At 44.3% G+C, this 72,089-nt stretch overlaps 1 protein-coding gene across 1 annotated transcript; it reads right to left on the bottom strand.

Annotated features, from left to right (window-relative positions):
• Positions 1-28,766: 28,766 nt before the first annotated feature.
• LOC123104808 (ARF guanine-nucleotide exchange factor GNOM) lies at positions 28,767-33,989 on the bottom strand. Its single transcript, XM_044526709.1, has 2 exons — positions 33,154-33,989; positions 28,767-32,771 (listed from the first exon to the last, which is right to left on the bottom strand). The coding sequence occupies exons 1-2, from the start codon at positions 33,841-33,843 to the stop codon at positions 29,226-29,228; spliced, it is 4,236 nt and encodes a 1,411-aa protein (XP_044382644.1). The 5' UTR covers positions 33,844-33,989; the 3' UTR covers positions 28,767-29,225.
• Positions 33,990-72,089: the final 38,100 nt, after the last annotated feature.

Below are 72,089 nucleotides of genomic sequence, written 5' to 3'. Positions count from 1 at the left end.
TGGAGAAGAAAGATGCTAAACCTAGACTTATTAGATGGGTTCTCTTGTTACAAGAAATTGATTTGCATATTGTTGATAGAAAAGGAGCTGAGAACCCCGTTGCAGACAACTTATCTAGGTTAGAGAATGTTCTTGATGACCCACTACCTATTGATGATAGCTTTCCTAATGAACAATTAAATGTCATAAGTACCTCTCGTAGTACCCCTTGGTATGCTGATTATGCTAATTCCATAGTTGCTAAATTTATACCACCTAGCTTCACATACCAACAAAAGAAAAAGTTCTTCTATGATTTGAGACATTACTTTTTGGATGACCCACATCTTTATAAAGAAGGAGTAGATGGTGTTATTAGACGTTGTGTACCTGAGCATGAACAGGAACAGATCATACGCAAGTGCCGCTCTGAAACTTATGGAGGACACCACGCGAGAGATAGAACTGCGCATAAGGTATTGCAATCCGGTTTTTATTGGCCTACTCTCTTCAAGGATGCCCGTAAGTTTGTCTTATCATGTGATGAATGTCAAAGAATTGGTAATATTAGTAGACGTCAAGAAATGCCTATGAATTATTCACTTGTTATTGAACCATTTGATGTTTGGGGCTTTGATTATATGGGACCTTTTCCAGCCTCTAATGGATATACACATATTTTTGCTGCTGTTGATTATGTTACTAAGTGGGTAGAAGCTATTCCTACTAGTAGTGCTGATCATAACACTTCTATTAAAATGCTTAAAGAAGTTATTTTTCCGAGGTTTGGAGTCCCTAGATATTTAATGACTGATGGTGGTTCACATTTTATTCATGGTGCTTTCCGTAAAATGCTTGCTAAATATGACGTCAATCATAGAATTGCATCTCCGTATCACCCATAGTCTAGTGGTCAAGTACAATTGAGTAATAGAGAATTCAAACTAACTTTGCAAATGATTGTCAATAGGTCTAGAAAGAATTGGTCCAAGAAACTTGATGATGCATTATGGGCCTATAGAACTGCATATAAAAATCCTATGGGTATGTCTCCGTATAAAATGGTATATGGAAAAGCATGTCACTTACCTCTCGAACTAGAACATAAGGCATATTTGGCTATTAAAGAGCTCAACTATGATTTCAAACTTGCCAGTGAAAAGATGTTATTTAATATTAGCTCACTTGATGAATGGAGAACCCAAGCTTATGAAAATGCCAAGTTGTTTAAAGAAAAGGTTAAAGGATGGCATGACAAAAGGATACAAAAGCGTGAGTTTAATGTAGGTGATTATGTATTGCTATACAACTCTCGTTTAAGATTTTTTGCGGGAAAACTTCTCTGTAAATGGGAAGGCCCCTATGTTATCAAGGAGGTCTATCATTCCGGTGCCATAAAAATCAACAACTTCGAAGGCACAACTCCGAAGGTGGTAAACGGTCAGAGAATTAAACATTATATCTCAGGTAATCCCATAAATGTTGAAACCAATATTATTGAAACCGTAACCCCGAAGGAGTACATAAGGGACACTTTCCAGAACGTTTCAGACTCCGAAAAGGAATAGGTATGTGGTACGGTAAGTAAACCGACTCCAAAACAAATTTTAAAGCAATATTTCTCCATTTTGGAATATTTAGAAAAATAGAAAATTAAGTAGTAGTCCGGGAAGGACACGAGGGCCCCACAAGGGTGGAGGGCGCGCCCTACCCCCTTGCCCCCCTACCTCGTGAGCTCCTCGTGTGCCTTCTGGACTCCATTTTCTTGCACGATATGTATTTTGGTCGGTAAAAATTGATTATATAATCTCCCTGGGGTTTTGACTCCCGTATCACGCAAATATCCTCTGTTTTTGTTTCGAGCTGTTGCTGCTGCACATTAGAGCAAGATGTCTTCTCAAGAGTCGGTCGGGGAGAGCTGGGTATCTAATCCGGCACCGGAACCAAGGGCAAACAGCGACCCTGGCCACTTTGGGCTAGCAACTGAGGAAGAGATGGAGGCTGACTTAATGAGGGTAGATGCCATGGAGGATCAAGAAGTCACCTCCCGCTTTCGAGCTGGGTTCATGATGGGGAAACTGCATAGCTCAGCTATTCCAAACTCGGTTATCCCCTCCAATGTTAGATTTCTTTCTTATGAGAATATGAAAAAGAGTGTCATTGGTTCTCCCGCAGCTATGTAGCACCCTTGGGTGCAGGGAGCTTTGGCTGTTACAGGAAAACTCCGAAAGGAAATAATGGATCTCAAGCAGCAAGTCAACAAGCTTCAGGAGGAGAATCATATCTTGAGGGGCATCATCGCCAAGAACATCATATCACCATCCCCGAAAAGAGAGACATAATCACTTGGGTATGGGCACTCCCCTTGGCAACGCCAAGCTTGTGGGAGGTGCCCCGGTATCGTATCACAATCACAACTCCTATCTTTACCGTTTTTCTTAGTTCGATCCTATTAGTAGTATTTTGATCTAGTAGAATAAAGTTTATGGCATGATCTAGTTGTGAGTTTTGCTTTATTATCCTTCTATGTAATCGAGTTCATGAGGTATATAATAAAGATTAGTGTTGAGTCAAGGGCTTGATTTTCTCGCTATGATCTTGGGTGAATAAAAGAAAAGAGAAAAGGAATAAAAAGAAACAAAAGTTCATATTGATCTTATTGATAGTAATGACTTCACATAGAAAGAGTGTGATGATTAAAAGTTGTTGGGAGTTGGCATACATAGCTTCGGTCATCGTTGCAATTAATAGGAAGTAATAAGGAAAGAGAAGTTTCACATATAAATATACTATTATTGACATCTTTTATGATTGGGAACACTCATCAAAATATGACATGCTAAAGAGTTGATGTTGGACAAGGAAGACAACGTAATGGGTTATGTTTTCTTATATCTGAGATAAAGTATGTTGTCATGGATCATCCAACATGTTGATCTTGCGTTTCCCCCTCATGCTAGCCAAATTCTCAGCACCAAGTAGAGATACTACTTGTGCTTCCAAATACCCTTAAACCAGTTTTGCCATGAGAGTCCACCTTATCTACCTATGGATTGAATAAGATCCTTCAAGTAAGTTGTCATCGGTGCAAAGCAATAAAAATTGCTCTCTAAATATGTATGATTGATTGGTGTGGGAGAAATAAGCTTTATACGATCTTGTGATGTGGAAGTAATAAAAGCGACGGACTGCATAATAAAGGTTCATATCACAAGGAGCAATATAAAGTGACGTTCTTTCGCATTAAGATTTTGTGCATCCAACCATAAAAGCGCATGGCAACCTCTGCTTCCCTCTGCGAAGGGCCTATCTTTTATTATTATCTTCTACCTTATGCAAGGGTCATGGTGATCTTCACCTTTCCTTTTTCATTTTATCCTTTGGCAAGCCCAGCATGTTGGAAAAAACCTGATATATATATATATATATATATATATATATATATATATATATATATATATAATTGGATGTAGGGGGGCATGAGTTATTATTGTTGACATTACCCTCGAGGTAAAAGGTTGTGGGGCGGAACTATAAGCCCCTATCTTTCTCTGTGTCCAATTAAAACTCCGTAACCACAAGTATTGCACGAGTGTTAGCAATTATGAAGGGCTAGATGATAGTTGAGTATGTGGACTTGCTTTTTAGCTCTGACATAGACTCTTTCTGATGTTATGATAAATTGCAATTGCTTCAATGATTGAGGTTATAGTTTGTTGGTTCTCAATAAGGTTTCTGATTCATACTTTTGCATTGTGAATAGATCATCACTTGAACATAAGTAATCATATGACAATATCTATATATGTTGCTGTTATGAGAATAACCATGATGCCCTCATGTCCGTATTTTATTTTTTATCGACGCCGCTACCTCTAAACATGGGGACATATTTATTGTTATCGGCTTTCGCTTGAGGACAAGCGAGGTCTAAGCTTGGGGGAGTTGATACGTCCATTTTGCATCATGCTTTTATATCGATATTTATTGCATTATGGGCTGCTATTTCACATTATGTCACAATACTTATGGCTATTCTCTCTTATTTTACAAGGTTTACATAAGGAGGGAGAATGCCGGCAGCAGGAATTCTCGGCTAGAAAAGGAGCAAATATTGGAGACCTATTCTGCACAACTCCAAAAGTCATGAAACTCCACGGAATACCTTATAATAAATAATGAAAAATCCTTGCCAAAGATGAAGACCAAGGGGCCCACACCCTGCTCACGAGGGTGGGGGGCGCCCCCCCCCCTAGGGCGCACCCCCCTACCTCGTGGGCCCCCTGGTGGCTCTCTGATGACCATCTTCTCCTATATGAAGTCTTTCGTCGAGGAAAAAATAGGAAGCAACCTTTCGGGACGAAACTCCGCCGCTACGAGGCGGAACCTTGGTGTATCCAATCTAGAGCTCCGGCAGAGCTGTTCTGCCGGGGAAACTTCCCTCCCGGAGGGGGAAATCATCGCCATCGTTATCACCAACGCTCCTCTCATCGGGAGAGGGCAATCTCCATCAACATCTTCATCAGCACCATCTCATCTCAAAACCCTAGTTCATCTCTTATATCCGATTCTTGTCTTCAAGTCTGGGATTGGTGTTAGTAGGTTCCTAGTAGTGTTAATTACTCCTTGTAGTTGATGCTAGTTGGTTTAATTGGTGGAAGATCATATGTTCAGATCCTTTATGCATATTAATACTCCTCTGATTATGAACATGTTTATGCTTTGTGAGTAGTTACGTTTGTTCCTGAGGACAAGGGAGAAGTCTTGCTATTAGTAGTCATGTGAATTTGGTATTCGTCGATATTTTGATGAGATGCATGTTGTCTAGTGCTGTTATGTGAACGTTGACTACATAACACTTCACCATTATTTGGGCCTAGAGGAAGGAATTGGGAAGTAATAAGTAGATGATCGGTTGCTAGAGTGACAGAAGCTTAAACCCTAGTTTATGGGTTGCTTCGTAAAGGGCTGATTTGGATCCATATGTTTCATGCTATGGTTAGGTTTACCTTAATACTTTTGTTGTAGTTGCGGATGCTTTCAATAGAGGTTAATCATAAGTGGGATGCTTGTTCAAGTAAGAACAGCACCCAAGCACTGGTCCACCCACATGTCAAATTATCAAAGTACCGAACGCGAATCATATGAACGTGATGAAAACTAGCTTGACGATATTCCCATGTGTCCTCGGGAGCGCTTTTCCTTATATAAGAGTTTGTCCGGGCTTGTCCTTTGCTACAAAAAGGATTGGGCCACCTTGCTGCACTTTATTTACTTTTGTTACTTGTTGCTCATTACAAATTATCTTATCACAAAACTATCTCTTACCACTTATTTCAGTACTTGCAGAGAATACCTTACTGAAAACCGTTTATCATTTCCTTCTGCTCCTCGTTGGGTTCGACACTCTTACTTATCGAAAGGACTACGATAGATCCCCTATACTTGTGGGTCATCATGGCCTCGTCCGTCACCTTGGGGATCTTGGGGCAGACGTTGTTGAAGCACTGGATGTACTTCTGGAGGGTCTCTCCCGATTATTGCTTGACGCGGTGCAGGTCACCCGCGGCCGCGGGGCGGTCGCGAGTGCCCTGGAAGTTGGCGACGAAGCGGTTGCGCATCTCGTTCCAGGAAGAGATGAAGCCTGGGGGCAGGTTCAGGAGCCACGAGCGCGCGGCATCCTTGAGAGCCATAGGGAACCAGTTCGCCATGACTTTCTCGTCGCCGTTGGCCGCCTCGATGCTCAGCTTGTAAAGTTGCAACAACTCTGCGGGTCGCGGGTGCCGTCATAGCGAGGAGGCAGATCCGGCTTGAACTTGCCCGGCCAGGCGATGCTACGCAGCTCGGGGGTGAATGCGCGGCAGCCCGCCGTAGTCACCGGGGCCCTCCGTGGAGGTGGAGCCTGGTCTTGGCGCCCGCGCGCCACCACGACAAGCGGCGCATGGCCCTGCCGCGGCAAGCGATCCTGACGCAGCGGTGCGGGGAGCGGTGGAGCGTTCTCTTGTGGTCGAGCAACTTCTTGACAGCTTCTTTCTTCACGCGCGGGCGCTTGGAGCGGCGGGTCGCGTCGCGGAGCCACACGCCTTGGCGCCAGGTTGCCATCTTGGTGCAGGCGTGGCGGAGGTGCTGCGTGATCTACGTCGCCCGTATCTGGCGGTGGACGAGGCAACGAGAGGGACGGTGCAGGGGAGCCCCCTGCGGTGCTGAGGAGCTCGGCGATGCGGTCGAGCCAGTCCTCGTAGAGGTCGTCGACTGGGCAGTAACGCAGGAGCTCGCGCGGCATGAGTAGCATGGCCCGCACGTCCGTGGGAGCGTGAGACGACGAGCCAGCCGGGGTCAGCGATGGAGTGGCGGTGCGGACGTCCCGCCGCACCAAGGGGTGGAGCGAGGAGGCTTGCTGCTCGTTCCACGCCGGACCGGTGACTGCGTTGGCGGCAGGCGACGGAGAACGACGGGTGGCCCGCCAACGGGAGTCGTCTGAACAACGCGGGCGGCGAGGGCAGCCCGACGCTTAGCGTGAGCTCGGCAAGCGTCTGACATGGAGGTGATGAAGCGATGGGACGCGGAGCAACGGAAGGAAAGCTTCGGCGCACCCCTACCTGGTGCGCCAAATGTCGGATTTCGGGTTCCGGCAAGACCCTTTGTCAGGACCCCGATTCCGAGCCACATTGATCTAGCCGGTAACACCTCATATCACTTTACGGCCTCACGCACGATACCCCACGGGTGTCGCCTTACCATGGCACGGGACCGTTTGCGCCTTTTGGCTCACGTATATGATAGTGTCGCTAGCATCCATATGACAGAGAACCCGGGCCGACATGGCTAGTCCTGAACCCAAAGCGGCACAGACTTATGGAGACAGGCATACATGAATCACATCGAGCATGTCGGTCATCAGTGAGTGATTCCGGGCTGTAGCACTGGGCTAACAGGACTCCGGGGAACCCGGGCTGTAGCAGGCTAGGCAGGACTCCGGAAATCACCGCGTGACATTTCCCCGAAGGGACAGACATAGGAACAAAGTGAAACACATGCCGGCCAGTAAAGTGGCCTGAACAGTAGTGCTGGGCTAGCAGGACTCCGGTGAACCGGGCTGTAGCGAACTACTATGGCTTGAGGAGCACTAGACTACATTTCCCCATAAGAAAGGCTGCCAAGGATAAACAACTAGATTGTCGGATCCCACTCATACCAAGCATTTCAATCATACACACAATATGCCCGATATGAGTACATACAACATGGCATCACAACAAAACTCTACAACTCAAGTACTTTATTTAAAGGCTCCGGGGAGCCATACATAGCATGTTCATACAGGTAGGGGTCACATGACCCGACACTCAAGTCATACAAACATACAAGCACATGCGGAAGCAACTAGTCTGAGTACAGACTCTAGAAAGAAAGAAGGCTTCTCGAAGCCTGTCTATCTACATAGGGCCCTCCATGGCCAGGATCACCACCTGGGTGGCTAGTCACTCGTCAACGTCAAGGTCTACATAGAACCCATCGGAGGGGGCGGTGTTGTCGTCTGAAAACAGTAATTAAGCAAACATGAGTTCAAAGGTACTCAGCAAGTCTTACATCAGAACCTACTAAACATGCTTATTCTCAAGAAGGTGGTGGGGTTAATGCAGCAAGCCAGCTTTGACTCTTGGCTAAGCTATCCTACGGAACTTCACCAGTAAAATAGTTTTCGCACACGAGTCCACTACTCACCAACACAATACTCCACCGTGGATCCTCCCTCGTCATCCTACGAGAGGGCCATCCTCGATACTCACACTTATCTTGAATCTTTTAGTAGTATCCATTAACTTGTCTATGAACTGTATAGGCAACCAAGTAGTCCTTTACCGCGGACGCGGCTATTCGAATAGTTTTATACCCTGCGGGGGTGTACTTCGTCATACATGCTTTCACCACTTAACGCCGTTTACACGACATGTACTCGGCAACCTTCAAGCGGAAGCCCAGCGAGGGTGTCGGCCACGGCCTACCTAAACACTTAAGTCTCTAGTCCACGTTTATTGCCTATCCAGGTTCCATCCGCAGGGAGTCCGGTCGGGGTTTCCACATACGGCCCCAAACGATGTGAACAGGGTTCCCGGGACACCAAACGGGTGACTCGGTACACCGTGCCACGGTGTATCTACCGCAACATAGCCCACCCCTAGGGTCAGCGCTACGCATGGCCGCCAACACATAACCTACAAACACCAGAAACTATTTGCAACTCCTGGACAGAGTACTAGGGTGGTTAAGAAGCCGAGAGGGTCAATTAAGGATCCCAATGTATGGTAGTAGCTGAATCTTAAATCACGCATACAGATCTCAGTTCTTAGGGACGGCCTCAATGAAACAACCCACCATGTACTCCTACATGGCCTCTCATCGATACCTTTACCAAAACATGTTCAACACATCCCTCACATTACCGGCATAAGCATTTCAATCTGGCCCATCACCCAGATGAACCAGACCTGACACAACTCTAAGCATAGCAGGCATAGCAAGGTAGGAATCACATACATGGCTCAATCAACTCCTACACATGCTAGTGGGTTTCATCTAGTTACTGTGGCAATGACAGGTCATGCAGAGGATAAGGGTTCAACTACCGTAGCACACAGCAGTTTGAATCGCGTTGTCTTAATGCAGTAAACAAGAGCAGGAGCGAGAACATGGGTTTGTATCGGAATGATCAATGGTTGCTTGCCTGATGGAGTGGTAGCGGGATACTGCCCTTCAGTTGGATACTCGTGAATATCCTCGGAGGCAGAACCTACCACGGAGAACACATCGGAACACAATCAACACATGACGACATGCAACAATATGATGCATGCTATGACATGGCAATATGATTGTGTCTTGGCCTAATGCAAGCTAAAATAGAAAGGGATGAACTCATTTGAATCAAGGATTCAAATATTAGCTCATTAAACATGGCATTTATAGTGCATTACCTTATTCTGCCTAAACAGCAAGGTAAACTTGTTTTGTCATGCATGAAACCATTACAGATGGATATATTGAATTTTTCTGATAATTTTTCATATATAAATTATTTCATTTGGAGTTACGGTTGAATTTCTATGAATTTTTGAAGTTTGAACTATTTTCTGGAATTTCCTGTATAAAAATAAATCCAGAAAATGCATTACTGCGTCAGCATTGCGTCATGCTGACCTCAGCAGGTTAAAGGCGCCAGCCCAGGTCAAACCTGACTGGTGGGCCCCTTCTGTCAGCCTCTCAGTGCACTAACTACGTTTAGTTAGCCTAATTACTGGGCAGGGCCCACTAGTCAGTGGCTGTACTAATTAAACTAACTAATTTTAGTTAGAAACTAATCTGGATAATTAGCAGGGGGCACTTGTCATTGACTCAAAGGAGTCAACCTGGGCCCACCCAAGGGTCAAACTGGGTCAACTCGCCGGCGGCTCGACGCCGGCGAGGCCCGAGACGGCGGAGGGCTTCGGATTTGGTCTCCGGTGACCAAATCGACGGCCGAGACGTGATACGCGTAGCTGGGGCTCGTGCGCATCTAGTGGGGCAAGTGGGAGGAGCTGGGGTGGAGCGAGCTCGCCGGAATCGAGCTCGTGGCGGCGGCCGGAGTTCGGGCGAGGTCGGTTTCGACGCTACGATGCACGGGAGGAAGAGCTGGTGGTGCCTACGGGTTCCTGGTGCTGCACTGAGCATGGTGAGGCACTCGGACGCGTGCTTGCACGGCCGTAGCCACGACGGCGACATGGCCGGCGGCGAGGAGCTCTCGGGTGCGGTGGAAATGGCGGCTACAGGGGCCAAAGGAGCACGGGGGCTAGGGGAAAGGAAGAGGAGCTCACAGCGGAGTCGGAGAGGGGGTCAGCGAGCTCGGGGAGGTCCTGGCGACGGCGAATCAGTCGGAGACGGCTCAGGTGCCCGAGGTTGAAGACGAGGGCGAAGGCGGCATTGCAGGGCTTCCGGCGAAGCGTGGCTCGGTGGGGAGGTCAAGGGAGTCGAGGCGGAGCTGATGGGCTCGTCGGAGGGGCGAGGGGAGGTCTCTGGCGGCGACTACGGTGATCGGCAGCGAGGGGCGCGCTCGGCCATCGCGGGAGAGGATGAGGGAGACGAGAGGGAGAGTGAGAGAGTGTGAGAGGGAGACGTGGGGGTCGCGTGGCGTCCTCTAGGAGTCTCCCGGCGTCGGCAGAAGCAGGAGGTGGTCGGCGCGTGGCCGGCGCGCGGCGAGCATGCGCCCCTGCCTCCTGGCGCGAGGTAGGGGGTGACTGGCCGAGCCAGTAGGCTGGGCCGAGCCAGGTAAGGCCCAGGTGGGCTTCTTTCTCTTTTTTAGTTTCTGTTTTCTATTAAACTGCAATTGTTTAGCTTTATTTAAAATACTAGAACATTTCCAAAAATCCTGAAAATAAATGTGGCCTCTGTTTGGATTATTTCCAACAGGAAACATTTACTCCCAGAATTATTTGGGCATTTAAATTATTTTATAGCATTTAAATGCCCAAATTCAAATGCTTATGATTTAATTCAATGACCTTCTGTTGACCTAGAAAACTGTGCACCAATTTTGCCAGAGGTTCTAAACTAAGACAAAGAGGGTGAACATTTTAGAAGGGCATTTCAGGTTCATTGAAATTATTTTTAGTAAACCCTAGTTGATTTCAAAAGGGGGCCGGGGGTTCTGCCTTCCCCATTTCAAGTTTCTGATGAAAAGTAAACATGATGCACACTCTAATGCATGGACTAGCTAGGGTGTGACAACTCACCCCCACTCAAAAGAATCTCGTCCCGAGATTTAGAATCCTCCGGGAAGAAGGTGGGGTACTCGAGTCGAAGACGATCCTCCCTTTCCCAAGTGGCTTCTTCCTCGGAATGGTGTGACCATTGAACCTTGAGAAACTTGATATTCTGACGTCGAGTGGTACGCTCGGCCTAATTAAGGATACAAACGGGATATTCCCGATAGGAAAGGTTATCTTGTATATCAAGCGTTTCGTGGTCCACTCCACGGATAGGATCCGCGAAGCAACGCCTGAGTTGTGAAACGTGGAAGACATCGTGAACTCTGGAAAGATGCGGAGGTAGTTCCAGTTGGTAGGCAACTTCTCCTCGTTTGGCAAGAATGCGAAAGGGTCCAATGTAACGAGGGGCCAATTTGCCTTTGATACCGAAACGATGGGTTCCCTTTAACGGAGTAACCCGAAGGTAAGCCTTCTCGTCGACTTCATAAGTCATAGGCTTATGTTTACGATCATATTGACTCTTTTGACGAGATTGGGATGTTTTCAATTTCTCACGAATAACGCGAACCTGCTCTTCTGCTTCCTGAATCATATCCGGGCCAAAGAGTTGTCTTTCCCCGGTTTTTGACCAGTTAAGAGGCGTTCGACATTTTCGTCCATAGAGAACTTCGAAAGGAGCCTTGCCTAAGCTGGCTTGATAACTATTGTTATAAGCAAACTCCGCGAATGTAAGGCATTTCTCCCAACTCATTCCGAACGAGATGACAGAAGCTCGGAGCATATCTTCCAGAATTTGATTGACTCGTTCTACTTGACCACTTGATTGGGGATGGAAGGCGGTGCTAAAGGAGAGACGAGTTCCCATAGCATTTTGGAAACTTTCCCAAAATCGAGAGGTGAAGAGACTCCCACGGTCTAAATTAATTTCCAATGGAACACCATGAAGAGACACTATTCGGGAGATGTATAAATCGGCTAGCTGGCTAGCGGTGATACTCTCACGAACAGGTAGAAAGTGGGCTACTTTGGAAAGTCGGTCGATCACGACGAAGATGGCATTATTCCCTCTCTTGGTCCTGGGAAACCCAGTGATGAAATCCATACTGATTTTATCCCATTTCCATTCGGGAATAGCCAAAGGTTGAAGAGTGCCAGTAGGCCGTTGATGATCTGCTTTAACACGACGACATACTTCGCAATTAGCAATGTATTGAGCGATTTCTCTCTTCATCCTAGTCCACCAAAACCTCTGGCGTAGGTCTTGATACATTTTAGTACTACCGGGATGAATAGTGAGAGGGGATTCATGAGCTTCCTTAAGGATCAACTGACGCAGATGTTGTTTCTTGGGAACCACCAAACGGTTCTCGAAGAAAACAGCACCTCGCTCATCCATGGAGAAACATTTAGCAACTTCGCTAGTGATGTTTTCCTTAATCCGGGATATGCCCTTATCATACCGCTGGGCGGTTATGATTTGATCCATAAGGGTAGGTTTCGCCACCAGGGTGGATAGGAATCCTTGAGGAACAATGTGAAGATTTAGCTTACGAAATTCCTCATGGAGAAATGGTTGACTTTGTTGTAACATCAGGTTGTTACAATAGGACTTACGGCTTAGCGCATCAGCCATGACATTGGCTTTGCCCGGGGTGTAAGTTATTCCTAAGTCGTAATCCGAGATCAACTCAACCCAACGTCTTTGCCTGAGATTCAAATCTGGTTGAGTGAAGATATATTTCAGACTTTGGTGATCGGTGAAGATCTCGCAACGATTACCGAGAAGGTAATGTTGCCAGGTTTTAAGTGCATGGACTACAGCTGCAAGCTCTAGATCATGTGTGGGATAATTTTCCTCATGTGGGTGTAATTGCCATGAAGCATAGGCAACTACTTGACGATCTTGCATGAGTATGCAACCTAGTCCTTGTCGCGAGGCGTCGCAATAGATAATAAAGTCCTTGGAGAAATCTGGTGGTACTAGTACGGGAGCAGATGTCAGGCGTCTTTTCGGTTCCTGAAAACTGAACTCGCACTATGGAGTCCACTCGAACTTTTTATCTTTCTTGAGGAGTTCAGTTAGAGGTTTAGCAACCTTGGAGAAATTTTCAATGAAGCGGCGGCAATAGCTCGCTAAGCCAAGGAAGCTTCGAACTTGCTTAACCGTCTCAGGTGGAGTCCAATCAAGGACGGCTTGAACTCACTCGGGACTGACAGCAATACCCTTGCCAGAGATTACATGGCCTAGATAGGTCACTTCTGGCAACCAAAATTCACACTTGGAGAATTTGGCATAAAGGCGATGCTCTCGAAGTTTCATCAATACCAGCCTTAGATGTACGGCATGTTCCTCTTCATTCTTGGAGTAGATGAGTATGTCATCGAGGTATACTACGACGAATTTATCCAAGTACTCCATGAAGACTGATTTCATTAACCGAGAGAAGGTAGCCGGGGCATTGGTTAAACCGAAGGACATGACGGTGTACTCGTATTGGCCATAATGAGTAACAAAGGCCGTTTTGGGAATGTCCCCGTTTCTGGTTTTGATTTGATGGTAGCCCAACCTCAAATCCATCTTGGAGAAGACTGAGGACCCAGCGAGCTGATCATACAGATCGTTGATCCTGGGAAGCGGGTATTTGTTCTTGATGGTGACCAAATTGACAGGTCGGTAGTCCACAACCATTCGATCCGTTCCATCCTTCTTCTTAACGAAGAGGACGGGGCAAGCCCAAGGAGAGGAACTAGGACGGATGAAACCCTTTTTCAAGGACTCATCGAGTTGGTTCTTAAGATCGGCTAGTTCTAAGGGTGCCATCTTGTAGGGTCTTCTAGAAATTGGAACGGTTCCTGGAACAAGGTCTATCACAAACTCAACATCCCTGTCAGGTGGAACACCTGGAAGTTCTTCTGGGAAGACATCCGGAAAGTCTCGGACTACCGGAACATCCTCAAGGTCTGGAAGGGGGTTGGCATTTAGGGAGTAAAGCTGGCGCTTGGCCACTCGAGTTAAGACATTGACTGTCTTGCCCGATGGGTGAGTAAGTTGAACGGTTCTAGTGGCACAATCAATCTTAGCGTAATGAGCTGACATCCAGTCCATACCCAAGATGATGTTTATGTCCGTGGACTTGAGAGCTATTAAGGATGCAAGGAAGACAAGTCTATCGACAAGAATTTCGTTTCCATGGCTTACTCTAGAGGTTTTCCATTTGGAACCCAGAGTTTGAATTACCATGGAAGTAGGCATGTCACAGAATGTCGTGTTATGCAATCGAGCATAGCTCTCGGATATGAATGAATGAGAGGCTCCAGTATCAAAAAGAACAGATGTCGGATGGCAGTTAACAAGGAGCATACCAAGGACGACGTTGGGATCCTCATGAGCCTCCTCGGCTGAAACATAGTTGACATGGCCACGTACAGTGGTGGCCGGCTTGGCGTAGAATGTTTTTCCCGCGGGCTTACCATGGCCAACGGACTTTCCAGTTTGATTGGGGTTGTTGTTCTGGGGACACTCTCGGCTATAGTGACCCGGCTCTCCACACTTAAAGCATGTCACCACATTGGGGCGTGGAGCAGCATTAGCAGCAGGGCCACCATAGGGCTTGGGCGGTGCAAATTGCTGGTTGGGACGAGGTGCCTCAAAGGATGGCCTCGGGACAGTGCCGTGCTTGGAATCCACACCCGGCGCTTCTGAGCTCCAGAGCCGGATGAAGAGCCAAAATCACGGGAGTGCTTGCGTGAAGCGTCATAATCAGTCTGGCCTGTCTCAGCACTGATGGCTTTATTGACCAACTTCTGAAAAGAGGTGCACTCGTGCAGACGGAGATCGCGGCGAAGCTCAGGGCTAAGTCCCTTGCGGAACCTTGCTTGCTTCTTAGCGTCAGTAGATACCTCTTCGGGAGCATAGCGTGTCAGATTTCCAAATTCACGACTATAAGCATCCACAGTCAGTCTTCCTTGGGTGAAGTTGTAGAATTCCTCCCTCTTGCGATCCATGAGACCTTCCGGAATGTGATGCTCACGGAAAGCCTCACTGAATTCAGCCCAAGTAGTAACTTGGCCGACCGGGTGCATAGCTTCGAAGTTTTCCCACCAAAGGCTAGCAGGGCCTTCGAGGTGATAGGCAGCATAGGTAACCTTGTCGGCTTCGGCTACGTTGGTAGAACGTAGCTTGTGGGTGATGCTGCGAAGCCAGTCATCCACGTCGAGGGGCTCGACGGAATGGTTAAACTTTGGCGGGTACAGCTTGATAAAGTCATTGATTGACACCAAGTCATTTCGTGGGTGGCGTGCAGTGTTCTGCTCAATCCGCTCTAGCAGGCGGTTAGTCTCACGCTTGTTTCTTTCCGCCTCCAGCATCACTTCGGCCAGAGAAGGCAGGTGAGGCAGATTTTCACCCCTAGCTGCACTGGCTTCCCCCTGCTCTGAGGCAGCAGGGCTGCTGCGGGTGTTGACCATCCTAGAAGAAAACAAGACAGTGGTTTAGATAAGGATGGCTCAAACTTAGCAAGGAAGTGTAGAATGTAATGGATAACACGGAATGTAGAGATGTTCATTCGTATGTCATGGTAATATAAAACTGCCATATATATACCAACGGTCATACACATCATACATAGTTCAGTACAAGCCCAGGCTACAGTACAACTATGATGAAAGACATTACATCTCATCGGAGGCATTCCAAGCTCCTATACATTATTTGTCTACACCTCCGGAATTGACTACACACTAAGTCGTATTCCACAAGTCACGCAGGACAGTGGAAATACAACTACTACAATACTAGTGGTACTACTACTAACTCAGACAGCTCCGTAGTAGTTCTCATAGAAGTCACCTCCGTAGCCTGGAAGTTCAACATGGCCATCCGGGAACAGACAGTCCTGAGGAGCCTGTGGACCAAAGGGGCTAGGATGAGGTCTTGGACCAACAAACGGTGGCCTGTGGGGACCACGGGGTGGGTGATGCCTCCCACATCACGCCAATCCACCATGTCTGGCAGAGCTGATCTCACAGGATACAGATCCCTTGTATCCATACATCCAGCTTGCACCGCAGGTGCAAACCGAGTCAACGTGGCCCAATGATCAGCACGGGTATTGAAAAGCTCCAGCCTCAAGGCCTGATTCTCTCGGTCCTTATCTTCAAGCAACTCGGCAGTGGTACGAGTTAATGAGTCCTCCTGAGTGGAGTCAGCATAGATAGCCTGAAGATACCCTTGCGCTCCCTGAAGTGAAGCTGGCATGTAACGGAAGTCGGTGTTCCGAAGCAGGCTAGTCTGGACTCGCAAGATGGTCATCATGGAATAGGCAGCATCCTGCACAGCCATCTCAACAGTAACCACGAGTCCGTAGGAACAGTGAAGGGGCTCGGTAGATCCAGGATAAGAAGGAAATATCCTGACGGTGCAGAGATGTTGGCTTTGATTAAAGTCGCGGAACTGCTCCTCGATGGTGTATTCGGGATACCAACGGTAGCCCGTCTCGATCATTACCCGAACTAGCATAGCAGTATGACCGGGCATGTCGAGGCACCGGGTCAGGCGAACCACTTGGTTTTGAACATGGTTGGCCATCTGAAAGCACAACCACAATGTAAAGACATCAGAATTTCTAGGGTAAATCGGACAGCATAACAGCTGTAAATGCTCAGAAAAAGACTTGAGACATCCACAACAGTTCGCAATACCACTCAATAACATCATATCAAGGTTCTGATCCAATTAGCAACATACTAAGAATAGTAGAAACTGAACTGAGACTTGCAACAACAATCCTATAAGCTACTACAGATTAGTAACACGTGAACCTGATAGAAGAAGAGAGCCTAATCCTTAACCCACGTTGAATGAGAAGAGAATGACTCAGATCAGAGACATAGGGTAAAGGAGTAAAAGAGCCTTATGTTCCCTCCCACAATCAATTCCCCTACATATAACTAAGCATTTCTAGACTCGACATCGACCAGTTTGGCTCAACGAACCTACAGGCAGTCCGGCTCTGATGCCAACGCTGTCAGGACCCCGATTCCGAGCCACATTGATCTAGCCGGTAACACCTCATATCACTTTGCGGCCTCACGCACGGTACCCCACGGGTGTCGCCTTACCATGGCCCGGGACCGTTTGCGCCTTTTGGCTCACGTATATGATAGTGTCGCTAGCATCCATATGATAGAGAACCCGGGCCGACATGGCTAGTCGTGAACCCAAAGCGGCACAGACTTATGGAGACAGGCATACATGAATCACATCGAGCATGTCGGTCATCAGCGAGTGATTCCGGGCTGTAGCACTGGGCTAACAGGACTCCGGGGAACCCAGGCTGTAGCAGGCTAGGCAGGACTCCGGAAATCACCACGTGACATTTCCCCAAAGGGACAGACATAGGAACAAAGTGAAACACATGCCGGCCAGTCAAGTGTCCTGAACAGTAGTGCTGGGCTAGCAGGACTCCGGTGAACCGGGCTGTAGCGGACTACTATGGCTCGAGGAGCACTAGACTACATTTCCCCATAAGAAAGGCTGCCATGGATAAACAACTAGATTGTCGGATCCCACTCATACCAGGCATTTCAATCATACACACAATATGCCCGATATGAGTACATACAACATGGCATCACAACAAAACTCTACAACTCAAGTACTTTATTTAAAGGCTCCAGGGAGCCATACATAGTATGTTCATATAGGTAGGGGTCACATGACCCGACACTCAAGTCATACAAACATACAAGCACATGCGGAAGCAACTAGTCTGAGTACAGACTCTAGAAAGAAAGAAGGCTTCTCGAAGCCTGTCTATCTACATAGGGCCCTCCATGGCCAGGATCACCACCTGGGTGGCTAGTCACTCGTCGACGTCAAGGTCTACATAGAACCCATCGGAGGGGGCGGTGTTGTCGTCTCCAAACAGTAATTAAGCATACATGAGTTCAAAGGTACTCAGCAAGTCTTACATCAGAACCTACTAAACATGCTTATTCTCAAGAGGTGGTGGGGTTAATGCAGCAAGCCAGCTTTCACTCTTGGCTAAGCTATCCTACGGAACTTCACCAGTAAAATAGTTTTCGCACACGAGTCCACTACTCACCAACACAATACTCCACTGTGGATCCTCCCTCGTCATCCTACGAGAGGGCCATCCTCGATACTCACACTTATCTTGAGTCGTTTAGTAGTATCCATTAACTTGTCTATGAACTGTATAGGCAACCAAGTAGTCCTTTACCGTGGACGCGGCTATTCGAATAGTTTTATACCCTGCAGGGGTGTACTTCGTCATACACGCTTTCACCATTTACCGCCGTTTACACGACATGTACTCAGCAACCTTCAAGCGGAAGCCCAGCGAGGGTGTCGGCCACGGCCTACCTAAACACTTAAGTCTCTAGTCCAGGTTCATCGCCTATCCAGGTTCCATCCACAGGCACATACAGCCCCGAACGATGTGAACAGGGTTCCCGGGACACCAAACGGGTGACTCGGTACACCGTGCCACGGTGTATCTACCGCAACATAGCCCACCCCTAGGGTCAGCGCTACGCACGGCCGCCAACACATAACCTACAAACACCAGAAACTATTTGCAACTCCTGGATAGAGTACTAGGGTGGTTAAGAAGCCGAGAGGGTCAATTAAGGATCCCAATGTATGGTAGTAGCTGAATCTTAAATCACACATACAGATCTCAGTTCTTAGGGACGGTCTCAATGAAACAACCCACCATGTATTCCTACATGGCCTCTCATCAATACCTTTACCAAAACATGTTCAACACATCCCTCACATTACCGGCATAAGCATTTCACTCTGGCCCATCACCCAGATGAACCAGACCTGACACAACTCTAAGCATAGCAGGCATAGCAAGGTAGGAATCACATACATGGCTCAATCAACTCCTACACATGCTAGTGGGTTTCATCTAGTTACTGTGGCAATGACAGGTCATGCAGAGGATAAGGGTTCAACTACCGTAGCACACAGCAGTTTGAATCGCGTTTTCTTAATGCAGTAAACAAGAGCAGGAGCGAGAACATGGGTTTGTATCGGAATGATCAATGGTTGCTTGCCTGATGGAGTGGTAGCGGGATACTGCCCTTCAGTTGGATACTCGTGAATATCCTCGGAGGCAGAACCTACCACGGAGAACACATCGGAACACAATCAACACATGACGACATGCAACAATATGATGCATGCTATGACATGGCAATATGATTGTGTCTTGGCCTAATGCAAGCTAAAATAGAAAGGGATGAACTCATTTGAATCAAGGATTCAAATATTAGCTCATTAAACATGGCATTTATAGTGCATTACCTTATTCTGCCTAAACAGCAAGGTAAACTTGTTTTGTCATGCATGAAACCATTACAGATGGATAGATTGAATTTTTCTGATAATTTTTCATATATAAATTATTTCATTTGGAGTTACGGTTGAATTTCTATGAATTTTTGAAGTTTAAACTATTTTCTGGAATTTCCTATATAAAAATAAATCCAGAAAATGCATTACTGCGTCAGCATTGCGTCATGCTGACCTCAGCAGGTCAAAGGCGCCAGCCCAGGTCAAACCTGACTGGTGGGCCCCTTCTGTCAGCCTCTCAGTGCACTAACTACGTTTAGTTAGCCTAATTACTGGGCAGGGCCCACTAGTCACTGGCTGTACTAATTAAACTAACTAATTTTAGTTAGAAACTAATCTGGATAATTAGCAGGGGGGCACTTGTCATTGACTCAAAGGAGTCAACCTGGGCCCACCCAGGGGTCAAACTGGGTCAACTCGCCGGCGGCTCGACGCCGGCGAGGCCCGAGACGGCGGAGGGCTTCGGATTTGGTCCTCCGGTGACCAAATCGACGGTGGAGACGTGATACGCGTAGCTGGGGCTCGTGCGCATCTAGTGGGGCAAGTGGGAGGAGCTGGGTTGGAGCGAGCTCGCCGGAATCGAGCTCGTGGCGGCGGCCGGAGTTCGGGCGAGGTCGGTTTCGATGCTACGGTGCACGGGAGGAAGAGCTGGTGGTGCCTGCGGGTTCCTGGTGCTGCACTGAGCATGGTGAGGCACTCGGACGCGTGCTTGCACGGCCGTAGCCACGACGGCGACATGGCCGGCGGCGAGGAGCTCTCGGGTGCGGTGGAAACGGCGGCTACAGGGGCCAAACGAGCACGGGGGCTAGGGGAAAGGAAGAGGAGCTCACAGCGGAGTCGGAGAGGGGGTCAGCGAGCTCGGGGAGGTCCTGGCGACGGCGAATCAGCCGGAGACGGCTCAGGTGCCCGAGGTTGAAGACGAGGGCGAAGGCGGCGTTGCAGGGCTTCCGGCGAAGCGTGGCTCGGTGGGGAGGTCGAGGGAGTCGAGGCGGAGCTGATGGGCTCATCGGAGGGGCGAGGGGAGGTCTCTGGCGGCGACTACGGCGATCGGCAGCGAGGGGCGCGCTCGGCCATCGTGGGAGAGGATGAGGGAGACGAGAGGGAGAGTGAGAGAGTGTGAGAGGGAGACGTGGGGGTCGCGTGGCGTCCTCTGGGCGTCTCCCGGCGTCGGCAGAAGCAGGAGGTGGCCGGCGCGTGGCCGGCGCGCGACGAGCACGCGCCCCTGCCTCCTGGCGCGAGGTAGGGGGTGACTGGCCGAGCCAGTAGGCTGGGCCGAGCCAGGTAAGGCCCAGGTGGGCTTCTTTCTCTTTTTTTTAGTTTCTGTTTTCTATTAAACTGCAACTGTTTAGCTTTATTTAAAATACTAGAACATTTCCAAAAATCCTGAAAATAAATGTGGCCTCTGTTTGGATTATTTCCAAGAGGAAACATTTACTCCCAGAATTATTTGGGCATTTAAATTATTTTATAGCATTTAAATGCCCAAATTCAAATACTTATGATTTAATTCAATGACCTTCTGTTGACCTAGAAAATTGTGCACCAATTTTGCCAGAGGTTCTAACCTAAGACAAAGAGGGTGAACATTTTAGAAGGGCATTTCAGGTTCATTGAAATTATTTTTAGTAAACCCTAGTTGATTTCAAAAGGGGGCCGGGGGTTCTGCCTTCCCCATTTCAAGTTTCTGATGAAAAGTAAACATGATGCACACTCTAATGCATGGACTAGCTAGGGTGTGACACCCTTAAGGTTCGAACACTGGGGTGCGCGCGAAGATCTCCCCCTACCAACTCACGCCCTCAACCTCACCACGATCTCTAAGGCTAACTCGACGAACTCGCAACACAAGGGACACAAGATTTATACTAGTTCGGGCCACCGTTGTGGTGTAATACCCTACTCTAGTGTGGTGTGGTGGATTGCCTCTGGGGCTGATGATGAACAGTACAAGGGGAAGAATAGCCTCCTGAGGTGAGGTGTTCTTGTGCTTGGTCGGTGTGAGGTTAAGGACGGAATGGCTTCGATCCAAGATGAGGTCGATCCCCTAGCTATGATGGTGGCTAGTCCTATTTATAGAGGCCGTGATCCTATTTCCAAATATTGAGCGGGAAGGGAGCCAACAACGGCCAATTTGAAAGGGGACAGCTAGTACAATTTATCCTGACAAAAGCAGTCTTCGCCTGCCAAAGGCTCTGGTGGTGACGCCGCCTTGGGCTCCATGGTGACCTCCATCTTGTTGTCCCGTTGGTCTTGGTCTCATTGCACCAATATGGGAACCTTTGCTTGACGCCTCGGTACTCTTCGTCTGCGCTTGCCTCCTTAGCACCAAACAGGAAACAAGGACACTATGCGCGCTGGCGCCCGCCTGGCACCCGCTTGGTCTCGATTGTCATGGCTCATGTCATTGGAACCTCGCGAGGTTTGCCTTGCCTTGATCTCTCCGCCCCTCACGAGCCATCCTGGTGAGGCCGCTCCTGAGGAGGTCTTGTGTCGTCCGCCTCGCGAGGCTTGGACCCTCGCGAGGGTCTTGAATGCTTGTTGGTGAAGATGGGTTGTACGGGCCCGCTCGCAGAGCCACGCCGTGGGCCGCAGGCAGGCAAGTCTGGGGACCCCGCCCAGAACACCGATGATATTATTGCAAACGTTATTATCAATCTCATATTCATCATGGGGCTTAAATAAATTTTCAATATCATAAGAAGAATCACCCCAATCATGATCATTGCAACAAGTAGTGGAGATAGCAAAACTAGCATCCCGAAGCTTAGGGTTTTGCATATTATTAGCACAATTGACATTCATAGAATTTATAATAACATCATTGCAATCATGCTTTTTATTCAAAGATCTATCGTGAATCACTTTATAAAGCACTTCATCACAATTTTCAGATTCACGGATTTCAAGCAAAACTCCATAAAGATAATCTAGTGCACTCAACTCATTAGCAATTGGTTCATCATAATTGGATCTTTTAAAAAGATTAACAAGAGGATGAGGATCCATAACAATAGATATTTAGCAAGCGAAGATGCAAGCTAATAGAAGGCACATGGTAACATGAGCAAACAGAAGGACGGACGGAAGAGGGCGAATAAAACGGCAAAGGTGAAGTGGGGGAGAGGGAAAGGAGAGGCAAATGGCAAATAATGTAATGCGGGAGAAAAGAGTTTGTGATGGGTACTTAGTATGTCTTGACTTGGCATAGATCTCCCTGGCAACGGCGCCATAAATCCTTCTTGCTACCTCTTGAGGATGCGTTGGTTTTCCCTTGAACAGGAAAGGGTGATGCAGCAAAGTAGCGTAAGTATTTCCCTCAGTTTTTGAGAACCAAGGTATCAATCCAGTAGGAGACTACACGCAAGTCGCCTAGTACCTGCACAAACAAATAAGAACCTTGCAACCGACGCGATAATGGGGTTGTCAATCCCTTCATGGCCACTTGCAAAAGTGAGATCTGATAAAGATAATAAGATAAATATTTTTGGTATTTTTGTTTTATAGATTGGAAAGTAAAGATTGCAAAATAAACGGCGACAGAAATGGCTAGTTGACGGGAAATTAGTATGATGTAAAGTAGACCCGAGGGCCATAGGTTTCACTAGTGGCTTCTCTCAAGATGGCATGTATTACGGTGGGTGAACAAATTACTGCCGAGCAATTGATAGAAAAGCGCATAGTTATGATGATATCTAAGGCAATGATCATGAATATAGGCATCACGTCCGTGACAAGCAGACCGAAATGATTTTGCATCTACTACTATTACTCCACACATCGACCGCTATCCAGCATGCATTTAGAGTATTAAGTTCATAAGAACGGAGTAACGCTTTAGGCAAGATGACATGATGTAGAGGGATAAACTCAAGCAATATGATATAAACCCCATCCTTTTATCCTCGATGGCAACAATACAATACGTGTCGTTTCCCTTTCTGTCACTAGGATCGAGCACCGCAAGATTGAACCCAAAGCTAAGCACTTCTCCCATTGCAAGAAAGATCAATCTAGTAGGCCAAACTAAACTGATAATTCAAAGAGACTTGCAAAGATATCAAATCATGCATATAAGAATTCAGAGAAGAATCAAATAATATTCATGGATAATCAAGTCATAAACCCATAATTCATCGGATCTCAGCAAACACACCGAATAGATCTCTAAGAAGATCGAGGAGAACTTTGTATTGAGATCCAAAGAGAGAGAAGAATCCATCTAGCTAATAACTATGGACCCAAAGGTCTGTGGTAAACTACTCACACATCATCGGAGAGGCTATGGGGTTGATGTATAAGCCCTCCATGGTCGAATCCCCCTCCGGCGGAGCGCCGGAAAAGGCCCCAAGATGGGATATCACGGGTACAGAAGGTTGCGGCGGTGAAAAAGGTGTTTCGTTGCTCTCCCCGAAGGTTTTAGGGTATAAGAGTATATATAGGCAAAAGAAATAGGTCGGTGGAGCTGCAAGGGGCCCACGAGGGTAGGGGTGCGCCATCCTGCCTCGTGGCTCCCTCGCTGCTTCCTTGACATCTACTCCAAGTCTCCTGGATCACGTTTGTTCCAAAAAAGATCCTCGCGAAGGTTTCATTCCGTTTGGATTCCATTTGATATTCCTTTTCTGCGAAACACTGAAATGGGCAAAAAACAGCAATTTGCACTGGGCTTTTGGTTAATAGGTTAGTCTCAAAAATAATATAAAAAGGTATATTAAAGCCCATTAAACATCCAAGACAGATAATATAATAGCATGGAACAATCAAAAATTATAGATACGTTGGAGACGTATCAACAGGCCGGCTGGAGAGGCCGAATACCCACCCGCTCCCCCTCTCTGTAAAGGCAAGGAGGCAGCACAGCCAGAATACCAATATGATCTCCATCATGACCTGGACATTAGAGCAGGACAAACAAGATCCATCTACGGATCTCGTGAGTATGCTCCGGCTGAACGGGACGATAGAGTTTGGGAGCAGCACCAGGCCGAGCTGGCAGCCGATCTCCGGCACGACATAGCCCGGGTCTGGGGCACCGCTCATCCGATGTGCTTCACGGATGAGGTAATGCGGCACTAGTTCCCCAAAGGGTTTAAACCCATACACGTTGTGTGGGTGCCACGCGTCTTGGAGAGGACCATGCACCGCTCGCCTCCAGCATCTTGTTAGCACTTTATCTCATACCTTCTCCTCTCCTTCATCCACATCCCCACCCAAACGCTGAACTCTCCGTCAACATCACCACGTGACGCCCACACTACTATGACGGAGGCGTGGGGGACAGGGCAGCCGGGTCACTGTCATAGCCCGTGTGCTCCATCCTCGATACAGCAGGCAAGCTGGGGGTACATCACAGGCCCTGACGACGACGGTGCTAGGAGGCCGGTGTTGTGATCTCACTAGGATTGCAACATCGCCAGTGTTGCAGAAATATAGCTGCTTCAACAACATCCTCGTGCTTCAACAACAACGATGCTGTGTCGGGATGCTTCCGTAACATGGCCTATGTTGCAGAAGTCCATGGGCCTACGAAAAAATAATTCTGTAACACTATCTCTGTTGCAATTTTTCCGCAACATGAGTTGTGTTGCAAAAGGTTCTGCAACACTGCCTTTGTTGCGATAACGAGGACAGGCTGGATCGCAGGATGACGCCATATCTAATGGCTCCCGAGGCGGGGGCGTAGCACGACCCTTTAATTAACTAGTGGTATGATTAACTATTACCTTCTTACCTCTCATGTGTAAAAAGGAGATAGAAGGAAGCATGTTAAAATTACTCAAAAAGGATACAGACATTTTCTCATAGCACACACATTATATTCACTAGAGGAAATATTTAGTGTTCATACAAGCGCCTTCTGGCGGCAAACCTTGCCAAACATGGTTGCCTGGTACTAAGGAAATTGCATAGCACGTCAAGGAATGGGCTTCATTATTATGCATTCTCCTCTCATGGTGGTGTTCTAAGCATGCAAACTCTACCGCCTCAGGGCTGACTATCTGCCCTTGGCCTCCGTAGGAACCCTTCGGGTCGGATTGACCGTGAGACACTCGCTTGCCACGAACATCCACTGTAACGTAATGTCAGCTACCAGGGCAAGTGCTCCCCAACATGCCAGCATCTCAAGGACCTGTGGGTCATCGGTGTGGGAGACTACATGTAATGGTCGTCATCGTGCGCCATCACAACGAAGCTTGCTACTCGTTGGGTCGTCCTCACCGTGGCATCCACATTAATCTTCACATATCCTGCCAGAGGCGGCATCCAGCCTTGATGCACTAGTATAGTCCAAGCGTGGGAAGTAACCTTCACCTACTTGGTAGATCCATACGGCACTTTCCCTCGCTTCATCCCCTAACCCTAGGCAGCTAGGTAACTTTTCCTTCCAGATTTCACAGAAAGATTGTGGATTCACCTCCCCTCTGCCTGTAGCTCTGATGGCCAGTGGTGGCGAATCCTAGTGCCTCCTCTTCGGTTAGTAGTTTAGGTTAGGGTTTTTAGTCCTCGCGGGTGCGGCGCTTAGATGGATGGCGGCGCTTCTTCTTTGAGTTTGTCTTTTGGGCTCCGATCCTTATCGAGTTCATCCGTTTGGACTTAGTCGACGGAACTCCGACATAGATTCATGTTGTCTCCTTGAGCGGCAAGGTTAGGATTTCTCGTCATGTGGACAGATTTGGTGTCAGGTGCTTCAGATCTATAAAAGGATTCAATGGCGATGACTGCAGCTCTAGGGCACTGGTCCTTAGGGGCAAGTGCACGGAGACTTCTCGGTTGCCATCGACAAGGTCAAGAGGCTCCGGTAGGGGGGCGGCGATAGCGGCTCATTCTGGCAGCAGTAGTGGTCGTTCGGTGGTTTCGGAATCTCGATGTAATTTTTATTATATTTGAGATGCTTTGTGTTTTCAATGAACTTTTATAATATATCTAGAAAAGATATACGATGTAACCACCGTGGTTTTCCACCGGAGAAGGGCGCACGCCTCTCCCAACACTCCTCACAGCCATGCACCAAAGAAGAACATGCCTTGCGAAGCCACCTAGCTACCTCCTAAGGAGGAGTGTACTATTGGGAAACATAGTAGAAGACAAAAAATCGCCCTACGGTCAACCAGGAACACTATAAAGACGCACTAAATGGTTTGGATCAGATCGTTACCGACTCTGAGTTGAAGCGGAAGAAGACAAGTCATTCTAGATCGTACTTGGAGTCCCTCGAACCGTAGATAAATGATCCCTCGAACCATCCATGAACAGTCCCTCGAACGGATGACCGAAAGCACGCCTCTCCACATATTGCAAGCGTACGGTCTTCATGATCCGGCAATGCTTCACCGTCCAGAGCTAATCGTCATTGGATAATTAGAGTGAGAGGATTGGAACTACACTGGGCTTCTAATTATGAGGATTAGAGGATCTAGATCTAGCTCTAATTGGATCAACTGGAACTAGAGGAGGCTCCAAATTTGTGTGTCTCAAGGGAAAAAACCTCTAGTGTGTATATATAGGGGGAGGGGAGGGGGCACCGCAAGGGGGAAGAGGCCTCCCTCCTTGCGCCGGCCCTAGGGAAGGAGGAGTCCTCGCCAAACCCTATTCGGCACCTTCTACGCCCCATACTTCGTTTTCCACAAACGGGCGTACACCCCCCCCCCCCTTCCACGCTGGGCCGCCCCATCCCTTTTTCCTGTTTTAAAGGGCAAAAAACTCTGCGCGGGTGAGATTCAAACCGCGACCTCCTCGTTTGAAGTTAGCTTCGATAACCAACAGGACAACCAACGTCATGCGATTCTTTACTTCCCGTTCCTTCTTTTGTTCCATTCTCTCCTTTCTTTTACCTTTCAATTTCTTTTTTTTCTTGTTCCTCTTTTAAAAGATGCGTGAACTTTTTTTCACAAATTCGATGAACTTTATTCAAAACTGGTGAACTTCTTAGAATTTGTCAACTTTTTTACAAAATTGATGAACTTTTTCTGTATTCATGAACTTTTTCTGAAAATCCATGAATGCCTTTTCAAAATTGATGAACTTTTTTCAAATTCGTGAACTTTTTATCAAAATCAAGGAAAAAATTTCAAAGTAGTGAACTTTTTCCCAGAATCCGGTGAACTTTCTGCAAATTCGTGAACTTTTTTGTCAAAATTGATGAACTTTTTTCAAATATGTGAAATTTTCTTCAAAAATCCCGTGAACGTTTTTCAAATTCATGAACTTTTTTCTGGGAAATTCATGAACTTTTTTCAAATCGATCAACATTTTTAATATCCGTGAATTCCGTTTCATATTTACGTTTTCTTTTTTAGAAAAATCCTAACTGGAACTGAAACAGCGGTAAAATAGTGCCGGTTTCAGTTATAGGTCATCAGATTGACTGTGGTGCAGTGGTTAATGCGCTATGCCGCTAGACGTTAGCGTGCGGGTTCGAATCCCATCTACCGCAGAATAATAATCCACCACTTGCTCTTTAAGACTCGTTTATATTTAATTATATATAAAAGCCTCATTAATATTATTAGAGTTTACAAAACCTGAGGTGGGATATATTGATATCCTCTTGAGTCATACACATGCTCACTAAACCGGTTTCCTCATTACTGGTTTTGTTCTTCTTTCTCGTTGACTTGTTCCGGCATAGTCCCTAAGAATATCTCTCCATCGTCAGAGGAGCAAATCCCACTCATGAGCTATCTAGTCCCTTGTCAAACTTTCCGATGAACAGCAAGTTATCGTTATGATCACCATCTTACAGATGACGTTTGAGGAACTTCAAAGTTCGTCGTATGGTAAGAAGTGACTACGATACTCTCGTGGTCTAAGGAACTAAATCGCATGTTAACACTCTATGTTATAACGATTGTATCTCAAAGTATAACAAACAAGTTTGGGTCAATTCAATACGATGTTCTTCTAACATTATATTCTCAAAATTGTTTTAGGACTATCGTTACACTTAACAATATCCTACCATCCGGAAAACATTATCACGAACAACATTTGAGCTAGTCTTCGAGGAGCTCAGAATGTGGGCTTTGGCAGGAGGGAGAGGAATGAGTGATCTTTTGTGAGGAGTAGGTCCTGTGTTTGGATTTGGAGTCTTATTACTTTGCCTTCAGCCAAGCTGTGGCTGTGATGCACTTTTATCTTGTACATTTTCCCTCTCTTATATAAAGCTATGGTACGTAATTTACGTACTCTAAAAAAATCAATTTATCATCATGCATGCATGAGAATCTGGTCACAAAAAAATGGTGACCCATCTATTTAAGCACCTTTATCATGAAAATTGCAAGTTATAACATGATACATGAACACCATGCATATATTTCAACTTCTCATTCAAAACCTTTCGCGATAGCTAGAATATAACTACTTCAACAAGTCTGTTGATTACCAGAATATGTGTGTGGCTTTAGATTGAATATCCAAACAGACACCAAGACTGCGTCTCATACCCTGGTTTGATAAGAGAATAACATGCGCCTGGGTCTCAACAAATAATCATATAAATAAGCTTTTGTTAGAGAAATAGAATATCATCAGCTACAAATTCACGCCGTAGAATTTTCGATATGATTGTGAAGCAAATAGGCCTACAACCATATACGTCAACCAATCAAGGCGAAAAGGTTACCATGTATTTTCCAGATCCTACAAAAATTCTCAAGCCATGCTCAACCCAATTCACTCAATATGCACTGGGTGCATGCTTGCACCAAATAATGTACAGTAAATATCTAGCGTGATTACAGCTTGTAATAATAGATGCAAGAAAAAAGTTGGCATGCATCCAGCACTTGCACGGTATGGTAAAATCCATGGTGTTTTGCTACCTCATCCACCTATTCACATCTGTAACAAATGTAACAATGCGGGTGTTGGGGGGAAATCCTGTAACTGCTGCGATATACCCTATCATACAATTTTCCTCAGGTGTTGCAACAATAAAACCTCAGAGTGGCAACATCCACGTCAATAACCCAAAAAAAGCCAATTATTATGGACTAAAGAATTACAATACACCAGCTTGCTCTCCCTCCCTAATGTCCACCGAGAGCGCAGCCAGGCGTCTGTGTATAGCTCCGCCGAAAATTGCTGGAAGGTCGGATTCGATGTTCAGCAGTTTGGACCTATTGCTCGGCAGTTTGGCCCTCCTGTGCTGAACTCTCCGGCTTGCTCTGCTCGCCTTCTGCTGCGGAGTCGCTTTCATTGTCAGGGAAAACCTCTGGCTGCAGCGATGGCGCGACCTTGTTGACTTGAAGCCATGTTGCTTCCCACAACGTGTTCTCCTCGCTGGCGCTAGTCTTTGACAGTACACCATTTGCTTTCATCACCAGTAGTATGTTCTTCAGTAGCTCAGGGATTGCCTCATGTAGCTTCTCAGTCCTCCTCCCTCTCAGTTTCACTTTCATGAACTTCTCTATCATGTCGAGGACTTCCAGCCACAGCTTGCTGAAACTGCTCTGTGCGGACAAGTCTTTAAGTGACTGCAAGAACACCTTGCACAACAGTTTCACGGCATGCAAGAGGGACACCTCCATATTTCTGAAATCCTTTGGTGAGTAACTCTGAGCAATCTCCAACAACTCGTCAAGCAACTGGAAGATAATATCAAAGGACATCAACCATGCAGAAGAGGAAACTGATATTCCATCAACTATTAAGCATCTGTGCAAACATAACAGCGCATGGTTCCTCACTTCCTCCCTCTGATCCGTGCACACCTTCCTCAATGCCTGCACTAGCCGCAGCCACATCTCAGCAATTCCTTCCAATATCCTGTCTGCCTCGCCACCAGCTTCCTTGACCTCACGTGACCAGCGTGTAAGGCAATTTACTGAGTCAGCCATTAGGTTCAAGGCATGGATAGATCTCTCTGAAGACCCAACCCGGGATTCTGCAAACTGCCTTGAGGCCTCCACTGAAACGATGAAGTTGGCAGGTGAGAGGTGTGCTCCCTCAGACATGATGAAAACCAGAGCTTCAAAGCCAGCATCAGAAGCATCAGGATGGCGAGCGGTGACGCAGAGTAAGGAAATTATAGTTCGCCAGCCCATCTGAGATTTGATATGGGTTGCATTGGCCTTCACAAGTCGTGTGACCTCCAACGTGATGTTCTCACAGTAAGCATCAGCTACACGAGCATCAAGTTTCAAAATCAGCTGCAGTGACCTCAGTAAGTCATCCACCAGATTCTCCTTATAAGGAAGCAGCCTCTGGCAGATGTGCAGAAGCCCGAACACAGCCTTCTCCACCAGATTGCAAGGCATCACTGTGGACTGAACGATATGGGTTATGTGCTCATAAACACCCTGCCACAAAAGCACAATCCTGTCTCTGTTATTTAATGTGACAGTAATTAGGAGCTCTAAGCAGAACACTGCCGTGCCTTCATCATCAAGCGAGCTGGTTATCCTCTGAGGTCGGCCTGCTGCCTGAATGAGGGCTCTTGCTAGATTTGAGAGTGAGTCAGCTTGTAAGAATTTACTCTCGGTGAAGATGGTACCTATTTGGCATTTCTTTACGGTCTCCAAAGCATTCCTCTGAGCTGCCAGTTGCTCCTCAGTTGGCTGGGACCTTGGTTCTTCAGCATCTAGGTACAGTAGTTGGCTAAACCTACCCATCAGCCCATATGTTTTTTTAGGGGTGTTGATTGGTAAGGCTTGAGGTGCAAGTGCATATGAACCAAGCTTGCTAGGCAATGAATCTGAAGACGACTCCTGATCGTCACCTGTATCGCCAGTGAGGCGACCAGGAAGAAGGCCTATCTTGTGCAACCTTAAAATGCAATCTACTATATTCCTCCATCCACTCCGTATATGATCACCATAAGTAGTTGCAATTGTGAAGACCGCCTCTGTTGCCATTCTAGCCTTGGTATCCACCCCAAAAGCTATTACAGGGTCATCAGCATAAGAATTGTTCAACAAAGTGGTGAACTTACATAGACCCACAACAAGATCATTCAATACATCATCGAGATGATAGAATGCAGCCAGCTTTGCTACAGATAGAAAACCATCAATGCATCCTGTAAGAATCTCCTCATGCTCAACATTATCAAAAACCACGGAGATAGCAGCAACTGATGGTCCAGCCATGATAGGGAACATGTCATTATCAAGAAAAGGGTAGGAGTCACAAGCAATGTACACTGATGTCCTCTTTGACTTCCACATCAGATCAACCCAGCGGCTATAAGACATCTCAGAGCATCCAGCTCCTTGCTCGGGAATGGTTTTGATCTCATTCCGACAGATAGAATAAAACAGCTCCGACAAGAACTCCCTCGGAAGATCATTCCCACCATTGATACGGCGATTGTTCCTGATAAAGTCTTCTTCAGTCATCTTCTTCTTAACCCTTACATTGTGTTGATCTGTGTTGAGCATAATTACTGAATACGACAGCACCAGAGCGGCATCCCTGTTAACAAACATGTGTGGTGACTGTTCATAATACCTCTCAGAGAAGGCCTCCAGAATCCGCTGTATCTTTTGTGACTCACCAGGCAGCCGGAAAGTTTCCAAGAAGAGCCTTAGGGCAGCGTCCAAGTTCATATCCTCAAAGTCAAAGGTTTTAGCAAATTCGTGAAGTACCAGAATAGAGAACTCATCATGATTCCCAAGGTATTCCCCAAGAAGGTTCTTGTCCAATCCAGGTGTGTACCGGAAGAACAGAGCAACACTTCGTGGATCAAGTTTTTCAGGCAATAGGTGGACACCTTGCAGGTACTCAAAGCCCTTCTTTTTGTCCCTATTGAAATGCTCAACACCAACCATTAGCTTTCTCTTGATGCTTTTTTGCTGGTGAACGAATCTAACCCATTGATCAGGATCATTACTGCCCTCACACTTCAACTGCCAAAAGGGAAAATATTCACTTATTTCTGGAACTGTCTGCCCATGATGCTGATGTGCATGATCAGTCCTCTCTGCTATCGCCTGAATGACAGCAACCAAACCATCCAATGCAAGAACATTCAATGCGGACAATGGACTGTTTACAGGGAATGCACTTCTAGACAGAAGATTAGCTAGGTCTTCAAAAATATTTGAACACTGTAGATCACAGTCCATGTTTGCATACATCTCAGCCATAAACTCTTTCTGCCGACAGAAATCCACTAGAGCCTCCAGGGCGACTTCCTGCTGCTGATAACTAGCTCCATATCTACCCTGGGCTAATCTTAGGATCACACACGAGAAGAAAGCCTCAATTTGCAACTTAAGTTCCTGACGTAAATGGTAGAAGAGAGTAAAAACAGTGCTGCACACTGTCGACAGAATCAGGGGGCTCATTGACAAGCCAAACTGCATTAGATTGTGGAACAGTTCATCCTGTACAAAAGCCAGCAACTTTGGGTGCCTGTCGATAGACGAAGCTGACAACTCAATGACAGAATTTATCAACCCCAGAGCAAAGAGGGGCACGTCCTCATCATAATCAATGCCATTCATCCTTTGGCTCACATCCATGTCTTCGGCTATGTTCAAGAGGGAGCACAAGAACTGTAATATCTCCACCATGCAAGGAACCCCGAGCGGCTCCATCATGTCCTTGTCTTGAACGGCACCAAAGCCACCTCCGACCTCATCCCCGGAGCTATTCAAACAAACATAATCACTCTTCCCATTCCCTAGCTCCTCAGCACCCAAATCTTGGTTCTTGCTAATCTGTGGAACAAACGCACCACCACATTAATACACCAAACTTGGTATTACCACCAGAATGCATTTTGTTCCAAACTAGCATGATACATAGTGTACAGGTAGGTACTCAAGGCAAGTAAAAATGGAGTCGGTTTCATGTGCACATGGTCAAATTGCTGGAATGACAGCATTTAGAAAACTAAGACTCCAATTAACCCTCCATACAAATACACACACACATGAATAAGTATAGTTACTTCAGTACACAAACCAAAAAGAGCACTGCAAGTTAAACTATCACAATACTGGGTAAAAAAGGAAAAGAGCAGCATTGTCTCCATGATCAAGTGTGCAAGCAATATAAAAATGTAATTGGTGGGCTGAAGACCCTGAGAAGCAATCCCACCTGCTCGTTGACGATGGCGGTGGGTTCAATGTCAGCAAGGCGGGCGAAGACACAGCGGATGACCTCCTGCATGGTCTGCCTGGAGACGCGCTGCAGGAGCTCCCCCTTGGTGCCGGCCTGCTGCACGACGCGGAAGCAGGTGGTGACGATGGCGCAGACGTGGCGGTTGGAGAGCGCGGGGGCTGCGCGGCCGCGCACGCAGGCGAGCAGCACCTGCAGGACCCGGGCGAGGACGGCCTCCTCGGAGGCCGGGTCGGTGACCTCGAAGCGGCAGCCCGTGACGGCCTCCACGACGGCGCCCATGGCCTCGGGGGCGCCCCCGCCGGGCGCCACGAGGTCGAGGGACAGGAGCTTGTGCAGGGAGGAGAGCGCGGAGCCGGTGATGGGCGCGCCGGTCTCGTCGGAGCGCACGACGTCGAGGAAGGGGCGGAGGCAGAGGAGCGGGTCGGCCTCGGGCCAGCGGGTCCCCCACGCGGCGGCGCGGCGGCGGAGCGACTTGAGCCCCGCGATGAGGGGGTGGTCGAGGTGCTCCTCCTCGGCGCCGCCGCCGTCGTCCCCGCCGTAGCGCACGCCCGCCCAGCGCACGTTGCGGCGCATGACGGCCAGCACCGTGGCCACCTCCGACGCCACCACGCACGCCATCGCCACGCCCGACGACGGCGACTCCGACGCTGCCCTGAGGCCGCCCATGGAGGCGGGCGGCGGTCCGGTGCGAGCGCGCGGGCGGCTACGAGCGCATCCGGGGGCCGGGTTGGGATCTGATCTGGGCGGGGTGAGATCTGGCTGCTGGCGGGTTTGGTCTTCGGGGTTGGGGTGAGGGGCTGGATCTGAGAGACACCAAAGCTCAACTCCTAGTACTACCACCGAATGAGTTTGGTGGGTTTTTGCCTTTGTTTGGTTTGAAATTTTGAACTTTATAAAATATTCTATGCTTCATGTTGGGGGCAGGCCATTCCTCTTTTTTTTTCAAATTTCTTCATGTTGGGAGTAGGCCATTCCTTTTTCATAAAATTCCGTCGAATCAAAGAGGTCTTCTGAATTGATTTATGTAGCTCAACGGCGTGCGTTCACGACGAGAAGAAGGTTTAGCACGAACATCATATGTGTTGAGATTGGCACTGATTCCCCGGAGCCTTTACCATTCCATTGTAGATCGAGTTTATGTATGTGATTGGATGTGTTGAAAATTATGGTTTGTAGTGGGATAGAGTTTGAATTGCGATTTGACTCGATATTTAGCTTAACCATATGGTATGACAGAAGAAGACAGTGAGCACGCCTTCAATATATCGTTGTTTGGTTATATAGTTTATTAAAAATCATTGCGGCGAAGGTGTTTTTCTACCACATATCAATAGCCTATGTTGCGGCTTATTTGGATACCGACAATTGGCTCTTGACAATATAAATGACCATTTTTAGTACTAAATTTCAGGTTTCTTGTACTTATGTAGAATGAACCGCAAAAATGGAACAAGATTTCATGAATGAACAAAATTTCAATGTTGCATGAAAAACAATTCTTGCTTGTCATCGTGAGTGAGATGGAGAGTGTGCATGTAGAATCCCGCCTATGGTATTCCAAGCTGCATACAGTTTTATAACCATTACATTCATTATTTCCTTAGTTTATTGTTTGAATGAATATGCAAAACAAAGTTTAACATATAAAACATAAGAGTAGGATTTGATGAAGGAATCCACATGAGAAATGGGTTGCATTGACGAAGCATGTGGGTCCGCGCATGATCAAGCCATATGCCTGTCTAACCACATGGCCCAGCTTTGTAGCCTCTAGAGACAATGAAATCCACGACAAAATTGATGAAACCCAATTGAAAAATCCTCAAAAATTGTATGTTTGGTTCCAAAAATGTCTTAGTCAAGTCTCGGAAAAAAAATTCAAGATCAGTCAAAACTACCCCTGATCGGGCACTTGATTGATATACATGACCCCTACATACGTCTCGAATGTATACATAAATTTTGATTGTTTCATGCTATTATAATATCACTTTTCAATACTTTTTATAGCATTTTTATTAGCCTATTAATTTAGTGCCCGAAGCTAGTTGTTGTTTTCTACATGTTTTTTGACTTTTTAGAAAATCCATATCTACGAGGTAAAAAAGCTCTAAGGATTTAATATAATTATTTCGCGTCACGAAGATTCCAGAAAGTGCCTGGACCTGTCGAGGGGCCAGCCAAGGGCCCCATGCGGCCAGGCGACGGGACCAGGGGCTGACCCGCACCACTAGGTTGTGTGGGCACCCTGTGCACTGTCTTTCGTCCATTCTTTCGCCTATAAATTTCATAAATCAAGAAACCCTTCGTATCATCTTTCTCCATTTTTTTCACCGCCGCAAATTCCCGTTTCGAGGAGTTTCAATCTGGAGACCTGTTTCGGCACCTTGTCGGAGGGGGAATCCATCACGATTCACGAGAGGATTCTTCTCAGCCTTGTTGCCTCCATGGCTATGTGTGAGTAGTTCCTTTAGGACCTTACTATTCATAGCAGTAGCTAGATGGTATTTTCTCTCCCTTGTGATCGAATACAAAGTCCCCGTGAGCTACCTCACATGATTGGGATCCATATGATGCAATCGGTTGTGTGTTTGTTAGGATATGATGAATTGCCACTTTATAATCAGATTGTGTTGGGGAATGTAGCAGAATTTTAAAATTTTCTATGCATCACCAAGATCAATCTATGGAGTCATCTAGCAACGAGGAAGAGGGGAGTGCATCTACATACCCTTGTAGATCGCGCGCGGAAGCGTTCAAGAGAATGGGGTTGATGGAGTCGTACTCGTCGTGATCCAAATCACCGATGACCTGGCGCCGAACGAACGGCACCTCCGCGTTCAACACACGTACGGTTGGGAAGACGTCTCCTCCAACTTGATCCAGCAAGGGGGGAGGAGAAGTTGATGAAGATCCAGCAGCACGATGGTGTGGTGGTGGAAGCAACGGTGATCTCGGCAGGGCTTTGTCAAGCTCAGGGAGAGGTAGGAGTGTCACGGGAGGGAGAGGGAGGCGCCAGGGGTTAGGGTGCGGCTGCCCTCCCTCCCCCCACTATATATAGGACCCCCAGGGGGCGCCGGCCCTAGGAGATGCAATCTCCAAGGGGGGCGGCGGCTAAGGGGGTGGAGTGCCCCCCAAGCCAAGTGGGGCGCCCCCACCCCTAGGGTTCCAACCCTAGGCGCAGGGGAGGCCCATGGGGGGTGCACCAGCCTACTAGGGGCTGGTTCCCCTCCCACTTTAGCCCATGGGGCCCTCCAAGATAGGTGGCCCCACCCGGTGGACCCCCGGGACCCTTCCGGTGGTCCCGGTACAATACTGATAACCCCCGAAACCTTCCCAATGGCCGAAACTTGACTTCCTATATATAAATATTCATCTCCGGACCATTCCGGAACTCCTCGTGATATCTGGGATCTCATCCGGGACTCCGAACAACTTTCGGCTTACCGTATACTAATATCTCAACAACCCTAGCGTCACCGAACCTTAAGTGTGTAGACCCTACGGGTTCGGGAGACACGCAGACATGACCGAGACGACTCTCCGGTCAATAACTAACAGCGGGATCTGGATACCCATGTTGGCTCCCACATGCTCCTCGATGATCTCATCGGATGAACCACGATGTCGAGGATTCGATCAATCCCGTATACAATTCCCTTTGTTAATCGGTACGTTACTTGCCCGAGACTCGATCGTCAGTATCCCAATACCTCGTTCAATCTCGTTACCGGCAAGTCACTTTACTCGTACCATAATGCATGATCCCGTGATCAACTACTTGGTCACATTGAGCTCATTATGATGATGCATTACCGAGCGGGCCCAGAGATACCTCTCCGTCATATGGAGTGACAAATCCCAGTCTCGATTCATGCCAACCCAACAGACACTTTCGGAGATACCCGTAATGTACCTTTATAGTCACCCAGTTACGTTGTGACGTTTGGCACACCCAAAGCACTCCTACGGTATCCGGGAGTTGCACAATCTCATGGTCTAAGGAAATGATACTTGACATTCGGAAAAGCTATAGCAAACGAACTACACGATCTTTGAGCTATGCTTAGGATTGGGTCTTGTCCATCACATCATTCTCCTAATGATGTGATCCCGTTTATCAATGACATCCAATGTCCATACTCGGGAAACCATGACTATCTTTTGATCAACGAGCTAGTCAACTAGAGGCTTACTAGGGACGTGTTGTGGTCTATGTATTCACACACGTATTACGATTTCCGGATAACACAATTATAGCATGAATAATAGACAATTATCATGAACAAAGAAATATAATAATAACCATTTTATTATTGCCTCTAGGGCATATTTCCAACAGTCTCCCACTTGCACTAGACTCAATAGTCTAGTTACATTGTGATGAATCGAACACCCATGCAGTTCTGGTGTTGATCATGTTTTGCTCTAGGGAGAGGTTTAGTCAACGGATCTGCCACATTCAGGTCCGTATGTACTTTACAAATATCTATGTCTCCATTTTGAACACTTTCACGAATGGAGTTGAAGCGACACTTGATATGCCTGGTCTTCCTGTGAAACCTGGGCTCCTTGGCAAGGGCAATAGCTCTAGTGTTGTCACAGAAGAGAGTCATCGGGCCCGACGCATTGGGAATGACTCCTAGGTCGGTAATGAACTCCTTCACCCAGATTGCTTCTTCTGCTGCCTCTGAGGCTGGCATGTACTCCGCTTCACATGTAGATCCCGCCACAACGCTTTGCTTGCAACTGCACCAGCTTACTGCCCCACCATTCAAAATATACACGTATCCGGTTTGTGACTTAGAGTCATCCAGATCTGTGTCAAAGCTAGCATCGACGTAACCCTTTACGACGAGCTCTTCGTCACCTCCATAAACGAGAAACATATCCTTAGTCCTCTTCAGGTACTGTAAGATATTCTTGACCGCTGTCTAGTGTTCCATGCCGGGATTACTTTGGTACCTTCCTACCAAACTTACGGCAAGGTTTACATCAGGTCTGGTACACAGCATAGCATACATGATAGACCCTATGGCCGAGGCATAGGGGACGACACTCATCTTTTCTCTATCTTCTGCCGTGGTTGGGCATTGAGCCATGCTCAATCTCGTACCTTGCAATACAGGCAAGAACCCCTTCTTTGACTGATCCATATTGAACTTCTTCAATATCTTGTCAAGGTACGTACTCTGTGAAAGACCAATGAGGCGTCTCGATCTACTCTATAGATCTTGATGTCTAATATGTAAGCAGCTTCTCCAAGATCTTTCATTGAAAAACACTTGTTCAAGTAGGCCTTTATGCTTTCCAAGAATTCTATATCATTTCCCATCAACAGTATGTCATCCACATACAATATGAGAAATGCTACAGAGCTCCCACTCACTTTCTTGTAAATGCAGGCTTCTCCATAAGTCTGCATAAACCCAAACGCTTTGATCATCTCACAAAACGAATGTTCCAACTCCGAGATGCTTGCACCAGCCCATGGATCGAGCGTTGGAGCTTGCACACCTTGTCAGCATTCTTAGGATTGACAAAACCTTCTGGCTGCATCATATACAATTCTTCCTTAAGGAAACCATTAAGGAATGCCGTTTTGACGTCCATTTGCCATATCTCATAATCATAGAATGCGGCAATTGCTAACATGATTCGGACGGACTTCAGCTTCGCTACGGGTGAGAAAGTCTCATCGTAGTCAACCCCTTGAACTTGTCGATAACCCTTAGCGACAAGCTGAGCTTTATAGATGGTTACATTACCATCCGTGTCTGTCTTCTTCTTAAAGATCCATCTATTTTCTATGGCTCGCCGATCATCGGGCAAGTCAGTCAAAGTCCATACTTCGTTTTCATACATGGATCCTATCTCGGATTTCATGGCTTCCATCCATTTGTCGAAATCCGGGCCCACCATTGCTTCTTCATAGTTCGAAGGTTCACCGTGGTCTAACAACATGATTTCCAAGACAGGGTTGTCGTACCACTCTGGTGCGGAACGTGTCCTTGTGGACCTACGAAGTTCAGTAGCGACTTGATCTGAAGTTTCATGATCATCATCATTAACTTCCTCTCTAGTCGGTGCAGGCACCTCAGGAACAATTTCTTGAGCTGTGCCACTCTCCGGTTCAAGAGGTAATACTTCATCAAGTTCTACTTTCCTCCCACTTATTTCTTTCAAGAGAAACTCTTTCTCTATAAAGGATCCATTCTTGGCAACAAAGATCTTGCCTTCGGATCTGAGGTAGAAGGTATACCCAATAGTTTCTTTAGGGTATCCTATGAAGACGCATTTTTCCGATTTGGGTTCGAGCTTTTCAGGTTGAAGTTTATTGACATAAGCATCACATCCCCAAACTTTTAGAAACGACAGCTTAGGTTTCTTCCCAAACCATAATTCATACGAAGTCATCTCAACGGATTTCGACGAAGCCCTATTTAAAGTGAATGCGGTAGTCTCTAAAGCATAGCCCCAAAATGACAGCGGTAGATCGGTAAGAGACATCATAGATCGCACCATATCCAATAGAGTGCGATTACGATGTTCGAACACACCATTACGCTGAGGTGTTCCAGGCGGCGTGAGTTGTGAAACTATTCCACATTTCCTTAAGTGTGTGCCAAATTCGTGACTCAAGTATTCTCCCCCACGATCTGATCGCAAGAACTTGATTTTCCTGTCACGTTGATTCTCAACCTCACTCTGAAATTCCTTGAACTTTTCAAAGATCTCGGACTTGTGTTTCATTAAGTAGATATAACCATATCTACTCAAGTCATCAGTGAGGGTGAGAACATAACGATAGCCACCGCGAGCCTCAACACGCATTGGACCGCACACATCAGTATGTATGATTTCCAATAAGTTGGTTGCTCGCTCCATTGTTCCTGAGAACGGAGTCTTAGTCATTTTACCCATGAGGCATGGTTCGCACGTGTCAAATGATTCGTAATCAAGAGACTCCAAAAGTCCATCTGCATGGAGCTTCTTCATGTGTTTGACACCTATGTGACCAAGGCGGCAGTGCCACAAGTATGTGGGACTATCATTATCAACCTTATATCTTTTGGTATTCACATTATGAATATGTGTAACATTACGCTCGAGATTCATTAAGAATAAACCATTCACCAGCGGAGCATGACCATAAAACATATCTCTCATATAAATAGAACAACCATTATTCTCGGATTTAAATGAGTAGCCATCTCGAATTAAACGAGATCCTGATATAATGTTCATGCTCAAAGCTGGCACTAAATAACAATTATTGAGGTTTAAAACTAATCTCGTAGGTAAATGTAGAGGCAGCGTGCCGACGGCGATCACATCGACCTTGGAACCATTCCCGACGCGCATCGTCACCTCGTCCTTCGCCAGTCTCCGCTTATTCCGCAGCTCCTGCTTTGAGTTACAAATGTGAGCAACCGCACCGGTATCAAATACCCAGGAGCTACTACGAGTACTGGTAAGGTACACATCAATTACATGTATATCACATATACCTTTAGTGTTGCCGGCCTTCTTGTTCGCTAAGTATTTGGGGCAGTTCCACTTCCAGTGACCACTTCCCTTGCAATAAAAACACTCAGTCTCAGGCTTGGGTCCATTCTTTGACTTCTTCCTGGCAGCTTGCTTACCGGGCGCAGCAACTCCCTTGCCGTCCTTCTTGAAGTTCTTTTTACCCTTGTCTTTCTTGAACTTAGTGGTTTTATTCACCATCAACACTTGATGTTCCTTTTTGATTTCCACCTCCGCTGATTTCAGCATTGAATATACCTCAGGAATGGTCTTTTCCATCCCCTGCATATTGAAGTTCATCACAAAGCTCTTGTAGCTCGGTGGAAGCGACTGAAGGATTCTGTCAATGACCGCGTCATCCGGGAGATTAACTCCCAGCTGAGTCAAGCGGTTATGCAACCCAGACATTTTGAGTATGTGCTCACTGACAGAACTATTTTCCTCCATCTTACAACTGAAGAACTTGTCGGAGACTTCATATCTCTCGACCCAGGCATGAGCTTGGAAAACCATTTTCAGCTCTTCGAACATCTCATATGCTCCATGTCTCTCAAAACGCTTTTGGAGCCCCGGTTCTAAGCTGTAAAGCATGCCGCACTGAACGAGGGAGTAATCATCAGCACGTGACTGCCAAGCGTTCATGACGTCTTGGTTCTCTGAGATGGGTGCGTCACCTAGCGGTGCTTCTAGGACATAATCTTTCTTGGCAGCTATGAGGATGATCCTCAGGTTCCGTACCCAGTCTGTATAGTTGTTGCCATCATCTTTCAGCTTGGTTTTCTCTAGGAACGCGTTGAAGTTGAGGGCAACATTAGCGTGGGCCATTTGATCTACAAGACATAGTGTAAATATTTTAGACTAAGTTCATGATAATTAAGTTCATCTAATCAAATTGTTCAATGAACTCCCACTCAGATAGACATCCCTCTAGTCATCTAAGTGAAACATGATCCGAGTTAACTAGGCCGTGTCCGATCATCACGTGAGACGGACTAGTCAACATCGGTGAACATCTTCATGTTGATCGTATCTTCTATACGACTCATGCTCGACCTTTCGGTCTTCCGTGTTCCGAGGCCATGTCTGTACATGCTAGGCTCATCAAGTCAACCTAAGTGTATTGCATGTGTAAATCTGGCTTACATCCGTTGTATTCGAACGTTAGAATCTATCACACCCGATCATCACGTGGTGCTTCGAAACAACGAACCTTCGCAACGGTGCACAGTCAGGGGGAACACTTTCTTGAAATTATTACGAGGGATCATCTTATTTAAGCTACCATCGTTCTAAGCAAATAAGATGTAAAACATGATAAACATCACATGCAATCAAATAGTGACATGATATGGCCGATATCATTTGCTCCTTTTGATCTCCATCTTCGGGGCTCCATGATCATCGTTGTCACCGGCATGACACCATGATCTCCATCATCGTGTCTTCTTGAAGTTGTCTCGTCATCTATCACTTCTACTACTATGGCTAACGCTTTAGCAATAAAGTAAAGTAATTACATGACGTTTATGTTGACACGTAGGTCATAAATAAATAAAGACAACTCCTATGGCTCCTGTCGGTTGTCATACTCATCGACATGCAAGTCATGATTCCTATTACAAGAACATGATCAATCTCATACATCACATATATCATTCATCACATCCTTTTGGCCATATCACATCACACGGCACATGCTGCAAAAACAAGTTAGACGTCCTCTAATTGTTGTTGCAAGTTTTTACGTGTCTGCTATAGGTTTCTAGCAAGAACGTTTCTTACCTACGCCAAAACCACAACGTGATATGCCAATTTCTATTTACCCTTCATAAGGACCCTTTTCATCGAATCCGATCCGAACTAAAGTGGGAGAGACAAACACCCGCCAGCCAACTTATGCAACTAGTGCATGTCAATCGGTGGAACCAGTCTCACGTAAGCGTACATGTAAGGTCGGTCCGGGACGCTTCATCCCACGATGCCGCCGAATCAAGATAAGACTAGTAACGGCAAGTAAATTGACAATATCGACGCCCACAAATGCTTTGTGTTCTACTCGTGCATAGAAACTACGCATAAACCTAGCTCATGATGCCACTGTTGGGGAACGTAGCAGAATTTTAAAATTTTCTACGCATCACCAAGATCAATCTATGGAGTCACCTAGCAATGAGGGAGAGGGGAGTGCATCTACATACCCTTGTAGATCGCGCGCGGAAGCGTTCAAGAGAACGGGGTTGATGGAGTCGTACTCGTCGTGATCCAAATCACCGATGACCTAGCGCCGAACGGACGGCACCTCCGCGTTCAACACACGTACGATTGGGAAGACGTCTCCTCCAACTTGATCCAGCAAGGGGGAAGGAGAAGTTGATGAAGATCCAGCAGCACGACGGCGTGGTGGTGGAAGCAATGGTGATCTCGGCAGGGCTTCGCCAAGCTCAGGGAGAGGGAGGAGTGTCACGGGAGGGAGAGGGAGGCGCCAGGGGTTAGGGTGCGGCTGCCCTCCCTCCCCCCACTATATATAGGACCCCTAGGGGGGGCGCCGGCCCTAGGAGATGCAATCTCCAAGGGGGGCGGCGACCAAGGGGGGTGGAGTGCCCCCCAAGCCAAGTGGGGCGCCCCCACCCCTAGGCCCATGGGGGGGCGCACCAGCCCACTAGGGGCTGGTTCCCCACCGATAACCCCCAAAACCTTCCCGATGGCCGAAACTTGACTTCCTATATATAAATCTTCATCTCCGGACCATTACGAAACTCCTCGTGACATCTGGGATCTCATCCAGGACTCCGAACAACTTTCGGCTTACCGTATACTAATATCTCAACAACCCTAGTGTCACCGAACCTTAAGTGTGTAGACCCTGCGGGTTCAGGAGACACGCAGACATGACCGAGACGACTCTCCGGTCAATAACCAACAACGGGATCTGGATACCCATGTTGGCTCCCACATGCTCCTCGATGATCTCATCAGATGAACCACGATGTCGAGGATTCGATCAATCCCGTATACAATTCCCTTTGTCAATTGGAACGTTACTTGCCCGAGACTCGATCGTCAGTATCCCAACACCTCGTTCAATCTCGTTACCGGCAAGTCACTTTACTCATACCATAATGCATGATCCCGTGATCAACTACTTGGTCACATTGAGCTCATTATGATGATGCATTACCGAGCGGCCCCAGAGATACCTCTCCGTCATACGGAGTGACAAATCCCAGTCTCGATTCGTGCCAACCCAATAGACACTTTCGGAGATACCCGTAGTGTACCTTTATAGTCACCCAGTTACGTTGTGACGTTTGGCACACCCAAAGCACTCCTACGGTATCTGGGAGTTGCACAATCTCATGGTCTAAGGAAATGATACTTGACATTCGGAAAAGCTATAGCAAACGAACTACACGATCTTTGAGCTATGCTTAGGATTGGGTCTTGTCCATCACATCATTCTCCTAAATTATGTGATCCCGTTATCAATGACATCCAATGTCCATAGTCAGGAAACCATGACTATCTTTTGATCAACGAGCTAGTCAACTAGAGGCTTACTAGGGACGTGTTATGGTCTATGTATTCACACACATATTACGATTTCTGGATAACACAATTATAGCATGAATAATTGACAATTATCATGAACAAAGAAATATAATGATAACCATTTTATTATTGCCTCTAGGGCATATTTCCAACAGATTGTTCATTGAAATTTATTGAATCACCTGGTTGCCCTTAAGTCCACCCCGGGATGTTGTTCTATCTGCAAGTAGGGAATTGATATAACTCGATAGGAACCGGCACGAGGCCTCAATAGGGACCAGAGGTGTATGATGCATGAACTCATTTCTTGCATACCAAATCCTCCACATGATCATTGATAACCCACAAGTATAGGGGATCGCAACAGTTTTCGAGGGTAGAGTATTCAACCCAAATTTATTGATTCGACACAAGGGGAGCCAAAGAATATTCTCAAGTATTAGCAGTTGAGTTGTCAATTCAACCACACATATAAGACTTAATATCTGCAGTAAAGTATTTAGTAGCAAAGTAGTATGAAAGTAATGGTAACGGTGGCAAAAGTAATAGTAGTAGTTTTTGTAGCAATCGTAACAGTGGCAACGGAAAAGTAACTAAGCAAAGATCAATATGTGAAAAGCTCGTAGGCAATGGATCAATGATGGATAATTATGTCGGATGCGATTCCTCATGCAACAGTTATAACATAGGGTGACACAAAACTAGCTCCAGTTCATCAATGTAGTGTAGGCATGTATTCCGAATATAGTCATACATGCTTATGGAAAAGAACTTGCATGACATATTTTGTCCTACCCTCCCGTGGCAGTGGGGTCCTATTGGAAACTAAGGGATATTAAGGCCTCCTTTTAATAGAGTACTGGACCAAAGCATTAACACTTAGTGAATACATGAACTCCTCAAACTACGGTCATCACCGGGAGTGGTCCTGATTATTGTCACTTCGGGGTTACCGGATCACAACACATAGTAGGTGACTATTGACTTGCAAGATAGGATCAAGAAATCACATATATTCATGAAAACATAATAGGTCCAGATCTGAAATCATGGCACTCGGGCCCTAGTGACAAGCATTAAGCATAGAAAAGTCATAGCAACATCAATCTTAGAACATAATGGATACTAGGGATCAAACCCTAACAAAACTAACTCGATTACATGGTAAATCTCATCCAACCCATCACCGTGCAGCAAGCCTACGATGGGATTACTCACGCACGGTGGAGAGCATCATGAAATTGGTGATGGAGGAAGGTTGATGATGACGATGGCGACGTATTCCCCTCTTCGGAGCCCCGAACGGACTCCAGATCAGCCCTCACGATGAAGATTAGGGCTTGGCGGCGGCTCCGTACCATAAAACGCGATGAATCCTTCTCTTTGATTTTTTTCTCCCCGAACATGAATATATAGAGTTGGAGTTGACGTCGGTGGAGTCTCAGGGGGCCCACGAGGCAGGGGCGCGCCCTGCACCCTCGTGGACAGGGTGTGGGCCCCTGATGCTGATTCTTCCGCCAGTATTTTTTATTAATTCCAAAACATGTCTCTGTGGATTTTCATGTCATTCCGGGAACTTTTATTTCTGCACAAAAATAACACCATGGCAATTCTGCTGAAAACAGCGTCAGTCCGGGTTAGTTCCATTCAAATCATGCAAGTTAGAGTCCAAAACAAGGGCAAAAGTGTTTGGAAAAGTAGATACATTGGAGACGTATCAACTCCCCCAAGTTTAAACCTTTGCTTGTCCTCAAGCAATTCAGTTGACAAACTGAAAGTGATAAAGAAAAACTTTTACAAACTCTGTTTGATCTTGTTGTTGCAAATATGTAAAGCTAGCATTCAATTTTTTAGCAAAGATTATGAACTAACCATATTCATAATAACATTTAGGTCTCATGTTTACTCATATCAATGGCATAATCAACTAGCGAGCAATACTAATAAATCTCGGATGACAACACTTTCTCAAAACAATCATAACATGATATAACAAGATGGTATCTCGCTAGCCCTTTTTGAGACCGCAAAACATAAATGCAGAGCACCCGGAAGATCAAGGACTGACTAGACATTGTAATTCATGGTAAAAGAGATCCAGTCACAGTCATACTCAATGTAAATTAATAGCAATGCATGTGAATGACAGCGGTGCTCTCCAACTAGTGTTTTTTAATAAGAGGATGATGACTCAACATAAAAGTAAATAGATAGGCCCTTCGCAGAGGGAAGCAGGGATTTGCAGAGGTGCGAGAGCTCGAGTTTTGAAACAGAGATAAATAATATTTTGAGTGGTATACTTTCATTGTCAACATAAGAACCAAGAGATCTCGATATCTTCCATGCTACACACATAGGCGGTTCCCAAATAGAATGATAACCTTTATACTCCCCCACAACCAACAAACATCAATCCATGGCTTGTCTGAAACAATGGGTGCCTCCAACTAACAACAATCCTGAGGGAGTTTTGTTTGCAATTATTTTGATTTGAGCATGGGACAGGGCATCCCGGTTACCAGCCATTTTCTCGTGAGTGATGAGCGGAGTCCACTCATCTTGAGAATAACCCACCTAGCATGGAAGATATAGGCAGCCCTAGTTAATACATGAGCTATTCGAGCATACAAACAGAATTTCATTTGAAGGTTTAGAGTTTGGCACATACAAATTTACATGGAACAGCAGGTAGATATTGCTTATATGAAGGTATGGTGGACTCATGTGGAATAACTTTGGGGGTTTATGGAAGTGGATGCACAAGCAGTATTCTCGCTTAGTACAAGTGAAGGCTAGAAAGAGACTAGGAAGCGACCAACTAAAGAGCGACAACAGTCATGAACATGCATTAAGATTAATCAACAATGAGTGCAAGCATGAGTAGGATATAAATCATCATAAACATAAATATCGTGGAGGCTATGTTGATTTTGTTTCAACTACATGCGTCAACATGTGCCAAGTCAAGCCACCCGAATCATTGAAAGGAGGATACCACCCTATCATACCACATCACAACCATTTTAATAGCATGTTGGCACGCAAGGTAAACTATTATAAACTCCTAGCTAATTAAGCATGGCATGGGCAACTATAATCTCTAATTGTCATTGCAAACATGTTTCATTCATAATAGGCTGAATCAGGAACGATGAACCAATCATGTTTACAAAAAAAGGTCGAGTTCATACCAGCTTCTCTCATCTCAATCAGTCCATTATATATCGTCATTATTGCCTTTCACTCGCACGACCGAACGGTGTGGATAATAATAATAGTGCATGTGCATTGGACTACGCTAGAATCTGCAAGCATTTAATACAAGGGAGAAGACGAGGTAATATGGGCTCTTGGTTAAATCAACAATAATGCATATGAGAGCCACTCAACATTTTCATCATGGTCTTCTCCTCTCGACCCCCAAAGAACAAGAAAAGAAAATAAAACTATTTACACGAGAAAGCTTCCAACAAGCAAAAGAAGAACGAGAAATCTTTTGGGGTTTTCTTTTAATTACTACCACTTCAGACATGGAAAGTAAACTAGCTAAAAGCTACAACTAACTTTTTTGTTTTTTCTTAAAGTTTTCAAACACACAAGAAGAAGGCTTAGAAAAGAAAAGAAACTATCATGGATGGTACAATGAAAAAGTATGAGCACCGACAATTAGAATGAGTGTGTGAACATGAATGTAATATCGGTGAGAAATACGTACTCCCCCAAGCTTAGGCTTTTGGCCTGAGTTGGTCTATGGCCACTGCTGGCCTATTGGATATCCAAATTTGTAGCTGGGTCGTACTGGGATGCAGCAGCTACTGCTTGAAGAGCTGCAACTTGGAGGCGAGCTACCTCCGTCCTCCTCTCGTACTTGTTCGTTGATGACCCACAAGTATAGGGATCTATCATATTCCTTTCGATAAGTAAGAGTTTCGAACCCAACAAGGACCAGAAGGAAATGATAAGCGGTTTCCAGCAAGGTATTCTCTGCAAGTACTGAAATAAGTGGTAACAGATAGTTTTGTGATAAGATAATTTGTAACGAGTAACAAGTAACAAAAGTAAATAAAGTGCAGCAAGGTGGCCCAATCCTTTTTGTAGCAAAGAACAAGCCTGGACAAACTCTTATATAGAGAAAAGCGCCCCCGAGGACACATGGGAATATCGTCAAGCTAGTTTTCATCACATTCATAAGATTCGCGTTCGGTACTTTGATAATCTGATATGTGGGTGGACCGGTGCTTGGGTACTGTCCTTACTTGGACAAGCATCCCACTTATGATTAACCTCTATTGCAAGCATCCGCAACTACAACAAAAGTATTAAGGTAAACCTAACCATAGCATGAAACATATGGATCCAAATCAGCCCCTTACGAAGCAACGCATAAACTATGGTTTAAGCTTCTGTCACTCTAGCAACCCATCATCTACTTATTACTTCCCAATGCCTTCCTCTAGGCCCAAATAATGGTGAAGTGTTATGTAGTCGGCGTTCACATAACCCCACTAGAGGAGAGACAACATACATCTCATCGAAATATCGAACGAAGACCAAATTCACATGACTACTATAATAGCAAGACTTCTCCCATGTCCTCAGGAACAAACATAACTACTCACAAAGCATATTCATGTTCATAATCAGAGGGGTATTAATATGCATATAGGATCTGAACATATGATCTTCCACCAAATAAACCAACTAGCATCAACTACAAGGAGTAATTAACACTACTAGCAACCCACAGGTACCAATCCCGGACTTGGAGATAAGAATTGGATACAAGAGATGAACTAGGGTTTTGAGAGGAGATGGTGCTAGTGAAGATATTGATGGAGATTGCCCTCTCCCGATGAGAGAAGCGTTGGTGATGACGATGGTGATGATTTCCCCCTCCCGGAGGGAAGTTTCCCCGGCAAAACAGCTCCGCCAGAGCCCTAGATTGGTTCCACCAAGGTTCGCCTCGTGGCGGCGGGGTTTCATCCGAGAAGATGGCTTCTTATTTTTTTCCTCATCGAAAGACTTGATATAGCAGAAGATGGTCATCGGAGGGCCGCCAGGGGGCCCACGAGGTAGGGGGGCGCGCCCAGGGGGTAGGGCGCGCCCCCCACCCTTGTGGGCAGGGTGTGGCCCCCCTGGTGAACTTCTTGCGCTCAATATTTTTTATATATTCGGAGAATGTCTTCCGTGAAGTTTCAAGACTTTTGGAGCTGTGCAGAATAGGTCTCTAATATTTGCTCCTTTTCCAGCCCAGAATCCCAGCTGTCGGCATTCTCCCTCTCTATGTAAACCTTGTAAAATAAGAGAGAATAGGCATAAGTATTGTGACATAATGTGTAATAGCAGTCCATAATGAAATAAATATCGATATAAAAGCATGATGCAAAATGGACGTATCAACTCCCCCAAGCTTAGACCTCGCTTGTCCTTAAGCGAAAGCCGAAATTGAAAATATGTCCACATGTTTAGAGAGGTGTCGATAAAAATAAAATACGGACATGAGGGCATCATGATCATTCTTAGAACAACAACTTATATAATTCTTGTCATATAATTTCTTATGCTTGAGTAATAATTCAATCACAATTTTAAGTATGAATCGTAAACTTCATTGACAACTAACAAACTATAATCTCAGTCATTGGAGCAATTTCAATTTATCATAACATAGGAAAGAGTCAACATATAAGAGCTTTTCAGCAAGTCCACATACTCAACTATCATATAGTCTTTCACAATTGCTGACACTCACGCAATACTTATGGGTATGGAGTTTTAATCGGACACAGAGAAATATAGGGGCTTATAGTTTTTCCTCCCAACGTTTTACCTCAAGGGTAATGTCAACAATAATAGTTCATGAAAACTCACATCCAATTAGCCATATATACCAGGATCTTTCCAACATACTATGCTTGCCAAAGGATAAAATGTAAAAAGGAAGGGTAAAGATCACCATGACTCTTATGCAAGGTAGGAGATAAAAGTAAAAGATAGGCCCTTCGCAGAGGGAAGTAGAGGTTGTCATGCACTTTTATGGTTTGATGCACAAAATCTTAGTGCGAAAGAGCGTCACTTTATATTGCCACTTGTGATATGGACCTTTATTATGCAGTCTGTCGCTTTTATTTCTTCCATATCACATGATCGTATAAAGTTTATTTTCTCCCACACTAATAAGTCATACATATTTAGAGAGCAATTTTTATTGCTTTGCACCAATGACAACTTACTTGGAGGATCTTATTCAGTCCATAGGTAGGTATGGTGGACTCTTATGGCAAAACTAGTTTAAGGGTATTTGGAAGCACAAGTAGTATCTCTACTTGGTGCGATGAATTTGGATAGCATGAGAGGGAAAGGCAAGCTCAACCATGTTGGATGATCCATGACAATATAATTTATCTCGGATGTAAGAAAACATAACCCATTACGTTGTCTTTCTTGTCCAACGTCAACTTTTTAGCATGTCATATTTTAATGAGTGCTCACAATCATAAAAGATGTCCAAGATACTATATCTATATGTGAAGACCTTTCTTTCTTTATTACCTCCTATTAATTGCAATGATGACCAGAACTATGTTTGTCAACTCTCAACAACTTTTATTCATCATACCTTTTCTATGTGAGCTCATTATTCTCCATGAGATCCATATGATCTCTTTGTTTCTTTTTATTTCTTTCTCCTTTTCTTTTATTCACTTAGGATCATGGCAAAAGAATCAAGCCCTTGAGTCAACACTAATCTTTATTATATAGCTCACGAACTCAATTACATAGAGGAATTATAAAGCAAAACTCACAACTAGATCATACTAAGAACTTTTATTCTACTAGATCAAGATATTACCAAAATGATAGAACTAAGAAAAACAGTAGATATAAAAGTGATGGTGATACGATACCGGGGCACTCCCCCAAGCTTGGCAGTTGCCAAGGGGAGTGCCCATACCAGATACTCAATTCTTCTTTGTTGGTGGAGAAGGTGATGGTGTTGTTGATGGCATAGGTTTCTTCCTTAATTTACGCTTGAGGACAGAATTTTGGTCCCTTAGGTCCTCGATCTCTTGCTCCAGGCTCAGTATCTTTTTGCATAGTTCCTGTTTGTTTTCCTGCAAGAGGCGAAAAGGGATAAACTCGATTTTAGGTTTCTTTACTCTATCAGGGAGGCTTGACTTTTTGAACTCCACATGCATGTCCCCAGGTTGAGGTAGTGAGACTTCATCTTCATCTGAGCTCGTCTCCTCCTTTCCCTTAGGTTCATAGTCCTCTTCTTCTTCCGTAGTCCAACCATAATTCTCCACATCCACATAGACTTTAGGATCTGCAAGGTAATCAGCCACATAGCTCTCTCCTTCCGAATCCTGGGACGACATGTTGCTCAAATCTGCAGCAGGACAACTCGAAACAAAGAAAGGAGATTTTTGCGTGATACAGGAGTCAAAACCTCCGGGAGATTATATAATGAATTTTTACCGACCAAAATACGTGCCGTGTAAGAAAACGGAGTCCGAAGAGCGCATGAGGTGCCCACGAGGTAGGGGGACGCGCCCAGGGGTAGGGCGCGCCCTCCACCCTCATGGAGGCCTTGTGTCCTTCCCGAACTTCTACTTATTTTTCTATTTTTCTAAATATTCCAAAACGGAGAAATATTGCCTTAAAAACAGTTTTGGAGTCGGTTTACTTACCGTACCACATACCTATTCCTCTTCGGAGTCTGAAACGTTCCGGAAAGTGTCCCTTATGTATTCCTCCGGGGTTACGGTTTCAATAACATTGGTTTCAACATTTATGAGATTACCTGAGATATAATGTTTGATTCTTTGACCGTTCACCACCTTCGGATTTGTGCCTTCGAAGTTGTTGATTTTTATGGCACCGGAACGATAGACCTCCTCGATAACGTAAGGACCTTCCCATTTAGAGAGAAGTTTTCATGCAAAAAATATTAAACGAGAGCTGTATAGCAATACATAATCACCTACATTAAACTCACGCTTTTGTATCCTTTTGTCATGCCATCTTTTAACTTTTTCTTTAAAAAACTTGGCATTTTCATAGGCTTGGGTTCTCCATTCATCAAGTGAGCTAATATCAAATAACCTCTTCTCACTGGCAAGTTTAAAATCATAATTGAGTTCTTTAATAGCCAATATGCCTTGTGTTCTAGTTCGAGAGGTAAGTGACATGCTTTTCCATAAACCATTTTATACGGAGACATACACATAGGATTTTTATATGCAGTTCTATAGGCCCATAATGCATCATCAAGTTTCTTGGACCAATTCTTTCTAGATCTATTAACAGTCTTTTGCAAAATTAATTTGAGTTCTCCATTACTCAATTCTACTTGACCACTAGACTGAGGGTGGTAAGGAGATGCAATTCTATGATTAACATCATACTTAGCAAGCATTTTACGGAAAGCACCATGAATAAAATGTGAACCACCATTAGTCATTAAATATCTAGGGACTCCAAATCTTGGAAAAATAACTTCTTTAAGCATTTTAATAGAAGTGTTATGATCAGCACTACTAGTTGGAATAGCTTCTACCAACTTAGTAACGTAATCAACAGCAACTAAAATATGTGTATATCCATTAGAGGAAGGAAAAGGTCCCATATAGTCAAAGCCCCAAGCATCAAATGGTTCAATAACAAGTGAATAGTGCATAGGCATTTCTTGACGTCTACTAATATTACCAATTCTTTGACATTCATCACAAGATAAAACAAACTTACGAGCATCCTTGAAGAGAGTAGGCCAATAAAAACCAGATTGCAATACCATATGTGCAGTTCTATCTCCAGCATGGTGTCCTTCATAAGCTTCAGAGTGACACTTGCGGATCTGTTCCTGTTCATGCTCAGGTACACAACGTCTAAGGACACCATCTACTCCTTCTTTATAAAGATGTGGGTCATCCCAAAAGTAATGCCTCAAATAATAGAAGAACTTTTTCTTTTGCTGGTATGTGAAACTAGGTGGTATAAACTTAGCAACAATGTAATTAGCATAATCAACATACCATGGAGCAGTATGAGAAGTATTTATGACATTTAATTGCTCATCAGGAAAGCTATCATCAATAGGTAGTGGGTAATCAAGCACATTTTCTAACCTAGACAAGTTATCTGCTACGGGGTTCTCAGCTCCCTTTCTATCAACAATATGTAAGTCAAATTCTTGTAGCAAGAGAACCCATCTAATAAGTCTAGGTTTAGCATCTTTCTTTTTCATAAGATATTTAATAGCAGCATGATCAGTGTGAATAGTTACTTTTAGAATCAACAATGTAAGGTCTGAACTTATCACAAGCAAATACAACTGCTAAGAATTTTTTTTCAGTAGTAGCATAATTTCTTTGAGCATTATCTAGGGTTTTACTAGCATATTGAATAACATTTAATTTCTTATCAACTCTTTGTCCTAGAACAGCACCTACAGCATAATCACTAGCATCACACATAATTTCAAAGGGTAAATTCCAATCAGGTGGCTGAACAATAGATGCAGAGATCAATGCTTTCTTAAGTATTTCAAATGCTTCTACACAATCATCATAAAAAACAAATGGTATATCTTTTTGTAATAAATTAGTCAGAGGCCGAGAAATTTTTGAGAAGTCTTAAATGAACCTCCTATAAAATCCGGCGTGACCAAGGAAACTTCTTATACCTTTAATGTCCTTGGGACATGTCATATTTTCAATAGCATCAACCTTGGCTTTATCAACTTCAATAACTCTTTCAGAAACTTTATGCCCCAGGACAATACCTTCATTAACCATAAAGTGGCACTTTTCCCAATTCAAGACAAGATTAGTTTCTTCACATCTCTGCAAAACTCGATCAAGGTTGCTCAAGCAATCATCAAAAAAAGATCCATAGACGGAGAAATCGTCCATGAAAACCTCACAAATCTTTTCACAAAAGTCAGAAAATATAGCCATCATGCATCTTTGAAAGGTAGTAGGTGCATTACATAAACCAAAAGGCATACGTCTATAAGCAAAAGTACCAAAAGGGCAAGTAAAAGTAGTCTTTGATTGATCTTTGGCTGACACGGGTATTTGAGAGAAACCAGAATAACCATCTAGAAAGCAAAAATGTGTATGTTTGGATAATCTTTCTAGCATTTGATCAAAGGTAAGGGGTAATGATCCTTTTTAGTGGCCTTATTTAATTTGTGGAAATCAATTACCATGCTATAACCTGTAATAATTCTTTGAGGAATCAATTATCTTTATCATTAGGAACGACAATAATACCTCTCTTCTTAGGGACACAATGGATAGGACTTACCCATTGACTATCAGTAACGGGATAGATTATACCTGCCTCAAGGAGCTTTAGTATTTCCTTCTTACCACTTCTTTCATTTTAGGATTCAGCCGTCGTTGATGATCGCGAACTGGTTTAGCATCTTGTTCCAAATTTATTTTATGTTGACATAGAGTGGGACTAATGCCCTTAAGATCATCAAGAGTATACCCAATAGCAGCACAGTGCTTCTTCAGAGTTTTCAATAATCTCTCTTCCTCATGCTCTGAAAGGTTAGCACTAATAATAACAGGATATATCTTTTTCTCATCAAGATAAGCATATTTAAGAGTATCAGGCAACGCTTTAAGCTCAAACACGGGATCACCCTTGGGTGGAGGAGGATCCCCTAGGATTTCAACAGGTAAATTGTTTTTCAGAATAGGTTCCTGTTTAAAGAATACTTCATCTATTCCCCTTCTTTCATTCATAAACATATCATTTTCATGGTCTAGCAAATATTGTTCTAAAGGGTCATTGGGAGGTACGGCAATAGAAGCAAGACCAATAATTTCATCCTTACTAGGTAATTCTTCTTCACGGTGTTGTCTACTAAATTTAGAGAAATTAAATTCATGAGACATATCATCTAAACCGATAGTAACAACATCCCTTTTGCAATATATGGTAGCATTAACAGTGTTTAGGAAGGGTCTACCAAATATAATAGGACAAAAGCTATCTTGTGGGGAACCAAGAACAAGAAAATCAGCAGGATATTTAGTTTTCCCACACAAGACTTCAACATCTCTAACAATTCCCATTGGTGAAATAGTGTCTCTATTGGCAAGTTTAATTGTGACATCAATATCTTCTAACTCAACAGGTGCAATATCATGCATAATTTCTCTATATAGGCTAATAGGTATTGCACTAGCACTGGCACCCATATCACATAAGCCATGATAATAATGATCTCCCATTTTAACAGAAATAACAGGCATGCCTACCACAGGTCTAGGTTTATCTTTAGCACATGGTTTAGCAATTCTAGCAGTTTCATCACAGAAATAAATAACATACCCATCAATATTATCAGACAAGAGATCTTTAGCAATAGCAATATTAGGTTCAACTTTAACTTGCTCGGGAGGTGTATAAGTTTTAATGTTGCTTTTATGAACCACAGTTGAAGCTTTAGCATGATCCTTTATCCTAACAGGGAAAGGTGGTTTCTCAACATAAGAAGTAGGAACAATAGAATCATTATAAGTGATAATCTTTTCTTCAACTTTAGTAGGTGCATCTACTTTTACTTCTATGGGAGGATGATATTTAAACCACTTCTCCTTGGGGAGATCAACATAAGTAGCAAAATATTCACAGAAAGAAGCTACTATCTCAGAGTCAAGTCCATATTTAGTGCTAAATTTACCGAAAACATCGGTATCCATAAAAGATTTAACACAGTCAAACTTCGGTGTCATACCTGACTCCTTACCTTCGTCGAGGTCCCAATCTTCAGAGTTGCGTTTAATTCTTTCCAATAAATTCCATTTGAATTCAATAGTGTTCATCATAAAAGAGCCAGCACAAGAAGTATCGAGCATGGTGCGATTGTTATTAGAAAGTCGGGCATATAAATTTTGAATAATCATCTCTCTTGAGAGCTCATGATTGGGGCATGAATATAACATTGATTTAAGCCTCCCCCAAGCTTGAGCGATGCTTTCTCCTTCGCGAGGCCAAAAATTATATATATAATTGCGATCACGATGAACAAGATGCATAGGATAAAACTTCTGATGAAATTCCAATTTCAATCGTTTGTAGTTCCATGACCCCATATCATCACATAGCCTAGACCATGTCGATGCATCTCCCTTCAAAGATAAAGGGAAGACCTTCTTCTTAACAACATCTTCGGGTACACCTGCAAGCTTAAATAATCCACAAACTTCATCCACATATATTAGATGCTCATCATGATGTTTTGTTCCATCTCCTACAAAAGGATTAGCTAGCAGTTTTTCTATCATACCCGAAGGAATTTCAAAGCAGACATTTTCATTTTCATTTTCAGTAGGTTCAGTAGGTTGAGGAGCAACTCTTTGCTCTACTGGTTGGGGTGAAGATACCCAAACAAGCCCCTCAGAAGATTACTTTCCATAGTAACAAGTGACAGTAAATTTCAGCATACTATATAAATTTTTCCTTACCAATTTCCACCTACCAAAGGCGCTTCACTCCCCGGCAACGACGCCAGGAAAGAGTCTTGATGACCCACAAGTATAGGGGATCTATCGTAGTCCTTTCGATAAGTAAGAGTGTCGAACCCAACGAGGAGCAGAAGGAAATGATAAGCGATTTCCAGCAAGGTATTCTCTGCAAGTATTGAAATAAGTGGTAACAGATAGTTTTGTGATAAGATAATTTGTAACGAGCAACAAGTAACAAAAGTAAATAAAGTGCAGCAAGGTGGCCCAATCCTTTTTGTAGCAAAGGACAAGCCTGGACAAATTCTTATATAGAGAAAAGCGCTCCCGAGGACACATGGGAATATCGTCAAGCTAGTTTTCATCACGTTCATAAGATTCGCGTTCGGTACTTTGATAATCTGGTATGTGGGTGGACCGGTGCTTGGGTACTGTCCTTACTTGGACAAGCATCCCACTTATGATTAACCTCTATTGCAAGCATCCGCAACTACAACAAAAGTATTAAGGTAAACCTAACCATAGCATGAAACATATGGATCCAAATCAGCCCCTTGCGAAGCAACGCATAAACTAGGGTTTAAGCTTCTGTCACTCTAGCAACCCATCATCTACTTATTACTTCCCAATGCCTTCCTCTAGGCCCAAATAATGGTGAAGTGTTATGTAGTCGACGTTCACATAACCCCACTAGAGGAGAGACAACATACATCTCATCAAAATATCGAACGAAGACCAAATTCACATGACTACTATAATAGCAAGACTTCTCCCATGTCCTCAAGAACAAACGTAACTACTCACAAAGCGTATTCATGTTCATGATCAGAGGGGTATTAATATGCATATAGGATCTGAACATATGATCTTCCACCAAATAAACCAACTAGCATCAACTACAAGGAGTAATTAACACTACTAGCAACCCACAGGTACCAATCCCGGACTTGGAGACAAGAATTGGATACAAGAGATGAACTAGGGTTTTGAGGGGTGATGGTGCTGGTGAAGATGTTGATGGAGATTGCCCTCTCCCGATGAGAGGAGCGTTGGTGATGACGACGGCGATGATTTCCCCCTCCCGGAGGGAAGTTTCCCCGGCAGAACAGCTCCGCCAGAGCCCTAGATTGGTTCCGCCAAGGTTCCGCCTCGTGGCGGCGGAGTTTTTTCCTCATCAAAAGACTTGATATAGCAAAAAGATGGTCATCGGAGGGCCACCAGGGGGCCCACGAGGTAGGGGGCGCGCCCAGAGGGGTAGGGCGCGCCCCCCACCCTCGTGGGTAGGGTGTGGCCCCCTTGGTGAACTTCTTGCGCTCAGTATTTTTTATATATTCGGAAAACGTCTTCCGTGAAGTTTCAGGACTTTTGGAGCTGTGCAGAATAGGTCTCTAATATTTGCTCCTTTTCCAGCCCAGAATCCCAGCTATTGGCATTCTCCCTCTCTATGTAAACCTTGTAAAATAAGAGAGAATAGGCATAAGTATTGTGGCATAATGTGTAATAACAGTCCATAATGCAATAAATATCGATATAAAAGCATGATGCAAAATGGACGTATCATTCGCCTCCTCCCTGGTTATAACATATCTCCTTTTTGCCTGAAAGTTAAAAAAGTAGGAGCAAGGAGGGCAACATGGATAGTGCGCTGTCTGTCAAAGATTAGTCGGTACTGGAGGAACTGTTCGTTGCTCTCAAGAAACTGATGGCGAACCATAGCATTATAATCTAGGTAAGCAGGAGGTAGCTCTATATCATTTCCATGTATGGGTACATTAAGGTAATTAGCTACACGAGTTGCATAAATTTCACCAAACAAATCTCCACTTATACCGTTAAGATGCAACCTTCGTGCCACAATGGCCCCCAAGTTATATTGTTTATCTCCTAATACTGCACTTTTGAGGACACAAAGATCTGGAACGCACATGTGACAAGCCTCATCTTTACCGTTAATGCGTCTACCAATAAAGAGAGAAAAACAATGTATGGAAGGGAAATGAATGCTCCCTATGGTGGCTTGTGTGATTTCCCTAGATTCCCCCACAGTGATACTAGTAAGAAAGTCTTTATATTCAGATTTGTGAGGTTCACTAACATTGCCCCACTGCGGGAGTTTACAAGCAGTATTAAAATCTTCTAGGTCCATGGTATATGATTTATCATAAAGATCAAATAAAATAGTGTGAGAATTGCGCGAGGATGTAAATTTAAACCTCCTCACAAAGGAATCAGTGAGATAGTGGTACTGCAGGCACTTATCTGACACGAAGTCCTCAAGATCAGCATTACGCATATAGGCATCAAATTCATGATTGATGCCTACCTGGACCATAAACTCCTCTGACAACCATTCACAAGGCCACACTTGAGCTTCCCTCGGTGGTTCATCATCCTGCTCATGTATCGCAAGCCTTGGTCCTTGCTTCCTTGAGGAACCACCTTGGTACATTTTCCTGAACATTTTCTTTCTCTGAAAAATTTCTGAAATTTTTAGTGACTCGAAATAAAAGTGAACCAAACTCAACAAAATTGATAGCAACTACTCCTACAAGTGCCTAGAGGCCATATCATGCATTAAAACTACTTTGGGCCATATAAATTTGACATGCAAGCTCAAGAACAGGGTCACCTTAGCAGCAAAAATTTGCAATAAATAAAGCACTAGAACAAAAACTAATTGGACCATTAGAGGAGTCACATACCGAAGAACAATCTCCCCAAACAGTTTTGTGAATGGAGCTTTGAGCAAGGAGATCGAAAATGGCAGCAAGATGAGCTAGAACACGAGTTTGAGCTATGGGAGGATTTTTTCTGGAGGAAGACGAAGTGAGTGGGTGCTGGAATAAGTGGAGGGGATCCACGAGGCAGGGGGCGCCCTGCACCCTCGTGGCCAAATGGTGGGGCCCCCTAGTGTGTTATTAGTGCCAGTAATTCTTAAATATTCTACAAAAAACATATATCATTTTCAGGACAATTGGAGAACTTTTATTTTTGAGGTATTTTTATTGCAAGGATAATTCAGAAAACAGACTGAAATTATTATTTTTGCTTTATTTAGTCTAAACTATAGAAAGTAAAAGGAGGGTACAGAGAGTTGTGCTTTTTAACTTCATCCATCTTATGCACATCAAAAGGAATCCACTAACAAGGTTGATCAAGTCTTGTTAACAAACTCTTTTCGAATAACATGAAATCGGAGAATTTTCGAATAACACTAGGTTACCTCAACGGGGATATGCATGTCCACAACAATAAGAATATCATATTTCTTCTTAACAGTAGGAAGGGGGAATTCAAAACCTCCAATAGTAATCGTTGAATTTTTTCCAATAGAATTGATACTGTGGACTTGAGGTTGTTTCCTCGGAAAGTGTATCGTATGCTCATTACCATTAACATGAAAAGTGACATTGCCTTTGTTGCAATCAATAACAGCCCCTGCAGTATTCAAAAAGGGTCTACCAAGGATAATTGACATACTATCGTCCTCAGGAATATCAAGAATAACAAAGTCCATTAAAATAGTAACGTTTGCAACCACAACAGGCACATCCTCACAGATACCGACAGGTATAGCAGTTGATTTATCGGCCATTTGCAAAGATATTTCAGTAGGTGTCAACTTATTCAAATCAATTCTACGATATAAAGAGAGAGGCATAACACTAACACCGACTCCAAGATCACATAAAGCAGTTTTAACATAGTTTCTTTTAGTGGAGCATGGTATAGTTGGTACTCCCCGATCCCCTAGTTTCTTAGGTATTCCACCTTTAAAAGTATAATTGGCAAGCATGATGGAAATTTCAACTTCCGGTATCTTTCTTTTATTTGTAACAATATCTTTCATATACTTAGCATAAGGATTCGTTTTAAGCATATCAGTCAAATGCATACGCAAAAAGATAGGTCTAATCATTTCATTATAGCATTCAAAGACTTTTCTTTCAGCTTAGCTAACAGTTTCTTAAGATCATATCTATCTTTGCAAGCAAAAAGATCTCTAGAAGTTTCTTCATCCATAACATAACCCTCAGGCACATCAGGCAATTCATATCTAGGGGGAGAATCTTCATCATCACTTTCATAAATATTATCTGTTTCAATAATTCCATTCTCTCTAACCCGAGCAAGTTGTTCATCAAGAAATTCACCTAATGGCATAGTATTATCAAGCATAGAAGTAGTTTCATCATAAGCATCATGCATAGCAGAAGTGGCATCATCAATAACATGCCACATATCCGAATCAATAGCAGGAGTAGGTGTCGCAAGTTTACTCAAAACAGAAGGAGAATCAAGTGCAGAGCTAGACGGTAGTTCCTTACCTCCCCTCGTAGTTGAGGGAAAATCTTGGTTCTTTCATCTTTCAAGTTCCTCATAGTGATCAACAGATATAAATCCCAAGTGACTCAAAGAATAGAGCTATGCTCCCCGGCAACGGCGCCAGAAAATGGTCTTGATAACCCACAAGTATAGGGGGTCGCAGCAGTTTTCGAGGGTAGAGTATTCAACCCAAATTTATTGATTCGACACAAGGGGAGCCAAAGAATATTCTCAAGTATTAGCAGTTGAGTTGTCAATTCAATCACACCTGAAAGACTTAATATCTGCAGCAAAGTATTTAGTAGCAAAGTAGTATGAAAGTAACCGTAACGGTGGCAAAAGTAATAGTAGTAGTTTTTGTAGCAATCGTAACAGTGGCAACGGAAAAGTAACTAAGCAAAGATCAATATGTGAAAAGCTCGTAGGCAATGGATCAATGATGGATAATTATGTCGGATGCGATTCCTCATGCAACAGTTATAACATAGGGTGACACAGAACTAGCTCCAGTTCATCAATGTAATGTAGGCATGTATTCCGAATATAGTCATACGTGCTTATGGAAAAGAACTTGCATGACATATTTTGTCCTACCCTCCCGTGTCAGCGGGGTCCTATTGGAAACTAAGGGATATTAAGGCATCCTTTTAATAGAGTACCGGACCAAAGCATTAACACTTAGTGAATACATGAACTTCTCAAACTACGGTCATCACCGGGAGTGGTCCCGATTATTGTCACTTCGGGGTTACCGGATCATAACACATAATAGGTGACTATTGACTTGCAAGATAGGATCAAGAACTCACATATATTCATGAAAACATAATAGGTCCAGATCTGAAATCATGGCACTCGGGCCCTAGTGACAAGCATTAAGCATAGAAAAGTCATAGCAACATCAATCTTAGAACATAATGTATACTAGGGATCAAACCCTAACAAAACTAACTCGATTACATGGCAAATCTCATCCAACCCATCACCGTCCAGCAAGCCTATGATGGGATTACTCATGCACGGCGAAGAGCATCATGAAATTGGTAATGGAGGAAGGTTGATGATGACGATGGCGACGTATTCTCCTCTCCGGAGCCCCAAACAGACTCCAGATTAGCCCTCCCGATGAAGATTAGGGCTTGGCGGCGGCTCCGTATCGTAAAACGCGATGAATCCTTCTCTCTGATTTTTTTCTCCCCGAACATGAATATATAGAGTGGGAGTTGACGTCGGTGGAGTCTTAGGGGGCCCACGAGGCAGGGGGCGCGGCCCAGGGGGGCGCCCTGCACCCCCATGGACAGGGTGTGGGCCCCCTAATGCTAATTCTTTCGTCAGTATTTTTTATTAATTCCAAAACGCGTTTCCGTGGATTTTCAGGTTATTCCGAAAACTTTTATCTCTGCACAAAAATAACACCATGGCAATTCTGCTGAAAACATCGTCAGTCCGGGTTAGTTCCATTCAAATCATGCAAGTTAGAGTCCAAAACAAGGGCAAAAATATTTGGAAAAGTAGATACGTTGGAGACGTATCAATCATCAAAGAAAGGTTCTGCAGATCTGGCACTTTATCAAGCAAGCGTAATAACCAATCTGGCTCAACATCGCGCGGGTCGGCAAGGTGATGGTGTCCTGGAATAGGGGTGCTAACCACACCGTTCCCATCATAGTAGGCTGGGCCGAGGACCCTTAGATCGTCAACAGATGGGCCAAGACTGCCATACCCCAAGGGGTGCTCAAGATGTAGTCCTACGAAGACTTGGCACATGCTCCAAGACACATATGATCTCGATGTAGATCATCATGTACTTTGTACTCCAACACAATCAATACAATAGAAGCAGGACGTAGGGTTTTACCTCCTCGAGAGGGCCTGAACCTGGGTAAACATCATCTTCCTTGTTCATCATGTTACCATCTAGTTAAGATCACTAGCTCAGAAACCCCTACCCGAGATCTGCCGGATTCAATCCCAACATTGGGGTTGGTAGCGCCCAATGCTCATGCACAGCCTCCCATAGCGCCGCTGCATGAGGACATGTGACAAGAGCATGGTCCACGTCTTCCTTTCCCTGGCCACACAACAAGATAAAAAAATCTCCTTTTTGTGGAGTGTGCATGCGTTCATACCTTTTCACCAGATTTTGCAAGTGTACATGTCATATCATGATGAACATCCATAAATAATTTCAAGAACAACTACAACGCTCCAAGAGGTAATGACTCTGGATATTTACAATCTTATTTTGGAATTATTTGCCCAAAACACAGTGACAAATACCTTGTAGGTAAAGATGTGTCAGATATAAATCATATTAGTTCATATGAACATACTTGCAGGTATAAATCGTGCCTCACTAAATAGTGTTCAAAGGAGATTTTGCCATTGAGGTTAGAAGGTAAAAATATAAGACCCCCTCGAAAGAAAGTCAATCTTCATGTCCATTTTCTTGTTTGTATATAGTGCATATAAATTTGGCATACTGCTATTTAATTTGGTGGTAAAATATGGTCTCATTACCTAGAGTTAGTATTGAAATAAATGAAGCATAATAGATAATTGTATCCGGTAGCATAAAAGAAGTCATAACTGTCTGAGAGGGGCATTTTGGCACCCGGGAGCATATGCTCCTATTTTATAATGTATTTTAAACGTATTTTGAAATGTCACAAAATTCTGACAAAGAGTTTCGCGCATACATCTCAACATTCTACGTGCTCACAAGGTCGTTTACGAAAAACCAACAACTTTTGTAGCGCATGTGAAAATGACAAAATTCAATGTTAAAAAGAGCTTTTCACAAGACGCTTTTATTGTCTTTTTCACATATGCCAAAAAATGTCGGTATTTCACGAAATTGGCGTGCGCAGATAGAATGTCGAGATGTACACGCTAGTTTTTTTTCAGAATATTATAACATTTCAAAATGTTTTTTGCCAATGGCAGGAGCATATACTCCCATGTGCCAAAGTGATTTGCCGTAACAGTCCTAGGTATAAAGCGGTGTCCGCAAGTCACTTTTTCTCTAGGATATATCATCTCTAACAACCCAGCTTTAGCCAATGTAAAAAAAGTGACAATTACATTCAAACCCCTAGTTAGGTCACACTAGTTTGATTTGTCCCTAAATTCAAAAAGCCCTCGTTTCTTGCCCAAGCCCGTTTGCTCCTCTTATTCTTTTGCCCTTTGACCATTTGACCGTGACTTTGAAAACTTCATAACCAGTTCGAATTAACTCAGAAAATGCAAATAAGATATCAAAATATTCATAAAAACATCACCTATATGTGCATGTCATTTGCATTCATGACAAAAGTGTTGGAAAGTCCCCATCTCAGCTCGAGCTCATATAATTTCGGCATGAACAATAAAATCCTAACAAAAAACTGAAAACATTTTTTGTGGTAAACACTGGCAAAGGTTTTGATTACTTGAAAGTTTCATCTGGAAATGACATTCGTGAAAGTCATGGCAAAAACAAAAAATTAGCACTCGATTTTGTGTTTTTTGCCATGAATCCACTAATGTGTTTCCATGATGAAACTTTGCAAGAAGTGAAAACATTTGTCAATGTTTTTTAGAAAAACAATTCAGATTTTTTTTAAATATTTTTGGATTTAGTATTCACCTAAGCTCATATAGGCTCGAGTTGAGATACTCTGCATTAACAACACTTTGGCATGAATGCAAAATGGCATGCATATAGTTGGTCTTTTTCTGAACATTTTGATACCTTATTTGCGTTTTTCTGAGTTAATATGAATTGGTTATAAAGTTTTCAAAGTGAAGGTTAAACGGTCAAAGGACAAAAGTATAAAAGGAGCAAACGAGCTTGGTCAGAAACTAGGATTTTCTGAATTTAGGGACAAATCAAATAGGTGTGACCCAACTAGGGGCTCAAGTGTACTTGTCTAAAAAAAGCATTATTACTACTACAAAACAAGCTACACCGATAAAAAAATTCACCAATTTGTTAGTGGAGATGAAGTCATGAAGAGGTCGTACAATTGAGGTCAAGCATGAAATAGATGCCAATTACAAAAACGCATATTTTTTTAAAAGAAAGAAAGAGAAGGGATTTTTTGCATCAGATACGCATTGTAGAAAAACGCATGAAATGTCGAACATTTTTTTTATGAGGGAACGCCTCGAACATTTGGATGCAACTATGATGCGCTCCGAGCGGCTTAGTGGGCGCGGGCTTGGACATGGTCGTGGGCTGGGCTGTTAGCATCATAGTGGGGCTGGTGTGGATACGCTCAAAAAAAGGAGGCTGGTGTGGATTGACGGATGATGGAGGCAACATGGCTTAAAAATGACTTAGGTAAAGTGCTGGGATGGGGGAGATTAAACCTCATGTTTGACGATAAAAAATACAGTGAAGTTTGTCTGTGGATGGTTGAAAATCTCACGTGGCTTGTCCCACTCTGCACAAGCTCACTAAATAAATTTACCATGTGATCAACGCCTATATACGTCTGTGTCAGTGCGTTTCTTTTTATTCCATAGCAACGGGCGACTACCATGCTAGCTTGTAAAGTGCACTGCTAAAACGGCCGGAGCAGTGCCTTGGAGACATTTTCCGCCAAGTCCATTTTTTTTCAAGGAAGACATAGACAGATTTTTCCTGAAGTCCAAAATAAATAAATAAGTGTATTCACAGGGATGAGAGTGTGTCCATGATCTGAGCGTCTGCATCTTATACCATGTTTCTTTCTAAGAAAATAAAACTGTCAAAACTTTCTAGTTTTCTTTTTCAAAATCTGAAACCCTAAAAAATCCGAGAGAAAGTCAAGGGAAGTGGAAAGAACATAGAATGGGAAAATTAGGTGGGGCCGATATCTTTTATTTTTCTAGAATATGCGGTTCACATATGCGCGATAACCAACCGGTGATTGCATGATTAAGAGAACAATGATATCCCAGCCCATCAGGAATCCAATCTCATACATAGAGGCGAAATGTTCTTTCGGTGAGAAGCGAAGTACCCATACCGAAGCGTCTGTAACGACTTTGTCAATGTTAAAACATGTCGGCCCCGGTCTCTAGAAGAAAGTGATCATAGAGTAGAATTGCTTTGTGTGCATTCTTTTTTTTCCCGCAAATACGCAAAGTTTGTGTATCATTTCGTTGATAGAAGGAGTTAGAATGAGTACAAAAGATGGTACAACACATAACATGGACGCAAAGAGGCGTGATCATGGTGCACGAAACAGAGAAACATGAAAAACTCGACCCAAACATAAAAAACACAGCTAAACTCTCCGACCGAAGAAGCAACCCAACCAACAACTAGACGACCGGCATCTCCAAAGACAGCACCGATGACGCCGCGAGCAAACAAGACAACGCCTTCACGAAGGAGAATGACACCAAGACGTCGCCGTTGTCTGATCCGCAAAACCGGACCTATGGTTTCCCCCCGATGCTCGAAGAGGGGCATAGATAATGGCCATAATAGCGCCTCCAAGAAGGGAACGACACCTGCGAGTGTCGTTGCTGCCAGCACAAGATGCAGGGATTTCTCCTGGCCACATTCTGAGCAATTCCAAGCCGTCGGAGCACAAGCCGGAGAGGAGAAAGTCAAGCATAGGCCGGAACAGCGACTGCAGGAAGGGGAGCCATGCCCAATACCAAAGGAGCCATGTGACTTTGTGTGCGTTCTTGGGTGAGTGCATATACATCTTTGTGGGTGTCTGCACACGCGTCACTTCGTGGGTCCCACTGCCGCGTGCACATACTTGATTTGTACTTCCTTCATTTCTTTTTAGTCTGCATATAAGATTTGGTCAAAGTCAAACTTTATAGAAAAAAATTAACATCTACAATACAAAGTTATATGTTATGAAAATTAATTTTATCATGCATCTAATAGTATTGATTTCATACTGTGAATGTCGATATATTTTTCTATAAAGATAGTCAAACTTTATAAAGTTTGACTTTGACCACATCTTATATCTCTACTCTTATAAAAGATCGAGTTGATGATGTTGGTGTGCCTGCCATCGTGTGATATATACCGTCCGATCTATATCTGACGGATAGAAAGCAAACTATGACAATTTTACAAAAAGATACCCGCACCTTCCTCCACACTTACAGATAAGGACTTCTCTTGTCCATTCTTTTCTCTCACAAGATAAACTACTCATACAAATGTATCTTGATGTTTCGTGCAACGCACGAGCATCTTTCTAGTGCAAACTAAAAAGAAACGGAGAAAGTACTACCACTATAATATGAAGATTAAACAACCAAAAGAAAAAGTTATGTGGAATAAAGAAACACCCACGTGCCGTGGCGGGTGTGTAGGGGGAGGAACGCGCGCGCACATGTCCTGGTCGACGCGGTCGAAACGGACAAGATGCGTCCATCCCCGCGGACGGTCGACGGATTCATGCATGCATGCAACGACGCCTCAATAATGCGACCGACGCGCACGCACACATGGGGCGCGCCGCAGAGCAGAGGATGGGTAGATCGCTCGCGTCCGTGCGTGCGGCCGGCCGGGAGTTACTGTGCTGCAACTCGATGCACCCAGAGCCAAAAAAACACATGCCACGAGTTACTAAAAGAATCCCAAGATAATCAAGTAATAGTGCAGGACACATGAGATGTATATTCTGAAAAAGAATACCCCATTTCCAATTTCGTGACACAGGATCGGAGCTGGTGGCGCGCTGCTGTGTCGGAAGCTAAGAGGGTGGCCACGACCGGCTCGTCGTCGTCGTGTCTGTTGAGAAATAAAACATGTGATCAATTGTGGGAGGGATGCCTTCTAGAAGGTGTCTGTTGGAGGAAGAGGTGTCTCCCCAACACACCTCTTCACCATGTATATAAGTGGGTCTCCCACATTGTAATGAAACTTGAGGATCATTTGTGTCTCTTTTTTGTCTCTTTTATTTACTTTGATATACTACAACACGTTATCAGCACATAGACTCTGCCAAGAGCGATCAATCCGGCCAAGACGACGGCGGTTACGCACCACCACGTCTCTCTCAAGCGACTACGGCACAGATCACAGGAAGATCGATTCCATCCAACGTGAGATGCATATTTGATGCCGCACTCGGGGTTTGTGCAGCACAAAGCCATGGCGATCTCATCGCCAACTAGCAACGAGATCGATCTTTTCTGGCGTTGTGGCACTCGGCCCGGCTCCTCGCGGAACGGCCGTGGCACATCGCGCCGGCGCAAGGCGAGACGACGGATCTCCATCGGCCTTGCGAATCTCAGTGCACGCGACGGCTCCCGACCAAGCGCGGCTTCGCCCTCCGGTGTGCACTCGTGGCGTTGCTACCGGCCGTTGGCTGCAAGATGCGGCACAAAACTTTCAAAGCACTTCTGCGTCTGATAAGGGGAATAAATCAAGAGTTTACTCATCTTATCGTTTGATTATTTTCTATGTACATCTATTCACTCACATGAATTGCTTTATACCAGAAAAAAAAACCATCACGTGCCCACTGTTTTGGGCATTGTCGATGGCGGAAAGTTGGGCAGACGACGAACTCATCGTCATTGACATTGGAGTTGTCCTCGGCAGTAGCCGCTCATGGCACATGTCGTATCTTTTGGGTTGCGCAGCGGTGGCATCCTCCGATGCTTGACCAGGACGCACAAACCCGAATAGGACGGCGAGACTGGCGCAGAAGCGTGCGGCGAGCCAATATGGTCGGTTGTGCGCTTTGGCACAGAAACGGTTTCTATGCAAGTCAAAGTCTTTGCACTTTCTGGATTAGCCCTCAAGCTTATCCGAATTTGCTGCTAAGCTCCCAGACTTATTAAAAATTACAAATAATCCATCAGACTTATGGATTTTGTAGTTTAGCCCTTAGGCTTGCTACTTTTAGCACTTTAACCACATGGTTATTGCTATTTGCGTTTTATGCCACGGGCTTCAGAGCAAATATACATGATAGACCACTAGGTCTTGCTGAATTGCATAATATTCATTATGCATCATTTTACATCATGTAAAATGACTGTTTGAGGCCCCAAGTCCTCATCTAAGTTGCACAAGTATGTTTATACTTCTGCATTTATTTGTATTACATGAGTAATACTGTTGCAAAGCAATATGTTGATTCCATTATTCGCATAGAATATGGAACATGCTTGCAAATTTGGAAAACAAAAGGTGGTACAGTGTATGATATTGCATGACTATGTTATGTCCACACACCTTATGTCAACAAACTGATATGACAATTTTCAAATTTGCACACAATTTATGGATTGGTTAAGCCAATGTATAACTTTGTTCACAACTGAGAGGTCTATGTCACCGTGTGGCGACCACCTTCAATGTGTTTTAATTAACACAAGGTTGTGCAAAGTATCATAAGGGTGAGGTCTACACCACTTGATAGTGATTACCTCTGTGTGTTCTACAAATATGATCTACACCATGTTATGGTGATTATCTATTAGTAGAAAGTCATATTATGGGTCGTTTAGGCTTTTCCTAGACCTTTATGTGGATTTGGCATATCATAGTAACGAAATAATTTTTCGTTTGGAGCTATGATGTCTGCATTATCGGTGACTACCTTCATGATGTTTTTCCAATTACTTGGCAATTTCACATCATTTATTATTGGTTGTGACTGTTGAGTTACATACTCCATCAGGAGTGGAATCAAAGGCATTATTGGCGACAACATCGCATGTTATGCTATGAAGAGAATTATGCAAAGTACTTGCATATTTTGGTGATTACCTTCCATGCATACACAACTTATGAGACGCCATCATAGCTATGAATTAATTTTCACGCACAGCTGAGAGGTTTATGCCATTTTATGGTGATTACCTTCATGTGTTATAAATAACATAAGGTTCTGGAGGCTATACTTAATGGGAACTGTCCATAAGAGTGAGGCACCACTAGGTGGTTGACTACTTCTATGTGTTTTAAAGAAATTAAGGGTTTCCTTTTGAGGTGACTACCTTTACTTGGAAGATCCACACCACACTATGGTGTTCTTCTGGAAGGCTTGACCTACGGGTCACTAAGAATCACCATGATCATGATTATGTTTAGCCATAACATTTTCATCCTACTTAATTTACTAAAGGTAAATTATTGCATGAGAATGTCATGCAACATATGGCTGACCTTTTTGTAAAGGAAATGCGATGAGATGACATTTGGTGGCAGTAACTATTTAACATGGGTCATGGACATTAAAGATTTTGTTGACCTGGAGCCTTGTTGCCACAGAAACTCCATCTGCATAAAATGTCATGGCTATTTATAAATAGCTAAGAATATGCATATTTGCATTTATGTGTCATCGCAATGGCTCGGTTCTTAAACTGAGTATGTAATGGATGATGAATATCGATTTTCCCTTTGAGCCTTCATTGAGGCGAGATATATTTTTATAAGCATCACATGAATGATTATTCATTCGTTGTCAGGACTTCGAGTCTGTTGAGGCTTATAATTCTGTTGTCTATAAATCAACACTAAGTTGAGATTATATGATAGGGCAGTCTCAGATCTTGATCTGATTATATGTCCTTACTGCACTTTACATTCTCCTATGATGGTAAAACAAACATCATCTTTATTTCAGGGTAAAAATATGATGAACTTCTTGTGAAGAATCAACTGGTACACCCCAACGGGTGCTATACCATTACCTGAAATTTGTGCTAGTGCTTACAGTACTAAGCAATTTTGTGGTTAGAGAACCATGAGGAGTTGAACGTAAAGTGGAAAAAAAGACAAGCAAAAATGGAGTGTATATCTCGCAAAAGAATGGATCATTTAAACTAAATGATCACAATGACAAACTCTCAAGTTTGTCAAAGTGGTGGTTGTACGAAATATCGTACCAATGATTACCAGTTGGTCAAGTATTGGGTTAATCATACCACCGGACCACTTGAGGCAAATGATTTTAATGGAATAAGTTTGAAGTTCTACTTCAAAAGGAAACAACCAGAAAATATTATGGCATGGTAAAGGAGAATGAACTCCTCTACATTGATGATATGCTTGTGGAATGATATACCCAAGATATTTCGGGGATCTCGTGTAGTCTCCTAGTTATCCGTAAATATCATTAGCCTATAATTGTACTACTACATGTAGTATAAATTGCAACATCTTGTCCATTGGACATGATAGTCGAGGAAATTGAGTGTATGAATCAGTTCAAACTCAATCTTGTTGCATACACAATAATTTTTCCTCCTTTATCATCATGGTATTGGATGATTAGAGAAACTATTGGCAATTCTGTTGGTCACAACTTGACAAGTTGCAATATTCCCAACAATCATAAGATTGTTTTGTGCACTGCATGTGACATTGGGGAATTAATTTTAAGGCACTCTCACCTTAAATTTGAAACGAGCCAGCCAATATTCTTGATTGCATTCAAGAATATGTTTGGATTATTCAACCATTATCTGGGTTATGTTGATACTTCATGATATTAATAGATGCATCTAAAAGATGGTCTTAGATGAGTATCATCCACACAAACCATGTGTTTACTGAATTAATTTCTCAAATTGACGAATTTAGAGCAAATTACCCTAACGTGGGATAATTCCATTGAAATGCAAATGTCGTTGAAGATTGATTCATGAGCATTCAATATTGCTTGGCCAATGGTTATATTCAGTATATAGTACATAACCATAATGGTTTGGCTTGATCTCTTATGAAAGAGATTCAATATTGCTTGGCCAATGTTGCAGAATTGTGATTTACCAACATTTTATTGATGGTAACATGCGGTCTCACACTCCGCATATTTGGTCTAAATAAGATCAAATGATACTGCACCCGCTTGTAGTTTGTATGTGGAAATAAGTGAAGTATTTCCCATCTGCGGTAATTCGGTTACATACCGATATCACCACCCCAGCGTATATCATGGGCCTTCACATATGGTTGGGATCTATGTGAGGAATAACTATGGTATGATCGTTAATCCGTCGAATACCTTAACCCTATGAAGGGAGTTATTTGCAGCCCATACGCTGATTGCTTTTGCA

The sequence above is a fragment of the Triticum aestivum genome, chromosome 5A, assembly GCF_018294505.1.
Source record: "Triticum aestivum cultivar Chinese Spring chromosome 5A, IWGSC CS RefSeq v2.1, whole genome shotgun sequence".
NCBI lineage: Eukaryota > Viridiplantae > Streptophyta > Magnoliopsida > Poales > Poaceae > Triticum > Triticum aestivum.
This window is presented reverse-complemented; position numbering and strand designations above follow the sequence as displayed.

Coding starts and splice junctions, on each gene's coding strand:
- LOC123104808 (XM_044526709.1), bottom strand. CDS start 33,843: ATGGGCGGCCTCAGGGCAGCGTCGGAGTCGCCGTCGTCGGGCGTGGCG. Junction 32,772..33,153: donor CCGCCATCGTCAACGAGCAG/GTGGGATTGCTT, acceptor TTTGTTCCACAG/ATTAGCAAGAACCAAGATTT.